At 46.1% G+C, this 72089-nt stretch overlaps 1 protein-coding gene across 8 annotated transcripts; it reads right to left on the bottom strand.

The window, feature by feature from the left end:
* Positions 1-29334: 29334 nt before the first annotated feature.
* Positions 29335-57571, bottom strand: VSTM2A (V-set and transmembrane domain containing 2A). 8 transcript variants are annotated; one of them, XM_036327260.1, is made up of 6 exons: positions 55633-56138; positions 55424-55522; positions 54904-55070; positions 53866-53916; positions 51818-52154; positions 29335-31386 (listed from the first exon to the last, which is right to left on the bottom strand). In XM_036327260.1, the coding sequence occupies exons 1-6, from the start codon at positions 55778-55780 to the stop codon at positions 31310-31312; spliced, it is 879 nt and encodes a 292-aa protein (XP_036183153.1). In that variant the 5' UTR covers positions 55781-56138; the 3' UTR covers positions 29335-31309. The 8 variants fall into 8 exon arrangements, with proteins under 8 accessions (XP_036183153.1, XP_036183152.1, XP_036183159.1 ...); XM_036327259.1 differs by having other exon boundaries at positions 29335-31264; positions 55633-56126; XM_036327261.1 differs by lacking the exon at positions 29335-31386 and adding an exon at positions 31403-31524 and having other exon boundaries at positions 55633-56417.
* Positions 57572-72089: the final 14518 nt, after the last annotated feature.

Here is a 72089-nt window from a genome sequence, read left to right as displayed (position 1 = left end):
TGAATATTGCATTGCAGTAGACGACACGGTCTTCATACATGACAACAGCATGGGCAATTGAAAAGGGCATCTGAGCCAGGGCCCTTCACAACTGAATTTTATATGATCCCCTAAAGACAGACGATGCCATTGGAACTATCCTTGGTCATAACGAAGATAGAAATCTTCCCGTTTCATTTGTAAAACTTTAATAATAAAACTTTATCATGATGGCACCTGAAGTTATACAAAAATCTCAATAATAAATAAAAGCCAGATCTTTTCAAGTAAATGTTTAGCAAAAGAAGCCAGAGAAACATCAGAAGACTAATACATTGCGACCAAGTGGGATTTAATACATAAATAAAACAGGGGTTAAATATGGAAGTCGAGGACCAGCCCTAGACTTCATACCTGTCCTATTGCAGTTTCACCCTTCCCCAGAAGATTGATCTTAATCAGTCAGTCTGGAATTTTCTGGCCTCTACCGATGAGGTAACCTGTCATGTGGGGCATCTGTTCCCCAAAGAAGGGGAGGCAAAGAGCCTGATGAGACCCCCACTTCAGGGAAGGTAGTCTTGCCCGCAGTGACCCTTTCTTTCCTTTTGCTAATAACTTCTGGTCCCACCAGCTTCGGCCTAGAAAGCTTTTCATTTGGACAGCTTCACTGTGCTCCCAGCTACTGACTAGAGGGGATGCTGGCCAGCTCAGGGCTTGTTCTCTAAAGCCAATTCGATATTTAAAACTTACCCGGTTGAATGTTTGCTCTTTACCAGCATTGAATAATCCATGACATCAACAAATTATAGGAAAAATATGATTTTTTCTATTGATGCTGCAAAAATATCGCATTCCTTTTTTTATTTATAAAATGAAAACAATGGCACAGGAAGGTTTGCAGTGGGAAGCCTTTTTCTCATCACGGTCCCACCACTGACACGACAGAATATCAAAAGAAAAAATGTGTTAAAAGCAGGTGGAAGGTAATGACGGTCACCCACAAAACAATGACCCCCTTCCAGCCAACAGCCTCTGGGCCTCAATATTCATGGCTCACACCTGCTCACCCACCTGGACGTCCAGGTGCCCGCAGGCCTGGTTTCCACGAGGCCTCTGTGTGTGGCTTTCCGACGGCCGCCTCCTCACGCGGTCTTCCTTCTGTGGTCACGCAGTCTCCTCTTTCCTATAAGGACACCAGCCCTGTGCCCGCATTTTACCATAATTACCTCTTAAAAACAACAATATTGAATGGAAGTACAATAGGTGACATCCTTATCTGTTCCTCATGTTAAAAAGAATGCTTTCCTTACGTCATAATGAAATACGGCATTTTCTTCGGGAGTTTTGCACATGTCCCTAGGGAGGCTCAAGATTTTACCTTCTTCCTCATTTGCTTAGTGTGCTTCCTGCTGCCTTTTATTAAACGCTTCTCTCTGTCATCAGTGTTGGACTTGCATGCACATTCACATGTGCTCGTGGTCTTCACTGAATGGGGCTTTGATGGGTGGTAGAATCCCCAGAACCGCAGACTGACGGGACTCACAGACACGGTGCCCTTCCGGCAGGCCCCCCTCTGCTTCGCCCTCAGTGTTCCCCCGGGAAGCTTATCCATTTGAGGACGCAGAGCATCCTGTCGGCCCTACTCCCTTTGCTGTTTGTTTGAGTCCCAGTGTCTGCGTGAGTGACCAGCAATGGCAGCTGAGGGTGAGGGAGGGGTTCTCCCCTTCGGAACAAGCACCCCCAGCACCAGGAGACACGCGCCTCCCTGTGGGCTCTGAGGCCACGGCAGGTGGTTGGAGGAGCACAGCGTCCTCCGATCCCCGTGACATCGAGGCGGCCATTACTGGGCCCGCTGAGCCGGAAAGTGTGCCGAAACAGAGCCTTGTCCTTTGCCCATTGCCTTCCAACCCCAACTTTGCGATCATCCCCCCACCTTTCCAATGAGATCTCGCACAGAGCTCCACACATTGGGTTATGCGGATAGTAAGATTCTCTCTTTAGTCCTCAGACCGGTTTCTTCTCAGCCATTAACAGTCTGTCCCCTGTGGCATCAGCGCTCCAAATGCCTGGGAAGTTCAGCTTCCTTGTGTTCGGACCCGTGCCAGCCTGATGCAGAGGGGCCTGCGATGGGGAGCAAGTGGCGGTCAATTCGGCCTCCTCCTCGGCCAGCTCTTCTCCCACCCTTCCCCCTGCGTGCTGCTCTCTGTCTCCAGGGGAGGGTGGGGCGGGGGGGAGAAGAGGCGGGCGGGTGGACGGCTTTGCCTACTGACACTGCTGTCGCCGGCGCCTGGGACAGAAGGGTCACTGCTGTGTCCTGGGCCACTCAGGGTGGTCCTCTCGCCACCGCTTCTCTGGGAGCCACTTTATGGCCTGGCCCTCGTTCTGCCTTCAACAGTGAAGGGAAGGGCCTCGTCCCCTCAGGTTGCCTCTGCTCTCACTAGAAGCTTTGCTGGTCTGGGCTCTTTTCAGGGCGACCCCGAGCTCTCCTGGAGCCCCTCCTTCCTGGGTGGCAGGCTTTTCTCCGCCAGAAGAAAAGGCAGGCGTTCTTGCTTCCTTCTGGCACATTCTATCAGCTGCAGGGAAAACATGTTACCTCCAGTCTTTTCAAGGATGGGCGATGCCTGGTTTTTCTGCTCTCTCCGGCCCTAGGGGAGCGGTCCCTAAGCTGCTGCCTGTGAAATGACCTGGGATCTTAGAACACCCATATCTACCTCCCACTTCCAGATATTCTTAGTTAATCGGAATTGAGTGCAACCCAGGCATGGACCTTTTTATTAATTTAATTAAAATATATTTTAATATATGTTTATTGATTTCAGAGAGAAAGGGAGAGGGAGAAAGAGATAGAAACATCAATGATGAGAATCATTGATCGGCTACTTCCTGCACCCCTTTCCCTGCCCCCCACCCAACCCCCGACTGGGGATCGAGCTTGCAACCCGGGCATGTGCCCTGACCGAGAATCGAACTGTGACCTCCTGGTTCATAGGTCGATGCTCAACCACTGGCCATGCTGCATGGACTTTTCAAAAGATGCAGTGATTCTAATGCACAAAGGGTTACCTCTGCTGTCCTAGGGAATAAACGGCACTGTATTAGAATGAACATCTGTGACCTCCCTCCCCCCAGCTGGCTTACAGTGCCCAGGGTGGCCATCACCCCAGTACTGGCAGCTCTCTCCAGACACGTCTCTGAATTGACCTGGTATTCCTCTCACTGTGGGCTGTGGAACTACTTTACACCTGTTCTAAAATGTGGAGCATTATTAAATCCGAGTCCAAAAGGATCGCATTTTAACATCCAGATGTTTGAAAAATACTCTTCAAATTGCGAATACGAAGAGGTAGAGTCAGTGATTATGTAGTTTTTACATATGAATATTCATAAGAACAAGCTATTAAAGTATACTGCTACCTAGAAAAATAATAGAAAAGTAGTAGAAAAATAATTGTGGCCTGTTCTTATTAAATATTACATACTTGAGCACTTATTTTATAACTAGAGGCCCAGCACACGAAATTCATTCATGGAGGGGGGGGGGTGTCCCTCAACCCAGCCTGCACCCTCTCCAATCTGGGACCCCTTGGGGGATGTCTGACTCCCGGTTTAGGCCCGATCCTGCAGGGGATCGGGCCTAAACCGGCCGTCGATCATCCCTCTCACAATCCGGGACTGCTGGATCTTAAGCCCTCGACTGTCTGCCTGCCTGCCTGATTGCCCCAAACCACTTCTGCCTGCCAGCCTGATCACCCCCTAACCATTCCCCTGCTGGCCTGATTGACGCCTAACTGCTCCCCTGCCAGCCTGCTCACCCCCAACTGTGCTCCCCTGCTGGCCATCTTGTGGTGGCCATCTTAGGGTGGCCATTTTGTGAGGATGTCAGGCTAGGGCATTGCAAGAGGGCATGACACCACCTAGGTTTTTATTATATAGGATTCCCACCCTGAGATGTGTTTATTTTTGCTTATATTCAGATTTGGAATACTTTTGAAGAGGAATGAAATGTGTTCCTTTCTTTGGCTGGCTCGTTAAGGATCCCTTAGAATTCTGACTCCGTGGACGAAGGAGAGGGGCCGGCTCACCCCTTGGCCAGAGAGGACAAGGCCGATGGAAGGGGCTGCAGTCGTCGAGCCAAGGGGTTGCATGGATGGCTGCGTGCTGCCTGTGCTTTGCGAATTAGACGCGCACAGGCAGGCAAACTATCTCTGTCCTCTCCCCTGACAATTAGGCTCCATTGGTTACGACATTTCCCTCAAACAGGAGCACTGCGACTCTCAAACCTGGTTTCTGATTTTGGCAAAATAAGTCTGCAAATGACCTGGTTCTGGGGCACACAGTTCTGAATCGAAGCGCTTATAGTGAGACTTGGCAGCTGCGATCCCACATCAGGCTCTTTAGAGCTTTGTCATCCCCAAATTAAAAAAAAACAATCAAAATGGGTTTCCTTTTTCTTTTTGGAAACTTCTCTTTTAATTAAAAGTTCCTTAATCTTTTTAGAGAGCAAATGCACAGGAAGAAAAATCTCATTAAAAAAGGAAGTGTAGCAGCCAGGGTCCTGGCAACAACAGATAAACAGACAGTGCGTTCAAATCGGGCGACCCAAGGCGAGCTTCATGCAGACGTGCAGACGTGCTGCAAATGGTGGGCAGGGCCAGCAGGCTCGTGCCTTGCCTTGGAGCGCGCCTGGGCCTGATGGGCAAATGCAGGAAGCAATGGGCCAGCACCTGCAGATGTGGAGGCCCAGGGCCTGGGAGAAGCAGGTTGCTGGTCTGGTCCATGCAACCCCACAGGGAGGAAACCAGGGGACTCCCTCACCCGGCCAGCGTGGCTCAGTGGTTGAGCATCGACTGAGGAACCAAGAGATCATGGGTCAATTCCCGGTTAGGGCACATGCTCAGGCTGCTGGCTCCCTCGCCTCCAACTGCCTTCCCCTGCTGGCCTGATCGCCCCCAGGGGAGGGGTGTGCAGGATGTAGCAGATCAATAATTCTCTCTCATCATTGATGTTCCTATCTCTCTCTCCCTCTCCTTTCCTCTTTGAAATCAATAAAAACATATTAAAAAATAAAATAAAATACCCTCCCTACCTCCCAGCTCTCTCTCCCTCTTTCTGATATCGTGCTAATGCTTCCTCTTATCTGAACTCAACTGGAAGCCAGAGGTCAAAGGTTCAGTTCTTAGTGGTCAGCCTCCTAGAGCACAGAGCAAGGTGAGAAGGGTGAGCATTGGATGTGGAGGGCAGACAGGTGTCCATACAGTCCATACCTTTGGTCTCTCAGCCTCCGCCCTTGAACTTCATCCAGGTATGAAATCCATGTCCTCACCACAGGGAACACAGCATATCTCAACAGCTAGCATATCGTCATGAGGAGACATCTAGACAGACATACTTTCACCAGGAGCCCAAAACTTTTACCCATACAACCAAGGTCTGAATGTAAGGTGGCCGCCACTGCAAAGAAAGGAATAAACAGCTACTAGAAAACAGAGATGCTATGGTTCCCAATTCTGTAGCTCATCTCTGATCGATGTCATTGCTGTCTTCGTCTCCTACGTAGTCTATGTTCTCTTTACACTCCGTTAGCGCCTCATCAAAGTAGGGTTCAGATTTTCATTTAGTTGGGCCATGGGGTCTGGCGCTCTTGTCTTCATTGGAAGGCCAGAGTTCTGCAGGGATAGGAGAACTGGCCCTAAATAACCTCCCCGCTTGAAGAGTACAGAAGCCACCCATGGGATTAATTGCATCTGATAGTGGAGTTAGCCCCCTTCTCTGTCTGTTGTGTTGGTGATATGCAGGGTCCAAAATGGCCAAGGATGGGCTCAGCTTCCCGATCGTGGAATCATGACTATGTTCTCCAGCGAAAGCGCCCCTCCCGTGGGAATAGCCTGAGATTGTGGGGACGAAGGCGGCCGAGGCTGTGGGACTGAAACACACATTTGTGAAGAGTTTGATTAGTAGCCAGCTCCGTGCCTTGGGCCTGACCCCGCCTATGGCTGAGGTGGCACCATATGTCAGCCCCTGACTAAGGAACGTACGCCATCCTCCAGGACAGCACCTCTCCTAGCAGAACCCGCCTCCCAACTGGCACAGTCACTGACCTTGCAGCCTCTGGGAGAAGGAGCAGATGGTAAGAGCAGAACTGCAACGTCACACGTTTCATTCTTCACCGTAAAATGAGTTCCTGGAACAGAAGCAAGGTGTGCAGGGTCTCACGGCGATGGGTTAGGCATCCTGGACGCCTATAAACACCGGCGCTGGCAGAAGTGGGGCGAGGAGGATGGATTTCTACCAAGAATATGTGTCTGTGTAGGCGTGCCACCACTCCCTCGGCGATCAAAGAAGTCCAAGGTAACGCCTGCCATCAGGTGGCAGGCGAGGGATGCCATATGCGGGGGCTTCGTGCTCACCTCTGGCCCACTTCACTTTTGGACCAGCCAAGCAGGTCGGGTGAATGGGGAGGAGATAAGTGACCCAAGCACCTTCCAAATATTCAGGGCGGCCATTTGTCTCTGAAACTCCCTAAAGAGGTGGCATTTGATTTCGGTTCACTCTCAAGGTCAGGTTAATGGGAGGGGTCACAGCTCCATCTGGCCTTTTCTGCTGTAACGTCTTCACTCCATCAATCAGGAAATAAACAAGGAACGTTCCTCAGTGACTATGTTCATTTTTGCTATATTGTCTGGGTTTGGAGAAACACCACAGATGGACCCCCAGGGGGGAAGAACTCGGGGCAGGGGTCATCTATTACCTGGCGTCCACTGAGCCCGCCTGGCTGTGGTCACAGTGATATCCTGGTCTCCAAGGGTTAGGATCAGGGCAGAGCCAGCGTCTGAACCCCTGGGAGCAGCCTGCCCTCCCTGCATGGCTGTGCGCCTGACGTTGTTAGATTCCCCCGGAAAGTCAGGAGAGGCGGTTCCTGATGGTCCCGAAGCCGCATTTCGGGTCCTGCTCGGATGGTCCCGTCGACCTTCAGATGCCTCTGACCAGCGGCGGCCCGTCTGCCCTGCCTGTTAGAATCTCCTGGGAAGCTCCCTTGGGTCTGGGCTGTGAGCTGGGTTTGGAGAGTTTGAAACCTCCCTGGTGCCCCTGAGGCGGGGAATCACTGCTGTCCCGTGAGTCGCCAGGAGCCGGAGAGAGCCGGCTTGTGCACTTCTCACCATGTTCCCCGGAGATTCTGATCGAACCTGGAAACCTCTGCTAAACACGCCTTTGCGCTCACAGACTGCCGGCCCTGTAGAGCTCCAGCCTCATTTAGGCGGCGGCCGGCTTACCCGCCCCGGCTGCGGAGACAAGGCTGATGCCCAGCCCTGCAGGGAGCGCAGACGCCTCAGTGAACAGGGTCTGCTCCGACCTCATGCTGAATCCTCTCGGCAGCACAAAGTTAGAGCCTACACTCTCGCAGGCTCTCTGGGCGCTTGCTAGTGCGGGCGGGCTGAACTCTGTAACGTTTTTGGGTGTTAGATCTGCTTCCAGAGCAGACCTGGCACTTCTCTGTCCAGTCTACACTGGAATCCACTTCTAATTATGAGCCTGGAGGCGTGGGGCAGAGGTTGTGTGTAGAGGAGACCTCACATCCGTGGTGGGGCCACTTGCTCAGGGGAAGTCATAGGTGAGCTTCAGCGCAAGGGGAGACTGGCTCCTTCTCATGGACAGCTCAGGGGCTCTCTGTTTGCAGGAGTTTCAGAAATATTTGGGGTTCAGTGCTCCCTGCATTGTGTCTTTTGGTTCAAGGGTTCCTGTCCCATGTGCCAGGGCCCCCTGCTTCCTTAGCAGGACCTGAGCTTGGCGTCCTTGAGGCCTGCAGGGTTGAGCGTATCCTCACCACAGACCTCTGCTCATCCTCAGCCCTGCCTGCCCCAACTGCAGGAGGTGAGACTTGTTTTAATGTGTTGCCTAGGCCTTCTGATTTCTACTCATATTCTCAGTTCGATATGCTTTCCATTCCTCTCTAGGGCAGCATTTCTCAGCCTCATCACTGTTGACATTTGCGGTCAGATAATCTTTTGTGATGGGGGCCTGTCCTCTGCATTGTAGGACCGTTCACAGCATCCCTGGCCCCACCCACCAGTACCAAGAGTCACCCCCACCCCCAAGTTGTGACAATCAAACTGTCTCCAGACAATGTCAAAGGTTCCCTGGGGGACCAAACTGCCACCAATTGGGAACCACTGCCCTAGAGCTGTCAGGGGAAAAGCCACCGAATGCCATGACCTTTTCACCCATATTATCATCGGAGAGGCCAGTGGCTGCAGCGAACTGCCTTCTCAGCCACTGGCCCTCCACTGCCCTTCATTGCGCCTACACCGATTTGAATAAACATGATCCCAGGTGAGGCTGGCTGCTCATCTCCCCTTCCCCTGTGGCAAGGAGAGCAGCCCAATCCCAGAATCCCTGTCGGAGGTCTGTTTCCTAGAGCTATTTCAGTACCAAGTTCTGTACCAGTTAACATCCCAGCAGGAAACAGATGTTACACTGAATCCGAGCAATTTGACAGCAGTTTAATCAGACACTATTTACATGGATGTGGGCAGGACTTCGGGAGACCGAAAGGGAAGTACAGCGCCCTGAGCTAGAAATGGGTCATGGGGGTGTGGGTAGGGGTGGGGGAGCTCCATTCCCACCTCTCTCTAGGCCTGAAGAAGTAAGGGAAGGAGGGGAGAGAGAAGTTCCAGATCATAGAGCCACCTGGAGAGGGAGCGGTGGGAGGGCCTGTGGCGCATCTCCCTCCAGGTGCTGTCCTTTCCTGAAAGCAGGAGCCTGGACATCAACACCCACATCCTCTCTGCTCCTCCTCCTTCTGTGCAGCTCCCTGTTGGCAGAGCCCGCCTGCAAGAGCCCTGAGAAGTCACGTGGTCAACACGTTCTCCAGTGAACCTGGGAGCTACTCTTTGAGAACTGTGGATTTAGGCACCATGGTCACCAGGTTCTTTCTTGGGAGCTAAACCCCTGGCATATCTCATAGCTGCTTCCCAGAGTTTCTCCTTCCCTTCTCTCCCCACAAACCCTATGTCTTCGAGTTTCTTCGTCTAATTCTCTACTTTTCTCCAGGGAAGTATATTCTCTAGGAACTTCTTGAGAAGGAGGCGGTTCTCCTCTGATCCCTCCTCCTCTTCGTCCTCTTCCTCTTCTGCTTTGAGGCTTTGCAGCGTTGAGCTCTCTGGGACAGTGCTTTCTGGCTACGGACATGTCAAATGCCCCCTGATCGCCAGTTCTTTGCAAAGTGTCCTGTGTTTCTTCCTGGTGGCTTCCAAAGTTTGCTCTTTATTCTAGAGGTTGTGAAATTCTACAATCATGATCCCTCATGTGGATCTGTTTTCATTCATTTTCAATCTGGCCAAGTTCTGTGAAAAAGTTCAACTGAGATTTTTATTATAATTCCATTGAATTTATAGATTAATTTGGGATTCACTGACATCTTTACAACACTTAATCTTTTCATCCATGAACACAGAATAAATTTCCCTCCATTTTAAAGATCTTCTTTTATGTTTCACAATAAAATATTTTATAATTTCCTCTTCAAAAGCTTTGCATTTCCTTTAGATACTTTTTTGGGGGGTATTTGATATTCCTAGATATTCCTTTTGTCCCCCACTGGGAGTGTATCTTTGTAAAAGTACATGCTGTAATTGGTTACAGAGACAAGCCATTGAATTTTGTATATTCATCTTTGTTAACAAAGGAATTGGTTATTGGTAAATTCTAATAATTTTTCTGTGAAGTCTTTAATTTTCTTTATAATTAACCACATTACCTATAGTTATCAGCAAATAGCAATTTTGTTTCTTCCTTAATGATTGTAAACCTCATTCATTTTCATACCTTTCTTGATTAAGCGACAGGTACCCTTGGATTGCTCCTGACTTTAAAGGGAACACTTCGACTGCGCTAAGTCCTACCAAGTGATAGTCACTAAGCTAACTGCTGGCAGCCTGGTAGACACACGATTAGGCTGAGGTTAGTTCCTTAGTTTGCGGTTCCCTTTTTTCATGAATGAGGTTTATATTGTCAATGCTTGGCAGCATTGTATGGTGAACATAATTCTCCTCCAAGTCTCTGCGAAGAAGGCAAATTATCTGACTAGTTTTTCTGATATGAAATATCCTGGTTGTATTGTCATCAGTTCTTCTTGGTCATGGTGTGCCTCGGGCTCTGGGTACTCCAGCCCTCTGTCCGCCTTAGTACTGCCTTTGCACGGCTTGGCTCAACCACCCATGGGCTCCAACTGCCCCTAACAAGACCTCTTCCTCTCTCCCTCTCAGCCTTCCACCCCCTCAATATTAACTCCATTCTGCCCTACACCTTTGTTTATCTTCATTAGCAAAAGAAGCCCAACTCTTCTTGATCCCCAGATTCTTATCTCCATGTGACTACATATCTCCTAACGTGATTCAAATTTTCATCTTCCTCAGTCTTACAAATCCTTCCATGGCCTAGCGTCTGCAAATTGTCCCACACCTTTAACTTCCCCTCTTAGCTTCTTGATGAAACTACATTTGCTGTTTTCCTGGAAGCTCTGAAATGGCAGATGTTTTTTCTCCACACCTCTCCTCCAGTTCCGCCTAGAGTTGAGGTAGGTGGCTGCCACAGACTGCATTTTACAAAGATGGCCGCAGCATTCTTAATCCCCTCCCATGTGCTCTGTACAACAGGAATATCGACACTCTCCTTCACTGGGATGTGGAGTCTGCGTTCTCTGTCCTCTTCTCTTGAACTTAGAGGGACCTTTGTAACTGCTTCAATCACTGGGATGTAACAGAAGTTTTGCCATGTAACTTCTAAGGCCAGGCGATAAAAGGCAATACAACTCCTGCTCAGCCTCTCTCTCGTTTGGGGAGCTGCCCTAGGAGCCCAGCCCCACGCTGCAAGGTAAGCCAGGTCACCCAGAGAGCCAGGTGTAGAGACTGCAGCTGACAGTTCCAGCTAGGCGCACAGCTCATCACCAGCATCAGGAAGTGAAGGAAACGTCACGTGACAGGAAACGTCAGGTGATGCATGCCTCTAGTCTAGGCTGTGTTTTCAGGAGGGGGCCCCAGACTCATGGAGGAGAGATTACTGTCCCCTTTGTGGCTTGTCTGAATTCTTGACTCACAAAAGCTATGAGAGATAATAAATGATTATTGTTGTTTTGAGTTTTGAGTTAATTTGTTATGCAACAATAAATAACTAATAGGAGTCCTTAATGCTTCTCATTACTGTTTCCAGATCATTATCTCAGCTTCTTCCCTATGAAACCCAAGACGTTCTGAAGCCCATGCTCTTAGAGCGTATCACACATTACTCTTATTTCTTGCTATCCCTCATTTCTAGGATATTTTAACGACCAATTTGTCACCTCCTTTTCTAATGACTCATGATTTATACTTTGTGGTTATGTCGATATTCTCATAGAATAAGTTCCCGATACTCTGAGGTCTTTAATTTCCTTGAGGTTTTCACTTCCAAGAAACCTGTCCACTATCAATGTCAGCCTCAGCGTAGTCATTACCAATAATTGCAATCCCTCCATAATCTCAATTATAAGCTTTCTATTTTCTGACTACCATTTTAAGTCATTCCAACTTACTCTCTCTGCACTCAAATTTCAACAATTTCATCTCAGGGAGCCTTCTAATCAATGGACCCATGGCCTTATCATTGTCCTTCAAATTCCAGTCACACCTCACTTTCTTTTCTAGCTTAGAGTCCCTGGTCCACCACTGTAATCACGCCCATATCCCCTCTTTCTCTTCATTCCTGGCAAAATTCCACACCTAGTTAATTGCAATTCTCCCTTCACTCTACACCTGCAACCAAGAAGGTGAAAGGAACTAGAACAGGGGTGGGCAAGCTTTTTGACTCGAGGGCCACCATGGGTTCTTAAACTGGACCGGAGGGCCGGAACAAAAGCATGGACGGGGTGTTTGTGTGAACTAATATAAATTCAAAGTAAACATCATTACATAAAAGGGTACGGTCTTTTTTTTTTTTAGTTTTATTCATTTCAAACAGGCCGCATCCGGCCCGCGGGCCGTAGTTTGCCCACGGCTGGATTAGAGGAAGCTGTATAATGACACTGACTGGAAAGTTTTTGGTGCTTTCTGCCAGTCTTATTACACTTCCCTTATCTTTTCAATCTCTCATTCTTCCAGACATCATTTTAAGCTCAAAAACCTTCTTTCTCCTCACTCTCAAGTGATGACTTTTTTTTTTTTTTTTTTTTTTTTTTTTTTTTTTTACTTATTTCTATAAGGATAAAAAAAGTTTGAAGACTTTCACAGCTCCCATATGATCACCTGGATTTGTATGTACATTTTCTGCCTTGCCTTTTGTTACATTGAATGAACTCTCTGGGCACCTAAAACCGGCTCCTGTATTCAAGCAATTACTTCCATTTCCTCTTTCCAACTAAAGCTCACACTTGAATCATCTCTCTTTTGTGTCATTAAATTTCCCCTCTAGTGGACCATTTCCATCAGCCTGCATGTATGCTTAAAAAAACTCAAAGAAATAACTCCCTTAACCATATATCTACCTCCAGCAATGTCCCACTTCTCGGCTCATTAAACTTTAAAAAATATATATTCGGTACTTTCCTCATTTCATCTTCTCTCATTCTTTCTTGAACCTACCCCAATAAGCCTCCACTCCCACTCTTCCACCCAAAACTCACGTGACAAGGTCTTCTGTGATCTCCAGCTTGGCAGCTTCAGCGATGATGCCTTGTCTCGTATCTGTCCACACGGGACAGGAGCAGGCAGCACAATTTGCTCTTCTGTTCTGGGTCAAAGGGTGCAGACTTCCAGGTCTCATATGAGCGAGCATGTTCCGGGGAACTAACGTACAGCACGCTGCTACTACTCCACAACGCTGTGCTGTCTACTTGACAGTTGCTAGGAGAATAAATCTTAAATGTTCTCTCCACACACACACACACACACACACAGTAACTGTGAGAGGTGGCGGACGTGTTAATTAACCTGCTTATAAAGGTATATCCAATCACCTCATTGTGCACCTCGAGTTTACACAAAGCTGTATGTAATCATATCTCAACAGAGCTGGAGAAAAGTTTTCTTTACTTGGCTTCTGGGAAGGACTTAAGTTAACCCTCCATCTCATCATGTTCCTGCCAACCACTGTAGAATCTCTTGGAGAAAAACTCCCTAAGAGTCAGGGCTCTTGAGGGGACTATTAAACAGAGGCCATTTTTTTGTTATGTTTATTCACGTAAATGGAACAAGTAAATAGGTATCAGCGCTTTTTCTCCCTTTAAAAATTTTCTCTTTACCTCAGAAATACGGTGTTTTGTGGTCAGCAAACTCCCCTCTTGTTGTATTGATGCAATTTCATTTTGCTGTTTTATTTAATAAGAACTGAAATCAGCCTGGCCCATGTGGCTAAGTGGTTGAGTGTCGACAAGGAGGTCACGGTTCAATTCCCAGTCAGGATACATGCCTGGGTTGCAGGCTCAATCCCCAGTAGTGGGCAGGCAGGAGGCAGCTGATCCATGATTCTCGCTCGTCAATGATGTTACTCTCTCTCCCTCTCCCTTCGCCTCTGACATCAATAAAAACATATTTAAACAAGAACTGAAAGCACACAGTAGGTGTGGACAGTGGTTCCTATTTGGCTTTTGCAGAAGGCTGTGTCCGTAAAGCGGGGCTAGCTTCCGGTGGGCAGTGTTCTCCCCGAGGCCAGGCATCTGACCCGACCGCTCACACAGCCACATCGTTTCCCATAAAAGATTTCTGGAGCCTTCAAAGAAAACAAAAATCCAAGGAAGTGATAGTGTTAACATTGGAAATGCCCAACATAACAATAAAGTTGTGCACATAAAATGGTGCCAAGAATAAGGCAGGATTGAATGAACTGGGTCAGTTATAAGCTTTTCAGCAGACAAAGCAAAAGGAAAACAATCTATTAATTATATACTTCTGTTTCCTGGAAGTGAAACTAAAATTTCAGAAGGCCTATTTCAGTACACCTAGTCTTTTCTGAGTAGCAGAGAGGACTTCCTCTCAGGGGCAGTCACTGCGTGCTGCTATGAAACCATCCCGGCGGCATCGCTGACCTACGCTCTCCTAGTTTGTTCAGAGCGTCTTCGTGTTGCATACTGACGTCCATGACACGCTTGTGCCGTTGCACTACTGTGAACTAGAATAAGAGCAGGGATGCGCGTGGCTCGCTGGTGCAGGTACCCAGCTCTCAGATTTTTTTTTTGACTTAGACATGGAGGGCAAATGTCATCCAAGGACAACGGGCATCCTTGTCCTGACGTATGGATATCTCCACAAAGCTTTGGGCCAAAGTTCAAGATTGTGTGCCTCACGATGTAGTGTGGGCATACCTAATCTATGTATCTGAAGAGGACCAATCCCCAGGACTTCACAGATACGGCTTGTGGGGAGAGCTGATATTTTCTTTTTGAAATCTTGAAATTGATAAGGCATCTGTCTATATAAAAATCTGCTTTCATCTCCTTCAAAGATACTGTCTCAGGTGGGCAAAGTGATCAAGGAAATAAGAATGACTTATAAGAGGATGGCTCATTGAATAAGACCAGAAAAGTACAGTAGTGTTAGGGTACGGGCATTAGCCAAGGAGTTTTAACACCTTCTCACGGCCACACGGAACAATCACGCACGACAAGTTCAATATTTATGAAGAAAGTGCAAGGTTATGGGATCACTTTGGGAGCTGAAGATATTTTGGGAAGTTCTCAGGTGGATCTAAGTTAAAATTGGGTGCCTTTTCTGTTCATGACTTTAAAGTGCCCCCATGTTCCCCTCACCTCACATTCCATTTCCGTTTTCAGGTCTGCATTGAGCCATTGCTGCTGAAGTGTGTTGGTAACACTGGAGTCTGCTGGATCGTGTTCAATTAAACAAATCACCGGTGCATAACAAACAGCCTCCAATCCCATAAAATCACTCCTGCCTTGTTAAAATCTCATTTGTTATAGGAACTCTTAAAAACATAAGGTGCCTCTGAGGGAAAATTATTACCGCTCATATTGCAACAGGAAATAATGCTCCCTATAAATCAATACCAGCAGGGATGTTCTTATTAAACGGGGCACACAGGTCAATTGCTAATTTCCAGTTGACAGCATAATTTAGTGAGGCATACTGTGCCCTTCTGGCGGCCAGTGATCATTTTTAGAGCGAGCAGGGGCTATTTCCTCGGGTTCTGAGAGAAGCACTTCGCAGTAGAGATAAAATAGAATCAAAGTGTCACATGTCATCTTGTTTGAGATAGTTTCTTTTTTAAAAACAGCTTTATTGAGGTATAATTGATATGCAAAGAACCGCACGTATTTAATGTATAAAGTTTGATGTTTGGACATATGCAAATGCCCATGGTACCCACAGTCGAGGTGCTAGACACAGACAACACTCTCCAAAGTTTCCTTGTGTCCCTTTGTGTTTCTTTTCTTTTTTGTTTTGTGTGTGTGTGTGTGTGTGTGTGTGCGTGTGTGTGTGTGTGCGTGTGTGTGTTTAGAACACTTAACACGAGATATTCCCTCTTAACAAATTTTGAAGCAGACAATACCGTGTGGTTAACGACAGGCACAGGATTTGTTCATCTTGCATAATACTAACTTTCTAACCATTGGAAAATGACTCCCCACTTCCTACCGCTCCCCAACCTCTGGGAACCACTATTGCATCCTTGATTCTATGAGTTTGGTGATTTCAGATTCCTCATAGAAGTGGCATCCTGCAGTATGTGTCCCGTGCCTGGCTCATCTCACTTAGCACAATGCCCCCAGGTTCATCCATGTGTCACAATGGCAAGATTTCTTTCAATGTTAACACTAAATTATATATATGTATAAACATTCCATTGTCCACTCATTTGTGGCTGGACACTGGACCCCGACTGTTCCGCAGGCCTTGGCTATTGTGAAGAATGCTGCAATGAATGAGGAAGGGCAGATACGTCTTCAAGATCCTGATTTCAATTCTCCTAGCTATATACCAAGAAATGGAATGGCTGGGTGATATGATAGTTATAGTTTTACATTTTTGAGGGATCTCCACACTGTTTTCCATACCTGCTACACCATTTCACATTTCCACCAATAGTGGGTTCTAGTTTCTCCTCAACCTTTTTTTTTTTAAATGTATTTTATTGATTTTTTACAGAGAGGAAGGGAGAGGGATAGAGGGTTAGAAACATCGATGAGAGAGAAACATCTATCAGCTGCCTCCTGCACACCCCCTACTGGGGATGTGCCCGCAACCAAGGTACATGCCCTTGACTGGAATCAAACCTGGGACCCTTGAGTCCGCAGGCCGACGCTCTATCCACTGAGCCAAACCGGTTAGGGCCACAGCCTTTTTTTTTAAAAAAAATATTTTTATTGATTTCAGAGCGGAGGGGAGAGGGAGAGAGAGAGAGAAACATTAGTGATGAGAGAGAACCATTGATCGGTTGCCTCTTGTATGCCCCATGCCCCACACTGGGGATTGAACCCACAGCAACCCGGACATGTGCCCCAACCAGGAATCAAACCATGACCTTCTAGTTCAGAGGTTGATGCTCAACCATTGAGCCACGCAGGTCGGGCTCCTTTTATTATTTTTATTTATTTATTTTTTTAATAATAATAGCCATTCTAACAGGTTGGAAGGGGATACATCATTGTAGTTTTGATTTGTACTAACCTGATGACTAGTAACGTTGAGCATCTTTTCATATACCTATGGGCCATTTGTGTGTCTTCTTTTGAGAAATATACATTCAAGTTCTTTGCGTATTTTTAAACAGGTCTGTTGAGTTCCTATTGAATTGTAGGTGCCGGGAGCCGGTCCATGCTTGCTGTTTCAAGGGACCTGGCATATATGGCATACTGTTCTTAATATGTTTGCTCACCTTCTTGGCACTATGTGTTTTAACCAAGGTCTCTGAGAAAGGTTGTTTGCCCAGGTAGGGATTTTCCCCTGAAGTTAGGGAGGGAATAAAACCTCTTAACTAGTGCCAGGTGGGTAATTAATCACTTTAACTACGAACAATCATGTTTAAGCTACATAATCTTTACTCCCTGGAATGGAGATAAGAAACGCCCTAACCTTTGTAATAGAGATTGATAGGATTGAATCAACTGGTATAAATACAGATGTAATAAGACAGTAAGACACAGAACTTAGAATACGGAACCAAGAGAGACGGAACCTAGGCACAGAACCTACACAGAACGTTCTCTAGAGACAGAAGAACTTCGCTGGAGAGAACATGGCAAAAGATACTGGACAGAAACTGGCCTCAGAACCTAGAGACAGAACCTAGCGAGAGAATATGGCAAAAGATCCTGGACTGAACCTGACTACAGAAATTGGCAAGAGAACCTGACTAGAACCTGGTGACTGAACCTGGCTGGAGAACCTGGACAGAACCTGGCAGGAGAACCTAGCGAGGGAACATGGCTACAGAACCTGGCTGGAGGACCTGGAGAACCTAGCAAGAGAACATGGACACATATCCTGGCTGGAGATCCTAAGCAGAACCTCTCTGGAGATCCTGACCAGAACGTGGCTAGAGAACCTTGCTATGATGATCATCTGAACGCCCTCTCCATGTCATTCCTTCTTCGCTGACTCCGTCCACACCTTTGGGGACCCCTGGACCTGCTGGGGTTGGACCCCGGCATGTAGGGAGTTCATTATATATTTGAGAAATTAACCCCTATAAGATGTAAGGTTTGCTAATGTTTTCTGCCATTTTTTAGGTTGCCTTTTCGTTCTGTGAACTGTTTCCTTTGCAGAAGCCCTTCAACCTTTAGAGATAGAAGAGTTTTCATCAGTCTTCACAGGCATTATTCTGGAACTTTCCAATGAAACTCCGGGGGAATTTAGGCACAATTGGTTTTCTTACCAAAACCCTAAGGCATTGCATTCTTAGGAAAAACATTTCTGAGATTTTTTTAAACCCTCAACTTTGGAATTTCTTTTGACATCTCAAAGGCTGTTTTAATTGGAAATCTGGAAAGTGTGAGTCAGACATCAGTTTAATGTGGACCTGGATTCAGTCTCTCGCAGGGACCGTGCGGTCACTGACGCTGCTGCTGGTGTTTCACCGCTGGGAAGAACATCAGGCTCAAACGCTCATCGTCTGCCGGTTCCCATGGTAGCAATAGGCTAAACTGGCCTTTTTAATCCCAGGCTTTTCCGCTGTCTTCCACGTGAAGAGAATAGCATGGCGCCCCTAATTTTTTATTAGCCCTTCAGAAACTCCTTCACATACATTATCTTATGTGCCTCTTGCAGCCGCCACAGAAGATAGGCAGGGCCAGACTCGTAATTCCCACTGACAGATGAGGAAATTGGGGGTCAGAGGCTAAGTGGCTCATCGCGGCTGCTCCCTTCCAGTGGGGAAAGTTGTCATTTTTTGCAGAAAGGAGCCTGGGATGGGGTGGAGGACTCCCGCGTGGGAAACGGTGGCCGAGAGGCCTGCCTTTCCCCACTGCCTGCACTGTCCTGCCTTGTCATTCAAATCCCCTGAAGTCTGTGGCTTTCAGTGAGAACGAGACACCTGAAATGACACACACCGAGTGACAATAACACCTTCCGTATGAACCTGGGGGGATAATTTGAAGCCTGAGATAATAGGATGAGCAGAGAGTGGGGAAGGCCACGAGACAGGGAAACTTGAACAGACAGGAGATAAAAATGCTGAAAAAGGAGAGGAAAGGCAACTTGTATTGTTCTCTGTGTTTCGGTCGTGTTCTCTTATAGTTTTAATTTCCCCTAATCACTTGTTTTATCCCTTTATTCTTCTTATCTTAAATACTATTATTTATATTCTTTTGTCTAATAGTCAATTTTGCCTTTAGTCAATTTTCTAACTGAGGTGTTAATGTCTTTTTTTAAAAATATTTATGATCTCCTTAAATGTTAAGGTTATAATCTACTTGTTTCTTTTCGTCTGCTGTTCTTTTCAAGTTGACGCTTTTCAAAAACCAGCTTATTTACAGAAATTTTAGATTTCTATGTATTTTATCATGGATTACTTTCCTTTGTAATTGCCTATTTGTGCTGTATGCTTAGAAGATTTTTTGACTTTTTTTTCATCTAATTATCTAGTCCCCCTAGAATGTGTGTGGATTCCTAGTGAACAGTGACTATGCAACCTCCTTTGGGTCAAACGATAATTATTGATTGAATAATCCCACTCTCCCAGTTGCTTGGTCACATGACCTTTACCGTGCATTAGTTTTTATATACACTCGGGCACTTTCTGGAGCTTTCACTGGGCTCCATTCATCTTCCTGTCAATATTTGGACCCAAACCACATTATTTTAATTATTTTGCTTTCATGATTTGGGATGTTACCGCTCCATTCATTACTCTCTAAACATTTCCTGTGGCTATTTTCCCTCATTTCTTCTCCAAGATTAAGTCTAAATTGATTTGGCAAAATTGCAAAAACAAAAACAAAACAAAAAAACCCAGCTAGGGTGTATCTGGACATGGGTGGCTATGGGAAGGATCGCCATCTTATAAAGACTCATTCTGGAACATGGTATGGTTTCCAATGGATTAATTTTCTTTTGTGCCCTCAGTAATTTTTTATTTTTATTTTTTTAGTTTTCTTTATTTAGGTCTGGCTCTTTCTTGATATTGTCATTCTTATTTAATTTGCTTGTGTTCTCCATGTGAACACACTTCTTTTTCCATTATATGTTTTCTAACTGACATACAGGAGAGTGCTGCTCTGGTAAATTAATATTCATCTTCTATCAAGTGCCAGCCCTAAAATATGCCAGTCTGTCCTCTTGTGCTTTACAGCAAACAAGTATTTGCCTCCAAATTATGACAATCATGTTCTTCTTTCCTGCTTTTCTGTTCTGTTTCTTATTTTTGTGTTTTGCACTGGCTGGATGGTCAGGTTAATGTGAAATATCAAACAGCCATCACAGGGGCCCTGGTCGCGTTTCTTAGTTAATAAAAGTGTTTATAGTGTTTGAATGCGAATCCATGTTTTGCTGTAGGTTACTATGGATTTCATTCATTTTATTGAGAAAGTATCTTTCAAATGAAAGTTTACAAAGAGTTGTTTTAAAATAATTTTGAACTTTATCACCTCTCTCTCTCTCTCTCTCTCTCTCTCTCGCTATATATATATATATATATATATATATATATATATAGTCTAAGGAGGTGATTATTATTTTCTTAGCCACATTATAATCTTCCATTATATTCCTTATTTCATCTTATACTGACACAGAGGCGTGGGCTCAGTGCCTGGGGCTCCCGCACCCAGGCTGTCGGCTGCCACCGCCGAGTGCCCGACTTGCCCGGAGTGGAATATGCTGAGCTCGGTCCTGGCCCGGTTCCCAGGAAGAGCTGGGAGGCAGCCGTGATTTCATTGGACCCTGTCCATCATGGAGAGGATGGCCATTTGTTCTGTCTGGAGCTACAAGCATCCGCCTGAGAATGTGCCTCCGGGGGTAGTGCTGCTGCCAGCGCCATCATCCTGGCACCGCCTCTGAGCAGGGGGTCTCCCCGGGCGGGAGCGTGCCCAGGATGTGTGCCCACACAGCCCTGGTGTCCGGTGCCCGCCACCCCGCAGCAGCTGGCCTGCTACAGCCACGGCGGCCGCGGAGGCCTGGGCGATGCCCTCATTAGCACCAGCACTCAGAGCGACAAGGCCTGGTGTGACCCACAATCCGCCCGCGGCGTGGGGCTCTCCAAAGCCACCTCCTGGCTCCAGGAGCCGGCTGGGAGGGGGCGGCTGTGGTGTCACACAGTCACCCAGGCGCAGACATGCTGTGCTTTCTGTCCCTGTCACACTCTGCGCCAGTGGAGACTTCGGTTCTCCCGGGAGGTTCGCCTCCAGCAGCGACACACGGTGGCTTCGTTGCACATTGAGATGGCCACTGGCCATTAGGAGCTCTCCACGTGCTGAAACTGCCACGCATGATCATAGACATGCATGCTGCACTCTTGTGCAAATGCTAGCGCCTGCTCTCCTGTTATGGCTTCACATTTTATTTTCTTCCACCTTTTTTTTTTTTAAGTCTCTCACCCAGAATTTTGCCTCTTATTACTTATTTAAACAACTTTCTCTTATGTTTGTACTCTATAAGGTTTTTTTCTATTATAGCGCTCATTATCTTTGTATTTATCTTTATTTCTTTTTCTTATCCTCTGGTTCATTTAAATGGAAATTTTTATCTTCTTTGGTGGAGAATATAATTTATACAGTTTCTTTCTTGCTTTATAACATGTAAGAGCATCCATTTTTCTCAAATTTTGAGATTTATGTTCATAAAGTGTTGGTTTTATTGTTATTGCTTTTTAAACTTAGTGAAGTTGAATATTTTCATAATTATTGGATCCTTATTTTTTCTTCTTGAAAATTTTTGATTATTTGTCCCCTTTTAAGGTGAAATTTTTTTCGTTTGCTTAGTGACTTAGGTTTCAAAAAATATGGAGGGCTATTGATTTGGCATATCATGTATGTTGAAGTGGTTGTTCCCTAAGACCTCTTTTGATTTTGGATTTTTACCTACATAAATTTTAGGTTTTATACTGCCATTGTATTTACTCTTTCCTCATTTTATTTTGCTTGATTTCCCCTTCCCCCTACCTTAATTAATCAATTACTCCAAATTTGCTTACAGAACAAACCTTTCCCAGTGATTTGGAATGTCATTTTACCACATGCTGATATACACCTTGTATTTGTACAAACATGTATATATACAGTTTTGATCATCAGGGATCTATTGTAGGATATTTCAAGTTTTGGATGTCTTCTAGATATCTTAAACCCACGGTTTTCAACCTGTGGGTCGCGACCCCTTTGGGGGTCGAATGACCCTTTCACAGGGGTGGCCTAAGACCATTGGAAAACGCATATATAATTACATATTGTCTTTGTGATTAATCACTATGCTTTAATTATACTCAATTTGTAACAATGAAATTGGGGGTCACCAGAACATGAGGAAATGTATTAAAGGGTCGCGGCATCAGGAAGGTTGAGAACCACTGTCTTAAACGAAGATCATTTTCTGGCTGCAAAATTATCCATACATTGAATTGGAGAACTATTTCCTCATAAAACGATAATGTCCATTCGTTGGGGGTTGACAGCATGGGGAAAATGAGGAAGCTGAGAGCGCGATGTTTTATGCACTTCAGGATCTTCTCACTTTTCTTATTTCTGCGGGGCGGCGGGCTGCTGTGGTTTGCTGGGCTTTATAGACCACACTAAGTCCGGAGAGGTCGCATAACTGCCTGATGTCCCATATTTATTGAGTCTCTACCAGTGGGCAGTGGTGAATGGTTTCTTAAAAGTTGGCGAACCCCTAACCGGTTTGGCTCAGTGGATAGAGCGTCGGCCTTCCGACTGAAGGGTCCCAGGTTCGGTTCCGGTCAAGGGCATGTACCTTGGTTGCAGGCACATCCCCAGTGTGGGGCGTGCAGGAGGCAGCTGATCGATGTTTCTCTCTCATCGATGTTTCTAACTCTCTATCCCTTTCCCTTCCTCTCTGTAAAAAATCAATAAAATATATTAAAAATAAAAGTAGGTGAGTAACTTGCCACCAAAGGCAAGGCTTTCCTACATAAGCCATGTGATGCTCACAGCACTTCTCCTGCAGGCCCCATAGGGAATCCTGAACTTCGCAAGGGACTTGACAAGGGACACCATTGGACCTGTTGAGTTATGAGTGTTGATGGACAGAACTACTTCCTCCATGGCCTGGGCCAGGTAAAAGGCCTTTCCCCCTCTCTGGTTTACAAGCAAACCTGGAAAACGTTCAGCCCCTTAGTGAATGAATCAGAGCCCCACACCAGACAGCAGTATGTATTGTTTCCAAACTCCAAACAGGCCCATGAAACAGGGGACCATTTGTTAGTGTTGCAAAGGACAAGGTGTGACATGTTTCTTCATTTTGGGAGAAATTTTCTCGCACACATCAGACACTGATTCAATTTTACGTTCTTGAATTTTATCAAATGGAATCTTGCCATATGTCTCTCCTTGTGTCTTCAATCAATCAAGTACTAATTATGGCTTTAAGAGCCATCCACAACACTGCAGCTAGCCCTAGTATATCCTTTTATTTATGTACAGGAGGCCTGGTGCACAAAATTTGTGCACAGGAGGGGGGGGTGTCCCTCAGCCAAGCCTGCAACCTCTCACAATCCAGGACCTCTGGCTTCTAACCACTGGCCTGCCTGCCTGCCTGATTGCCCCTAACCACTCTGCCTGCATGCTTCATTGCCCCTAACCACTCTACCTCCCTGCCTGATCACCCCTAACTTCTTGTCTGCCTGCCTGGTTGCTCATAACCACTCTCCTGCCTGCCTGATCACCCCTAACCACTCTCCTGCCTGTCTGATCACCCCTAACCACCTCTGCCTGCCTGTCTGATTGCCCCTAACCGCCTCTGCCTGCCTTCCTGATCACCCCTAACTGCTCTGCCTGCCTGCCTGCCTGATTGTCACTAACCGCCTTTGCCTCAGCCCCCACTGTCACGGCTTTGTTTGGAATGACGTCTGGAAGGTCGTTCGGCTGTTCGGTCTAATTAGCATATTACACTTTTATTATCATAGATTCTACTATCAATGGTCATTTGTGTTCTTCCCAATCACGGATCACTGAAATGCTGTAAGAACGTTATTATATGGTAAATATATGTGGGATGGTGGGCTTTATTGTTTTGTGCCTCATTTCTGAATATAAAGGGAAAAGTATTCAATGTGTCACAATTGAGGATGTGGTTTACTACAACACTTTTGAAAATACCCATTACTTGAGTAAGAAAGAGCCTTTCTATTTCTAGTTCCTAAGAGTTTCAATCATGAGTAGATGTTGAATTTCACTGGACACCCCTCTTTTATCCACTGAGATGTACACATGCTCTTCTTTTCTATGCTGTGAATGTTGCAGCAGAAACTTGTGGTCCATACCCAGCGGGCCTCAGCCCTTCCCACTGCCAAGATCTGCAGTTCTTTTCCTAAAGACTGTCTTAGAAGCCACAGAAGGCTCTTCTGCTCTTGTGCAAGGCAGGTTTAAAATGCCTGGAAATAACCCTACTTCTCCCTCGTCCTCTCCACAGGGCCAGCCACCTTTAACCAATGATGGCAGGAGTTGTCATTTAAATACTCCAGGTTCTCCTTTGGATGGGCCTAAGTCTGAGGTGTGAGTTTTACCCACTTACTTAGTTTCCCACGGGATGGAACTCAGGAAGCCCACGCTGATAGCTGGCTTGACCACACACCCTGTCTTCTTTACTCTCTCTTCCTTCCTCCTTCTGTGGTTCTGGAACCGCCCAAATAAATCCATTGCCCTCGAATCTTGGTTTCACTGTCTGCTTCTGGCGACAACAATTTAAGATAATTGAGAGTCTCGTTGCTCCCCGCCACTTCCCTAGTTTTGCATTCTTGAAATAAAATGTGTTACTCTAGGACCTAGAGTCTAGGTGGTGTATTATACATCGATGGATTTGTTTTGTTATTATTTCGTAGAGGATTTTTGCACTACATTCATGAGTTAGATTAGTCTGTAATTGCCCTTTTTCACTGTCATTGTCAGGTTTGCTAGCCAGGTAATGCCAGTCTCATAAAATGAGTCAGAGACCATGCCATAGTTCTATTCACTGGGACAGTCTGTGAAAGACTGGAATTATTCCTTCCTTGAATGTTAGAAGGTATGCTGGCGCCATCACGGCCCTACATGTTCTATAGACTTTTTCTGTCCCGCAGAGTGTATGTGTGTTATGAAGCCTCCAGGGTGCCGCTTCATCCTGATGTGCAGATCTTCCGGCACGATGCCATCAACAGACTGTGCAAGGGGCGAGTGGGGAAGACCACAGTGCGGTTCAGACCCAGAAAGCCAACGGAACTTTCAGGCAGGAGAGTAAAGGGATACTTTCATCCCTGCCAGGTAAAAAAATAAACACCCTTTTATTTATTCTAATTGCAATAAAGTAGAAAACTACCCAATTATTAACTGCATGGCAGCTGCTGGGAGCTCTGCTGATTTGCTCTAGTAAGTAGCTATGTTTGGATCAGTAGCTACAATTACACTCATTAATTTTGCTTATGGCAACCCAGACTCAATACTCAGCTTTCTTCTGTACTAGCAAAGAAAGAGGTAAATGCTCCATCCACAACTTTGTGCCACTCACTTCTGTCATTTTATTTTTATTAACTATTTTGGTGAAGAGGAGAAACTTAAAGGTCTTTCAAGAACTTATAGCCATTACCTTATGGGACAGGGAACCAGTATAGAGTTTCTTTTTTGTTCTGTTGCTAAAGGTATACATTTCAGCTGTGTTTTCAGGAGCTGGGGAATCATTGAAGGTGGGTATAGTGGTCTCCATGGGCCAACAATAGATTTTGATAAATATTTCCATAATCCCATGCTCACTGAATCTTGGACTAATGCACCCCAGGGACCCAAGGATATGGTATTAGTTCTGGGTCATTACCTAGTAACAGAGCAAGGTATGGATAATTCTATTTCTTTGATGTGCAGTTACTCCCAAAGGTCTCAGTTCCCTTCGGGGGATGCTGAGAGCAATATTCTTAGTACGCACATGACATGCTGTTGCTAAGACCAGTGATCCCTTCAATGAATCTGACTCTGATGACAGGTTTGGATGAGGAGTGTGACTTTATTGTGGTGGCTCAAAACTCTGTTTTCAAGAAATGGACTATTTTTCATGAAGGTTGCCCTTCTGTTCCCTTCCTGTCACCAAAATATAACACAAGTGGCACAAATAATTAATTAAATGACAGTATATAATTTAAAACAATAATTTGAGTTTTAAACTTTTACTATGTTTCTTAAAACCAGAAAGGCAATGAAAGATGAGCCAAGGAAGAGAAAGTGCATTCTTTGCTGCGGACCAAAGCGGCACTTGTGTTGGGGGTAGGAGTGTGGTACATGTCCTGTGGGCTTGGTGTTCTGTTTTAGGTTTCTATCTTCCTCTTTTCTGGTTTATCCATGATCAATCAACGATTCATAACTGGGTCAGACGATGCTGCTGGCCTTCCTGGGCTGATTTTTCCAGTCACCACCCAGGCCTTTCCTCCAGTGACTAAATATCACTGCTCCAGCGTCGCCCACCACTTCTCTGGTGTCTGGGGACTGCAAATATGTGGGCTTGCTGCTCTCCAGTGGTTTCTCAAAGCTTTGAAGCGGACAATATCTTCTGGAAACCTCCTCATGTGTAACTAAGGGTGGGGATATCGCAAACACATGGATAAACCAGAAAAGAGGAAGATAGAAACCTGAAACAGCACCAAGCCCACAGGACATGTACCACACTCCTACCCCCAACACAAGTGCCGCTTTGGTCCGCAGCAAAGAATGCACTTTCTCTTCCTTGGCTCATCTTTCATTGCCTTTCTGGTTTTAAGAAACATAGTAAGAGTTTAAAACTCAAATTATTGTTTTAAATTATATACTGTCATTTAATTAATTATTTGTGCCACTTGTATTATATTTTGGAATAAAATACAACTGTGATTCGCCTCCACCCACCAAATTTCGGGTTGTAAAACCAATTTAATGGTTTTTGACAAGTTTTAACAAAACAAAATAGGAAATAGTAGAGTGCATTTCATTGCATGCACAAAGTAAGAGTAATATTGTTTTGTGAAACTTTAGTCGCTTTTCATATACAGTGAAACACTATAAAATATTCAGCAATCCCTTACATTGAACACAATATTTTATGGTAGACAGTTTATACTATGCCTATTTTTTAACACTGTATTTGATTCCTATCTGAGTTGGAGCATATAGGTAGGTAAGCATAGCTTTCAAGAAGAAATAGATAACATGCTATTTTCCTATAAGCTTTGACTATCACAGAATGATTTTATTTCTTTAACAATGAAAATAGAATTTAACCAAGTCTAAGGTAATATTTTCCCACTGTTCCTCTTAATCCATTGTCTTCTGGAAAACTCTAAGATCTTACTTTCTGATTTTTCTATTAAACCCCGCCCCCCCCTCCCCCAGTACATATAGAGTTCTTTCCTCCTCCTCCTCCTCCCTTATTAATTACAATGTTTTGCCAAAAGTATCTAGGAGTGAATCTCTTTTCTTTCAATCTACATACTCCTGTTTTTATTTCAAACTACATTTGTAATTATTGTAAGTAGTCCAGTCCTACACTGAATGTAGTCCCATTAAGTCTTTGAATCTTTCCTTTTCCTCCTCAAAATTCACAATTGTAAAATAGCATTAAAAGGTGGAGTTAAATTGCCTTCTGCCTAATATACCCGGCAGCTTCTAGGCAAAAGTGTATCTTGACTCACAGAAGGAAAGATTCAATGTTGTTCCCAAAGGAGTCTTGTTTACAAGCTCAACTACACACGGTGAGAAGTCCGCTGCGGAGATGGCCCGTGTCCTGGCTCCGAATAAGAGCTCACTCTAGAATCTGCAGAAACTCTGTTTCGTTCCTCCGTCCTTGGCTGGGTCTTGCCAGGCTTTCCCTCGTCTGACCTTTTCTCATGACCTTCTCCCCACTTGACTGTGCACTGGCCATTTCTAGCCCCTTAGCCAGCCTCGATGGACTGCAGGCTGGGAGCTTGGCACAGGCCTGGATGCTGCTCCTCCCAGGTCCTCTGGCGCCTCGCTACTTGTCATTCACACTTTACTTAAATGTCACTTCCTCAGACCACTTCTAGTCACACTCCTCTATATCATGCTACTGGGTTTTCTTTGTTAATTCTCACCAGAGGATACTTTTTCATTGCTTTGTAGGGAGAGTGAAAGAGAGAGGGAAAGACAGAGAGAAACAGATGTGAGAGAAACACATTGGTTGCCTCTGCACGTTGCCCTGACCTGGGACCGGGCCGGGGAGGAGCCTGCAACCAAGGTACATGCCCTTGACCAGAAGCAGACGTGGGACCCTTTGGTCTGCAGGCCGACGCTCTATCTACTGAGCCAAACCAGCTAGTGTGCTACTGGGTTTTCTTGGTAGAATTTATTGTTTCTGACTGTTTACTCTATCGCTCCTTCAATAAGGAAAGGGCCTTAGCAATTCTGTTGAGGAGACTGTAAAGTCCAGGGCGCTTTCTGAGTGCTAGACTGTTCCCCTAATGAGTGAGAGGTTCTGTAATTAAAATTATTTGGGCTGCACATTGGAAATCATGTGCACACATATTTTGTAGCTTCACAGTCTTAATTCCAAGATGGAATCATCAGAGTCTATGTATTATTGAAGAGTTTACATTTCCTTTTGCAATTATCTTTTTCTTATAGAAACCACCACTAAGTTGTATTTAATATTTTGTCTTTCATATAGTATCCATACTAAGACCACTTATTTGAATGGTACCTGTGTATATTTTGTAAAATTATATTTTAAGCTCTTAGCTTTGGTTCTAAAAATTCAACAAGCATTATCCCATATCTGTTATACCATGCTGTATATGAGAAATACAAAAGGACATAAAAATATTTTTTTTCTTGGCTATATATATATATATATATATATATATATATACACACACACACACACACACACACACACACACTATTTCCCTAAACATGTCTTGTTTCCAAGAACTTTAAGGGGAAAATTATGATAGTTCCAAATTATGATAGTCAGGTTCTTTCAGGTGCTCAAAAGCATCTAATCATTCTTCTTTTAGGCAAGAAACTCATACTCTAATCAGTTTTGGAATCAATGAATGTAAGGGACCATCTCCAGAAATCAAAGACACATCTACTGAAACACGCATAGGGTTCCCGTGGGCTCATGGACTCCCCCAGCTTACTGACTAGCTCACATTCAAAACTCTGGTTTTAGAGAGTTTTTGTTATCCTATTTTACCCTCAAGTGTTTTCATTGGCCTTGTTTCATTTGTAAACAATTTGTAAGTCTTTAAGAAAGAACCAAAGGACCTGTCTTGAATTCAGGTAAGCAATTTCAACTTTTTATGATTTCATCTTTTTAAAAAGACATTAATTAACCTTGGAATCAAGGTTGAAAACGTCAGGTCACTTCATTTTCAATCTACATTTGACTCCATAGTCCTAGTTACAAAGTCATAGTCCCGGAGGGATGCAATATAAGGTGGAAATGACTGGAGGGCCTCCTTCATTGGTTATCACTTCTAGGCCATGCTTTTTTCTCAAAGAGGCTGGTGAGTCGGAGTTTCGGTAGCTTACTGACAGAGAGGTCTTATTTTGGACACTGACACAATGTGCCAACTGAGATAAAAGTAACTTACATGTGGGTTTTCCCAGACTGGCTAAATGTGAATTGTAAACTAATTTATACTTGACTATATGTGATCTTTAAAGCCAAGGTAGACCTAATAAATAATATTGATCTTCCCACTATTGTATGCATTTTAAGTATTCAATGTTGAAAGAAAATAAATCTCTAAGTTAATAAAATAGTGCAATCAAATCCTTTATTTATTTTTTCATTAGACTGAAATAATAAACCAAATGAACAAGGAAAATGTCAATCAAAGGTTTAGCATGAAGCATTAATTCCCAGTAGATAATGTCAAGAATATTATGAAAATATGCACATTGCCTGTAATTGAATTGCAGAAAATCAATGCATTTACCTTCAAAAAGCAGAGGTATTCATTGCCTTCAAGCTTCAGTTTAGGACCTTGGGCTAGGAACTGAGGGTCTTCTGGTTTTGTTATGAAAAAAAAAAAGGAAGGATCGCTCTGGAAAGGAAACTCAGGTCATTGCTATCTCAACCCACATCTATCCAAAGTGGATATGGCCCACACGAACAGTTCTGCCCATCATTCTTTGCCAGAGCAGAAAACAGGCTCTAAATAAAATAGTCTAAATGATCATAAACCACAAATAAGAATGGAACATTTAAAATAATAATCCAGTTAAGCAGCAAAAACTGAACACATGATCTTCTTCAATCAGAAATGTGTTGTCAACTTTTGCATATGCTATTGAGCCAACAACCACATTTTAACTTTTAATTAGGAGACATTAAGAGATAATTCGGAGCAAATAACAGAACGATGAACCTACAAAAATTCATCAAGGTCAAAGGAAGCACACCTTTAGCCACAGCAAGAAGTGTTGTTCCATGAAGTCAGGGAGTGATGGTGACCACTTCGTCTTCTCCACAGTCACCTCTGAGGCAAACTTTCTAGGAGCAACATTGCTTTTTGACAATAACAATGATGACTGTAATCGGGGGATCGCCATCAAAACCAGAGAGTGTACATTCCTTAGAGTCGAGACCCTCAAACCTCAACAAACACCATATGTGAAGAAACATAGCAAATCCCAACAAGCATACACACAACAGAAGTAATTCATTTATCAGAGACCAATACAAGCTTGAATATGCATTTTCCAGAAGGAAGGAGAAGCCAACAGGCCACCTGCAGCTGTCAAACCTGTGGCTGTGAAACAAGGCATTTCAAAATCCACACAATCCGCGAGTCATCATGAGAAACAAATGCTTTGTCAAAAAAAACCTTGGTTGATGACCCACCATGTGGATCTTTGTATGTGTATATTTATATATATTATGATAAAAACCAGCTTGCATGAAGGTCATAGTCTATCTACTTTGAAGTTATAGCACACATACTAGAAGCAATTTACAGAATTTGTCCAGTTTGCATATACAGGAATTGAAAAATGAATTAAAATACATTGAGATATAGAACACCCAAAATGTATTTATAGAAAGCTCCCAGGATTGACAGGGATTGGCCGTAATCAGCGACTTGCCACCATTGAACAGGAACTATAATCAAGAAAAAGGAGAAAAATCCAAGGAAAAATGGAAAATTAAAAAAAAAATTCTTTCTTTTATTATTTTTTATTTAAAATAAGGTTCTCCTCGTTGCCTCGCAGTGGTGATCATGTTGTTCTTGCCCCCCAAAACTGGGGTGTCGTTTGGTGATAGTTGGTATGTCCTGGAGTCTTTTGATCTCTGTTGGCTTCCTGAAATGATGGGTCTTTTAGTAGGAAGTGGTGATCTCCATAGTAAATATTTACTATCCTGATGACGTTCAGGCCAACCCCTGAGCCCGCAGTGAGAGGATGCTTTCAGTATCCGGAAGAAAAGGGGAAAAAAGAGATGTTGCTATCGGAAATGTCCTATCACTTCACACTAATTCTCTTGAAATGAAAGATCATGGGTTTTGCCCAAGAAAACATTATGGACAAAGCGTGTGAGGGCCTCTTCAGTTATGCTTCCGGAAGCAGGTGCTCCTTGTCTGGGGGATTAGGCTACAGTGGGTGCGTGGTGGTGCTTGGTGTTTAGGGTCAACTTTGCTGTCCGCTCCGTAGGTTTTACAGGCGATTTGCTCTTTGCTTTAAGAAGAGAAAGTGATATTGGAAAAAAGTCAGCACTTTAGATTAAAGCAAAGCACCCTTCACAAAGCCACAAACAAGAAGCAGGACAGAAAGTCCATGGCTTGTAGCTATCCTGGCACCTGCGAAAGAAGTTATAAGATATTCGCTCATCTTGAAGATTTCCAACGCTCCTTATCAGGCTGTTTTAAACACATACACATATATAGTTAATTAGCTCGCCAGCTTGGCTCTGCTGCTCATGAGTGTCTTGGCATGCACTGTAAATGACAACACATACAGAGTATTTCAGTCCCAGGACACGGGTCGTGTGTCTGTTTTCAAACAATGCCATTCCACGGGGGGTGGGGGGAGGGGGCCCCGAGAGAAGGAATCCCCAGCGCTCCCTGCCAGTCATCATTCTGGGAGGATTCTTCCTACAGTCACGGGCGGCTCCTATAATGGGACCTACAGACACGACCTGCTTTCCTCCCCAGACCCCGAGCAGCGGCTCCCTGTGCCCTGGGGTGGGCACAGGTGGGCACTTCCTTTTAGAGGAAGAGCTTCCTTAATTTTTACCCTTGAAGTCTGAGGCAAAGAAATGACAGTTTTTGGAAGAGCTTTGAGACTGTGTAAAGGGAGAGAATGCAATTGTAGTTTTGCAATTTTTCTTCATATAATTTATCTAATAAGTTCGTAGTTACAAATGATGTATCAAATACCTTTATTAGTAAGAAAATTAGATCGTAATCAGGCTCAAAGCATTTTGTCTTTTCTTTCTCTCTTTTTCTGTCTTTTCTAGTTGGAGAAAGGTTAAGAGGGTTTGAAGGGGGTGAAGGTAGACACTCAACCTTTTGAATAATTCAGCTAAACCAGTTTCGGTCCACATTGGCAATGACCACAACTGAGGCAAAAGCGTGCCCTGTCAGAAAGTCACGGCAGCAGAAAAGCTAGGGACTCGGTTCTCAAATGACCATCCAGTGGCCTGGCCTTGCTGTCCTGCCAGGTGCCCTTAGTGCGGTCAGTGATTGGCTGCCTTCCTTCGGTAGGTGAGCCACATGTCACACTACGTCCTCACAGAAACCCAACGACTGGAGACCCAGAGGTTAGTGATGGGTCTCGAGAGCCTGTTACTTCTCTCAAACTGGGCCTGAGGTTCAGAAATGCGGAAGGGACAGTAGAGTAGACGCGCAGCTCTAAGAACAAGGAGTGTGGCAGGGAAATTTGCACAATTTATGCAGAGCCCCTAGCACTGGGGCTTCCCAGAGTTAACCGCGTGCTCTTGTTCCCTTTGAGGAGAGATTCTTGGACAGGGATTCATTTTTTTTGAAAAAGAAAACAAAAGGAATGATTGATTCCTTGGCTCCTTAAGTAGCCAAGGGTATTTGACACAATGTCTGATATTGAATAAAGGGCTGAAAGTGCTAAGAGCAAGAAAACGACATAAAATGGTTCATTCAGGAAAGTCATTCTGTGAAATCATGGTTTCTTTCTTAGCCTGGGCCTTGAAAGCTGGCCAAAAGGCACGGGCGCTGCGTGTTAATCTCCCCTCTCTACGGCAATGAGCCCATCACAGGGTCCGCCTGACCAGCGTTCCTATCAGAGATACAGGGGACAGCTACTTCTTTTTGACCCAATGTTTCCCACCATCCGATGTCCAGCATGTGCAAGTTAAAACAGAATTTACATGAGCAGCATCATTGCAAATAAATCCCATTATACACAGAGAAGGGTATTTTAAGGCAACTCGAACTTTGAACTGCCATCTCATAGCCGATATATCATTGTAATATAGTACCCGCTCCCCCCCCACATTATTCATCCACTCTACGCATGCATTTCCTAGCGTATTTTTAAAAAATATATTTTATTGATTTTTTACAGAGAGGAAGAGAGAGAGATAAAGTTAGAAACATCAATCAGCTGCTTCCTGCACACCTCCTACTGGGGAGTGCCCACAACCAAGGTACATGCCCTTGACCAGAATCAAACCTGGGACCTTTCAGTCCGCAGGCCGACGCTCTATCCACTGAACCAAACCAGTTAGGGCTCCTAGCGTATTTTTAATTAAATGACATTTATTTCCATCAGGCCAATGACAAAGTTTTCTTCCCTGCACAGTAAATTATAAAGCAAATCACTGATTGTTTGTCTCTTCTTTCTACATTTTATTTATGCCTTGAATGAAGAGATATGTTCTTTATCTTGGTAATCTCAAAGACTTAGGCAGTGGGATTTAAAATGCTATAATTTGTCCTGTGTGCATGTAACAGATATTCATCATTGTCCATTTCATTCGGAGGTACATTGTCCTGAATATAACAGTAGTTACTATTCTAAGTACAAACCTTGTTTATCAAACATGCTATGGTCTATTCTATAGACAAATTATATCTATATATCTATATCTATCTATATCTATCTATCTATATCTATATCATCTCTATCTATCTATCTATCTATCTATCTAAAGCAAACTTTGGCCACTCATCCTGCTCTCTCTCACTATCCCAGCCAGGGACATTTTTCTTTCAGGAACAGATGAGAGCCAAGGTTGCAGTCAGGAGCCTTCAGTTCTAACGGTCTCAGGGGCCACTCACTTCTAAGATCCCAAATAAGGCACTAATTTCTTCCATGTTTTCTAAAATGAGTGCAATAATTATCCATGGTTTTCAATTTTAGTATGCCAGACATTGTGCTCAAGTAGGATCACCCTTCCTTCCCACCCCATCTCTCTCTCTCTCTCTCTCTCTCTCTCTCTCTCTCTCTCTCTCTCTCTCTCCCTTATTCTTTCCTTCTTTCTTTGCTCTGGCCAAGCAGAATAACCTGTTATCCCCTTAATCCGGCCATGCATTTAACTGCCTCTTGCCCTCACATAACCTTCTGTCCACTGGGTCTCTTCCCATCACCTCCTTGTAGACTCTCTTGCCTCTGAACTTGAGCAGTATTTTGGTTTTGCCTTTCCTATGCCCCTCACACAGCTTACATTGACCTGTAACTCATTATATTTGTATCTTATCTCCCTGATGACCATACAAGCTCATGAAAGGCAAGGGGTGACATTTTAACAATGATTCTTCATTACTTGCCATGTCTAAAACAATGTCTAAACGTTTGCCCCCAACACAAATGCTCTGTGAGGAAGAAAGGAAGGTGCTATCATCTATGTCACATGAAAAGCATGTGCAGAGCGCATGCCTGGAGGAGGGGCCGCCCGATAGAGCCTAGAGGTTTCTCTGTAGGTTCTACTTCATGGCCTCCTTCGACTTCTCTGTAATACAGATGCCTTCACTTGTCTTTATGCTTAAATGTTCTCACAGTGCTCTCTCAGGTGCCATTCTCCACACCCTTGTAAGACAGGGAGGTACTTTCTCCACATTGCAAGTGGGAAAAGTCTAGGGAGTCTTCTTATAAGTCCCAGGAGCGTAGGCACTTGGCTTCCAGTTTCAGCCCTTTTTGTGCTGCATACAACACTAGTCTCATCGCCTCCCCCGAGATGGGTGTCTGGAACGCCTTCCCCAGAGAGCGTCTGGGACCAAGGAGAGTTCGGCCAAGGAGAAATATGGGGGGAAATGTCTCAAATATTTTATGCTCATGTTAATGATGATTTCAGAGGACAACAGGAAGTCCCATCTATTTCTTTCAAACACAATGCCAACTCGGGTAGAAACCGCACGCAGTTACACCACCACGTCATGATTGTCATTGTCACCGATGGCTAAGTCCCCCAGGTCCCCGCCGCACTGAACTCAGCACAGCGTCCCACTGAAAGTCTGCCTCGCCTCCCACCTGTCCGCCAGCGGGGAGAACTTAGCTCCCTTCGGCGCCTCTCTTCACACTGCGCCATTAGGACTATGTCTTCTTCCCTGGATCTAGGACCACGAGGCTGGGGCGCGGGGGGCCACTGAATAAGGCTGCATCCCTCCCCCTGCTCGTGTCGGTCTCCAAATTGACGGGACGGGATGGGGCAGCTCCCATGTGTCAGTGAAGACGTTGTGCTAGTGCATCTCCACCGCCCTGCCATCCTGCGGATCAGGAACATGGAACTCAGGACGGGGACAGCGCCCCCAGGGTCCCATGGGTGCAGGTGGAAAGCAAAGGCACAGAAGGGAGGACACAGCAAGGCAGTCAGAGCGCCTAGCAGACAGATGGGCTCCTGGCAGGGAACCCCCAGGGCAGGCAACCCGGCCCTATGGTCCCCCCATCTGCTCCATCAGGACGGGAAGCTATTATTTATTTATTTATTTTTGATGCTATTATTTAAATGGACAGGAATCTTTTCAGAGAAAATGCACAACATGCTTCAGAGAAGAAAAACTTAACTATATGTATATATATAAAAACTCAAATATTCAAATAGACCAAACAGTGGAACAACCCAACAACTGAACAATCAGTTGCTGTGACGTGCGCTGACCACACGTCCTCTGTCCAAGCTTTTGCCCCAAATCTGATGGACTGGGACCAAAGGCTCCGCTGATCGTTAAAGCGCCACCATTAGTTGGTGATGGCAGAGACAACCAGAGTGCTACCTACCAGGAAAGATCATCAGAACAGGATCTGGGTATTTCATTCAAAGGACCACGCGAGCACTGAGCAAGGTCCAGACAGTGTGTCCCGCCTAACGTCCACCGCTTTCAACTACCCACTTTCTCTGGGGAGTGAGTCGCTGCTGGATTCTAGTCGCTGCTAGAAGTTGAGTTCAACTTCTAGCTGGTTCAGACAAGACAGGGGACAGTCAGGGCTCAGGGTATCTGTCTGTAGATTTGGGTACAATTCTCTCTACGTTTTTTCTTCTTTTTTCTTTTTTGGTTTAAGTGTCTAGTGCAGGGGTCCTCAAACTTTTTAAACAGGGGGCCAGTTCACTGTCCCTCAGACCGTTGGGGCCGGACTATAGTTTAAAAAAAAAACTATGAACAAATTCCTATGCAACTGCACATATCTTATTTTGAAGTAAAAAAACAAAATGGGAACAAATACAATATCTGTATTTGCATGTGGCCCACGGGCCGTAGTTTGAGGACCCCGGGTCTAGTGGAATCAAAAGAAGCAAGAAAAGAGAAAGAAAACAATTTCCCACGGAGGCCCGTGGTCTGACCCCAGAACCTTTACTTTGTAACAGGGAATATGAGTGACACTTATCATATGAACAGACCTAAAGATGGGAACCTCCAGTAATAAAGGCAGCGACAGCCCCTGATGTCATGCTGCCCGCGGAGAAGCGGGCGCACACAGGACGGAGCGCCGCTGGGAACAGACCAGCCTGGCCGCACCCTCTGTCGCAGGCGCTGGCTTCAGAGCGACAGCGGCGCCGGGAAGGCAGAGCCAGCGCTTCAGTGCAGTCTTGCTCTGGCTCGCACACGCTATTTAAGGGAGAAGCCAAGTAACAGGGCAATTATCTCCTATAATTTTTTTTTGAAAAGAATACCTTTCTATCAGAGTTATTATGTGTCCAGTGCCAATTTCTTCCAGAAATCCCCTATTTCTTTTGAAGAAATGTGCTTCATTTTAACCCACTGCACAAACCGCTTATTTTATTGAGCCCGACTTGCAGGCAGGCACCGCCTACATGTCCTTCGTCATCATCGCACACCTCTCCGCCGGTCCTGAGGCCGCTCTGGCAGCTCAGGGAGAGCGGGGCAGTTTCTCACGGCCCTCTAAATGGCAAGGCGCCTGGGGACACCCCAGTCACCTCGGAATGTTCCAGACTCTCTTCCTTACAACGAGTCCCTGTAGGCTCCCGGGTTTCCGCCTCCTTCACTGACTCAAAAAGGGACCCACGAAAGTGACAGCACATTTTCACTGTGACTTGCTCATCGGGTAGGGACTGCTCTGGGTGCAGGCAGCGTGATGATGATGATGTGATGATGATGATGATGATGATGATGATGATGATGGGGCAGTAGCTGATATTTCTTGAGCACTTATCATTCCCTCAGCCCTGACTGTGATCTGGAAGCTGCCTCAGAGGTTTTGCTGATGAAGGAACTTTGCTGAGGGGGGCCTGCTTTGCGCGTGGGTTTCCTCAGCGGGTAGGTGAGGCGGCTGAGGTTCAAAGCCAGTTCTATTAGACTCTACAAGCGAATTCGCTGCGAATTCCCCTCTCCTGGCCGTTCTGCACACCCGAAAGCCTTGCTTTCTCAGCTCTGCCCGTTAGAGATCTGTGGGAATGTGAGTGGCATAGATGAAGTGGGAGGGAGAACATATAAATGAGTGAAAAAACAAGTGAAATGTTTTCAAACAAGGACGCTTTAAGACCACTTACATTTAATCCCAGCTGGCTGCATCAGTGAGAATGCTTACTGTGAGCGCTGCGCGCACAGGTACATACATAAGTGCTGCCAACGTGCTTGAGACCATGGACTCGCGGAGCTGAAATCTGCCTCCTGCGTGTTTTCCTATTAACCAGCCAACTCCACACGCATAACACGAAGGTTGATATTCACCCACGCCTTCTTGGAATGATCACATGTTCCGCGTTAGGACGTGTGCTTTTGCCGCACGCGGCTGAAAAACGCCGCATTTGTCCAAGGGCTTAAATAAGGACATTAACGTGGGGAGGGGACTGGAGGGAATTGTGAGGACAACTGAGGCCACGTGGGGTGGCATGGCTGCAGGTACAGAGACCCCAGGGCACTTATGGGGGCGGGTGGCTGGGAGAGTTTGCCCCGAGTGAGGAGGCTAGAGTTATCAATTACCAAGCAAAGAGCTAAGAACAACATCTATATTATAAAAACCCAGTGGCCCTAACACCGTAACTACCAAAGACCGGTCACCAGGAGGCTGTGTGCACAGTGAGGCACGTGTTGGTGGGCAGGCTGTGTGTGCGGTGAGGCACACGCGGGTGGTCAGGGACTTGACTCTGGGTCCCGCGGCACAGCGGGGTCTGGGGTCCCGGGTCTTGCACGATTTCCCGCGGGTCTGGGTCTCACGCGATTTCACGCGCTGGGTCACTAGTATGTTCATGTTTTTGCGACTACTCTCTGATGGGAGAGAGAAGTATGGGCCCCACCCACACTTTGTGCATGCTGCCCTAGACCCCTGTCCTCAGCCTCACGAGAGGAAAACTCCTCATCAAAGATGGAAACATATCTCACAGTTTAGAGAAATGGCGACGGAGAGACCCAGGGCCAAGGAACAGAAGTAAAGGAAAGAGAGAAAGAAACAGCTGTGACTGTGAGTTCATTTCTCACACATCTCTATATATAAAAGGCCACGTGACCGACTGCCCGACCGACCAACCGACTAGCCCGTACATATGACGCGCACGGCAATTTAAAAATAAACGTTGACTTGTGCATATGCGATACATATAAAGCTCTCAGAATGTATATTATTGAAATCTCCATGAAATGATTTGTAATGGATCTATTATTGAAGCTACATTTGGAAATAGTATATTTATAGATAATATTAAAAAAAATATCTAAAAGTGTGATTCTTTGTCCCCAAACTGAACATGTTCATAAATTAAATGAAGAAATTTTGAATATACTCGATGGAGATTTTCACACCTATTTGAGTGATGATTCCATTGAATTAATGGATGATACTGAAAACGAAAATTTTCCCATCGAATTTCTTAGTAGTATTACTCCTTCGGGAATGCCGTGTCATAAATTAAAATTGAAAGTAGGTGCAATCATCACGCTACTGAGAAATCTTAATAGTAAATGGGGTCTTTGTAATGGTACCAGATTTATTATCACAAGATTTCGACCTAACATTATCGAAGCTGAAGTATTAACAGGATCTGCAGAGGGAGAGGTTGTTCTGATTCCAAGAATTAATTTGTCCCTGTCTGACACTGGCCTCCCATTTAAATTGACTCGAAGAGAGTTTCCCGTGATGCCAGCATCTGCAATGACTATTAATAAATCACAAGGACAAACTCTAGACAGAGTAGGAATATTCCTACCTGAACCTGTTTTCCCACATGGTCAGTTATATGTTGCTTTCTCTCGAGTGTGAAGAGTGTGTGATCTTGAAGTTGTAAATACTTCATCACAGGGGAAATTAGTCCAGCACTCTGAAAGTGTTTTTACTCTTAATGTGGTGTACAGGGAGATATTAGAATAAGTTTAATCACTTTATCAGTCATTGTTTTTATTAATACTGTTTTTACATCATGTTTTTGTTTTTATATCATATTTTTACATCATGTCTTTGTTGTTGTTATATCATGTTGTTATAGTTATTTATTATTCAGTTTATATATTATTTTCATATACATTTTACTAATTTTCTTTAATCTCTGACACTTCTATTATAGAGAAAGGGCAAATAGTGATATTAAAATATTTCTTCTAATTAATTTCCTTTCAATGTGCATGAATCTGTGCACCGGGCCACTAGTCTTCTTATATAAATGGAAAAATAGAAAGCTATCACCATATTTTATAAATACAGTAATTTGTCCAAGTTAAAAATTGATTTTAATTGTTCAGCATCATGTTTTTGAGGAAAAAATTATTTGAAGACTGAATGCTATAGGATACAGAAAAGCATCAGTGATATAGCTTTAGAAAACACACTTGTTTTCACCTAAATAAAATTTCTTAAGAGTTTACCCATATATTTTCCATGTTTGAGCCAATGCTTTCACCATTTTCATGAATATAGCTATTTCAAAATTATCTGAATTAGTGTTTTAGAAATTATCTTCATAACAGAAATTTTCTTAGACATCAGAATTAAGCAATTAACAGGTAGTTGAAGATTTTCTAAAATCCATATCCTACTTATGAAGGCATGCAAATAAAATGATACAACTATATCGTTGCAAGGGACTGGTCATCAAACTTCTCAGATATAATTTGTTATGAAATATAATCTAAAATAAATATTGTTGTTGCCAAGGGTGTGGAACGAAGGATGGCCCAAGTGCTGATGCCTAATCCTCTCTCTCCATTAGCACAGAAGGGACCTGGGGCTGTTTTCTTAAAGATCGACCAAATTACATAAAAATTCACATCTCTTCTTAGCAGTGGTATTATCCTCATAAGAGCTCTGGCAAAGCAATATTCAATCCAGAAACATTTATTTATCTCTAATTATGTGCTAAGCACAGTGCTAGGTACTTCGATAACACCAAAAGGATCAAGATACAATTCATCTTTTTTCCCGTCCCTTCATTAGCTTTTTATTTGAACTGTTCGGAGTTGGTTGAACAGCACTTTGGCAGGTCTGTTAGAAGCAGCATACCTCCTGGGTTTGTATGGTGCCTTACTGTGCGTCAGCATCCTAAGGACCATGACTTTATTTCTTTAAAACCTTTATATTTTTAGATCTTTGGAAGTAGAGTGAGTTTTTATATTCAAGAAGGTTTTTTTTTTTCTACTTAGTGGTTATGATCCTACAGCTTGGTCCCTAAATGAGCATTTTTCAAATTAATTCTCCGATGCTAAGAGAAGTGAGGATATTGCTTTCATGGCAAATAAATTTGTTTAATCAGAAAAATTAAAACTCAAATACTTTCCAAATGGCTGAAGAAGATGCCGCTAAGAAAGAAGAAAAAACTTGGTCCCATAATAGACTCCCTTACTGCACACGGCTTGACACCTTTGTATTTTGGAGTTTGGGATATCTGGTGGCATTATTTACTCTTCATTCCAATCCTTGTGTCTGTGAAGGTAATCGATTTGCTTAATTTGACATCCATTTTCACTTTTTTAATAGTTCTATAGTGGTAGGCTTCGCAGGATGAGCAGCTCTAATGCCGAGCATTTACAATTTGCTGTAAGTCAAGCACTAGGAGCTTAATTTATAGGCGGTCTGCTTTATGCACCTAAGATTCTGAATTCATGCAGAATGCTCTCTCACTTGTTTGAAGCAGTCATATTAAATGAAACATAATGATCCTTTATAAATACTCCAGCGTATTGATTTTCCTTGACACTCCCAATGACCACAACATCGCTCATCACTTTGCCCCAACTCTGAAGCAGGGGCCGAATGAGTCATACCATTGAGAGGAAAAATGATCACATAATGTCTTCTTTATGGACTTTATATGTGCTTGACTTATTTCGTCAATATATATTTATCAAGCACATCGTTCTGTTTAGAAAAACAGAAATAGTAATTTGATGATCAGATTCTCCATTCAGATCCCAGGAAGCAAGGTATGTTCTTCATTTCATGCTACTAGCAATTTCTAAGTATGCCACCTTCATAATATATGCACAGACACACATGTACATGCATTGCATGTGTGTATATACATATGTGCACATGTACATAGAAGTACATGTGTACATAGGTTTAATTTGTCATGAGCTCTATAATCACAACACCCCATTGTTTTACTTTGCCTTTCTTTCTATCTCTTTCTTTCTTTTTTTATTTCTGTATTTCTTAATTTATTTATTGACTCTATTGTTTAGTTTGTTTTCCCTCTCCTGAGCTGTCATTGCCTATTTTTAAATTTGAAAATTTTAAATATTTTCCCCCTTATAACCAAAGTAATAAATTATCACTGTACAAATCTTATCAATAGAGATACAATAATCAAATAATTAAAAATCATAACTTATCTTGACTTTTTTTTTTTTTTTTTTGTTTGTTTGTTTTTTTTTTTTATTTTAGTTTTTTTATTGCTTAAAGTATTACAAAGGGTATTACATATGTGTCCATTTTATCCCCCCGCCCTAGACAGTCCCCTAGCCTCCCCTATCCCCCAATGTCTTATGTCCACTGGTTATGCTTCTATGCATGCATACAAGTCCTTTAGTTGATCTCTTACCCCCCTCCCTCTTGCCCCGAAACGCTCCCCGGCCTTCCTGCTGCAGTTTGACAATCTGTTTGAGGCAGCTCTGCCTCTGTATCTATTATTGTTCAAAAGTTTATAATGGTCTCTATTATCCATGAATGAGTGAGATCATGTGGTATTTTTCCTTCATTGACTGGCTTATTTCACTTAGCATAATGCTCTCCAGTTCCATCCATGACGTTGCAAATGGTAAGAGTTCCTTCCTTTTTAGAGCAGCATAGTATTCCATCGTGTAGATGTACCACAGTTTTCTAATCCATTCATCTACTGATGGGCACTTAGGCTGTTTCCAGATCTTAGCTATGGTGAATTGTGCTGCTATGAACATAGGGGTGCATATATCCTTTCTGATTGGTGTTTCTGGTTTCTTGGGATATATTCCTAGAAGTGGGATCACAGGGTCAAATGGGAGTTCCATTTGTAGTTTTTTGAGGAAACTCCATACTGTCTTCCATAGTGGCTGCACCAGTCTGCATTCCCACCAGCAGTGCACAAGTGTTCCTTTTTCTCCACATCCTCTCCAGCACTTGTCGTTTGTTGATTTGTTGATGATAGCCAGTCTGACAGGTGTGAGATGGTACCTCATTGTTGTTTTGATTTGCATCTCTCGGATGATTAGTGACTTTGAGCATGTTTTCATATGTCTCTTGGCTTTCTGAATGTCCTCTTTTGAAAGGTGTCTATTTAGGTCCTTTGCCCATTTTTTGATTGGATTGTTTATCTTCCTTTTGTTAAGTTGTATGAGTTCCCTATAAATTTTGGAGATTAGGCCCTTATCGGATATGACATTGGCAAATATGTTTTCCCACACAGTGGGTTTTCTCGTTGTTTTGTTGATGGTTTCTTTTGTTGTGCAGAAGCTTTTTATTTTGATGTAGTCCCATTTGTTCATTTTCTCTTTCGTTTCAAGTGCCCTAGGAGCTGTATCAGTGAAGAAATTGCTTCGGCATATGTCTGAGATTTTGTTGCCTTTGGATTCTTCTAGAATTTTTATAGTTTCCTGTCGTACATTTAAGTCCTTTATCCATTTTGAGTTTATTTTTGTGTATGGTGTAAGTTGGTGGTCTAGTTTCATTTTCTTGCATATATCTGTCCAATTTTCCCAGCACCATTTATTGAAGAGACTATCTTGGCTCCATTGTATGTTCTTGCCTCCTTTGTCAAATATTAATTGAGCATATTGGTTCGGGCCGATTTCTGGGCTCTCTATTCTATTCCATTGATCTATATGCCTATTCTTGTGCCAGTACCAGGCAGTTTTGAGAACAGTGGCTTTGTAATACATCTTGATATCTGGTATTGAGATCCCACCTACTTTGGTCTTTTTCAGGATTGCTGCAGCTATTCGAGGTCTTTTTTTATTCCAGATGAATTTTTGGAGAGTTCGTTCTAGATCTCTGAAGTATGCCATTGGTATTTTAATGGGAAGTGCGTTGAATTTATAGATTGCTTTGGGTAGTATGGACATTTTAATGATGTTGATTCTACCAATCCATGAACACGGTATGTTCTTCCATCTGTTTATGTCTTCCTCTATATCTTTTTTCAACGTCCTGTAGTTTTCTGAGTAGAGGTCTTTTACCTCTTTAGTTAAGTTTATTCCTAGGTAGCTTAATTTTTTTGGTGCGATGGTAAACGGGATTGTTTTTATAATCTCTCTTTCTGAAAGTTCACTATTGGTGTATAGAAATGCCTCGGATTTCTTGGGGTTAATTTTGTATCCTGCTACATTGCCAAATTCATGTATTAAGTCCAGTAGCTTTTTGATGGAGTCTCTAGGGTTTTGTATGTATAATATCATGTCGTCTGCAAATAAGGACAGTTTTACTTCCTCTTTTCCAATTTGGATGCCTTTTATTTCTTCTTCTTGCCGAATTGCAATGGCTAACACTTCCAGTACTATGTTGAACAGGAGTGGTGAGAGGGGGCATCCCTGTCTTGTTCCTGTTCTTAGGGGAAATGGTGTTAGTTTTTGTCCATTGAGTATGATGTTGGCTGTGGGCCTGTCATATATGGCTTTTATTATGTTGAGGTATGATCCTTTTATCTTGACTTTTGATGTACATTTTCACATACTTCTTCCTGTTGTTTTTCTATGCACATATCTCAGATCGATTTAAAGTTTTGTGTTCTATATTTTTTTAAAGTTTTGCATCCTATATTTTTTCACAGTACATGTTGTGTTCAGTTCTTTTGAATTTCATTAAACATTATTTGAAAACATGACTCTAGAAGGTTTTTCATATGGTTTTAACACATTGACTAGGTCAGTGGTCACCAAACCGCGGCTCATGAGCCACATGTGGCTCTTTGGCCCCTTGAGTGTGGCTCTTCCACAAAATACCACGTGCGGGTGCGCGTGTACAGTGCGATTGAAACTTCTTGGCCCATGCGCAGAAGTCAGTATTTTGTGGAAGAGCCACACTCAAGGGGCCAAAGAGCCACATGTGGCTCGCGAGCCGCAGTTTGCCGACCACTGCACTAGGTGGCTTTCCCACTCTTGGCCATTTGCGTATCTCCCGTGACGGGAAGACCCCGTGACAGGCACCCCTGCCCAAGGTCTGGGCCACTTCCCGCTGGTCTCCTTGCAATTCCCTCCCGGGAGCTTCGCTGCAGGGACGAATGGGCCACACACGCTAAAGCCTGTGGCTGATCTCCCCTCCCCAGGGTCCCTCCGGAAGAGAAGCACCCAGTCACCATGCAGGTAACAAGCCAGCAGATGCCCGCGTGACTGCGATCTTCACCTTCAGCTAAAAAGTCTTTGCCAAGATCCTATGCCCCATAGTTTGAAAAATAACTAGGGTTTTGATGGGGTTTGCGTCAAGTCTATACATACTTTTGAAAGCCTGACTTTGATGATTATATATTTTGTCCCTAACATTTTCTGTTTGTGTATTGCTGTCCTATAGAGAATTGATTTCAACTTACATCTTTATTTTGTCTTTATCAATACTATATGATCATGTTCGATATCTCTAAGTCATTTGGAGTGGGTTACATAATCATAGCATCTGTAAAATTGACACTTTTTCCTTCTTTTCTTAAGTATTAGACACAAATATTTCTTTGTTGTATCACTTTTTGGCTACATTTGTAGATTGAATACATGTTTTAAATTATGCATAGTAACATATTATTTTCATTTGCATTATTTTGTAGCTGGAAATCTTCTAAGCCCCAGGCCTCTGATTTTATGCTAATTTTTCTATATCTGATATTTCTTTTCTGCTAAGCTCTTTAATCAATCAGAGTTCATTTGCATTTTTATCATACATTGTGATACTGTTTCCTTTTGTCATTTATTAATTAAACAAATCCTTAGTTATTATATCTTAATTCAGCGGGCGTTATATTATTTTACATAACATACAGGTTTCCAGGCTTCTTTTCTCCTGTCATCGCTACTCCTATTTGTGTTCCTTAGCTATCCTTTGGGATCATGGTTATTTAAACATGTGTTTTAATATCTGACGGGTAAGCGGAAGAGAGCTCACCATGGAGAGCGTGGTCGTGAGCTGGGTTTACTCTTATGTCACTTAATGCTGACAATGACCTTGGGCTGTATGCGCGATAAGCTTTATAAGTAAGGACTCCGAGGTCCGGAGGTTTCGTGAACAGCTCACTCCACACACGGGTAGCCAGGGAATCTCAGACACAAATCTGCATCTATGCGGCCACAGACTGTGCCATGCTTTTTATAGGGTCCCGCGTCCATTTTAGTTTTCTCTCTTTGTAAAGTTTTAGAAATATTTCCACTTATTGACGTTTTCAGATGCATCTGTAATTACTTTCTGATTTAAAAAATTCGGAGGTTCTTTTTTGAAATCTTGTATGTAATTAAGAGAGCAGCCAGTTTGTGTAATTGCAACTTCCAAATATCTATTGTTCATTCAGGGCACACAGCTCAAATTCTTGAAAATCCTTTGGATTTTCAGTATGTTTTATAGGAAGGATCCAGTTCCAACCTTGGGCAAGACAGCTGGTGGCTAATACGGTCTGGTTATATCCGGACAACTGACCAGTTCACAGCATTGTGACAGAAGGAAAAGGAATGTTCTGAAATTGCAAACAATAAGGCATAAGCCATGGCTGAAGCCCTGGCCTTCCTTCTTCCACTCATCACTGACCCCGCCCCCGCCCCCCCTCCCCCCTCCAAAACAAGGCAGCTACTTGCCACAGTAGCACTCACCTTCCCATTGCATTGCTGCTGAGAGTGGTACTAGACGAGCACAATGCGATTCTGGTCAAGCAGTCACCCCTTATGAGGCCTGGCCTGTGTCTCTAACTGCATTTCATCCTCCAGACGAGCCGATGGAGACGCAAGCAGCTCTGAGTGGCGGCTGCGATGTGAGCGTCTCCCTCCCTGACCGCCGTGCCTGCCGCCTGCGCCTGGAGTGGCGGCCCGAGGCCGAAGGTGGAAGCACCTGCTTCTCTCTGCTCTGCAGCCGGCACAGTGCCCTGTGTCAGGGGTTGGTGGCAGCAGAGCTCCACGGGAGGGGGAGCCCTCACCTTGCTTCTCGGACCTGGGTTCCCTTGACTGACACAGTGAGTCTCTGCAGCTACTTCTCAACCCTTGGGTCATCGGTCCAGGGAGCTGCTTCCCTGCAGCTGCGTGAAATCACTGGAGACCGGGGCTGAGCGCGCTGGCACATCTGCGGCATGTCCCTCCTCCACGACGGGCTCCTGGTCCCCACAGCGAGCCTGTGTGGCCTTCCTGCACCGGCAGGGCCTGCAGCCTCCAGAGCCTTGGGTCTGCAGACCCAGCTGGCTCCTGAATTTCAGTGAGTTGAGTTAAATATGGTTCGTGGGAGAACTTAGCCAATATGGGCCATTAATCTACATATTTTCAGTTCAAACATATCTCTAGCAGTTTCCTTGGCCTGCATCCCACAAAGCATTGCCTCACATCTATTTTTCATCTTATTCATAGACACTCAATTTACATGGCTGCCCTCTAACTGACAGAATTGCAAGGAGCAGATTAATTTTACCAGCGTAAGCAGCCAAGTTGGATCATTAAAACCCAACTCAACAGCAAGGCCTGAAGTATACACCTGGCTCTCCACCTCCATTTCCCGCATAGTCAGGTCAGGGGAACACCCTCCTGCCGGCCCCTCAGCCCTCCCCTCCTCCCCACCGGCTCCCACCTCTGTTTGAAGACTGTTTCTGCTCAATCTGCGGGTTCTGGAAGCTGCCGGGTCCCACCCGCCCAGGAGCCGGGGAGCGCCGGGCTCCCGCAGCCGGGGCAGCAGCCGCCCCTGGAGGTCCGGTTCGCATCTTGGTGGAGACACTGTCGCCGTGTTTCAGAGCTCAGAGAAGCAGCATTCCTGGCAGCGACTAGAGACGCCACAGAGCCACACGTGGGAGCATCCCTACACCTGAGCCACGGCCAGTGCTCTTCCCAGCGCCAGCTGCGGGCGCAGGAGCCAACACAAAGCTCCCCAAGGCCGTCTCAGCTCCCGGGTAGGAAAACGGTCCCAGAGAAAGACCCGCTTCTGAAACAGTAGCATCTTACACACACACACACACACACCTCACAGTAAGTGATAAAAATACTTTCTGACCCATAAGAACTTTTTAGAGGTAACGATTCTCATAATTTACTGCTCACAGAAATGCCTGCTCCGGTTCTAGACTCAGTAGGTCCTGGAATACGACTTTTGACAAGCCCGAGTCTGGCCCGGTTGGCTGCGCTACACTCTGAGAAACACTGGTGAGGAGTCTTGGTCAGCGCTGGCATAGAGGCGACGCTATTTATGTAAATATAATTGTAAGAGAAAGAAGGTGAAAGCCAACATATCCCACTCCTCTCCCTCCCCCTTCTCTCCCAACATGAGCGCCACGTGTGGGGGCCACTTAAAGAGAAGCAGGTGCGAGCTGCAGGGTCCGCAGCCAAGACGTTGTCTTGCCCTTAGGGAGACCAGCTACCCTGCTCTGCCTGCCACTCAGAGGTTGTCCTTAGGGAGACCAGCTACCCTGCTCTGCCTGCCACTCAGAGGTTGTCCTTAGGGAGACCAGCTACCCTGCTCTGCCTGCCACTCAGAGGCGCCTGAGTGTGGGCCTCCCAGCACCACCAGGAAAGTCCCCAGAAAACACTCCTAAGGCACAGGAAGCACAGACGCATTGCTCTGGAGAAAACCATCGGTTCTGACCAGCAAATAGGGAACGACCCACACAAGGAAAATGGCCTTTCTGAAGTCAGCGAAGCAGGAAAGGACCGAAGAACACGCAGGACACGCCCTGAGGAAGATGAGGCGTGAGGACTGGGAACCCGGGAGACACGGGCTGGGATCAGACCCTGCAAGCTGGCAGCGCTGCTCCGGAAACACCATGAGTGAGTGTTTGCTCTGTTGTGACCTGTTCCCTGTGTTAGAACAGACACAGGCCTGCTAGTAGGAGCTGGTGACAGAGGAGAGAGGGAGGGGCCCGTGCAGAGAACGAAATCCGTGTTGGTGGAACAGCAAAGAGCCTGCTGTCCAAGGGTGTTGGGAAGAGACAATTAGTGGCCCCGGTGACTGGCTCAATGTGGCAACGGACCGAAGACGAGGTGGGAACATTGTAAAGTTTCGCAGACCTGTGGTGGTGATGGCGTTTGCTATTGAAAGGATTTGGGAGCCATGGAGGAAGAACATGTGTGTTTTGGTGAGAAAGCTGAGATGATAAGTTCAGTTTTGAGTTCTGGGGTTGAGGGGTCCGACTCGTATGCCTGTTGCTGTGAGACAAACCACCTGGGGCCGAGTGCCTGAGGGAGACACGGGGCAAGGATCTCTCAGGGTCTGTGCCCAGCTGGCTCAGGCCATGCTCACTGGGCATCTCTCACAATGCAATGAAGTGGCCGCTGGGGCTGAAGGTCAGGGTTGGCAGCTAGGGGCTTCGTTGGGCAAGGGGATGTCAAGGGAGCTGCACTTTTTCAGGGGTTGCTGGCTTCTAGGGGCCATGGCAGAAGCTGCCAGTCCTCTCAAAGCCAGGTCTGCAACAAGCATAGTGTGACTTCTCATCTTACAGCCGAAGTGGTCACGGGCCCGCACAGGAGGGGGGCTGGGGGAGGGGAAGAGGGGCCACCTCTCTGTGGGCACAGCCTTCTCTGCTCTGCCATGTGCTCACGGGTCATATATGTGGAGAAATATTGGGGGACAATAGTGAACCCCAGCCTGGCTCTCCTGAATGAAATCAGAGTTGGCAATGTGAATGAATGGAGCCTGAATAAATGAGTGAGTAAATAAAGCATGGGCATTGAAATCAGCTTTATTTGAGTAGAACCTGAAAATGTATAAAGCAAAAATGATAAATCAGGATTAGGTATTACGCCGAGTAGAATATACCGTAGCCACCCGGAGACCGTGTTTTAGACAATAACCCTGCAAGTCGGGAAATGTACACACGAAGAGAAGGGGTGCTGGGCCAGCCCAGCTTCTGGCGAGAAGTTAGAAGAGGTTATGTGGATAAAATATGTTCTCCAGTGTTCACTGGTAGAGAAGGTAGAAATGAAAAATGTTGACATACTTCAGGTTAATCTTTGGGATGAGCAGGTAACGTTCAGTGAGCATGGCTTTCAGTGAACACGGCTTCTACGAGCCAGCATTCCCCTCTGCTCATCTTCCTCTGGGAAAGCAATGCCTGAGCCTGGGCTGAGCTGCAAAACAAGCAGCGACTTCATGTGGAAATTGCTAGAAGATCTCTAAAGCTTGCCATTTAGCGCCAATCATAATACTCAAATAGACGTATTCAAATACAACAGGTATTTGCAGAGTACGTTACATAATCCACCGTTAATAGTTTAGAAATAGGTAGGACATTTTATTCTATGCTTAGATTCCCTCATTGGAGTAGGTAATAGAATGCTTGATTTTTATTTCACAGCACGGGTTTCTGAAATCTAGCCGGGAGTATTCTATGTGGGCTAATCATTTCACTGCCATGATTTGGAGTTTTCTCTAATTAGGTGGTAAACTGTCTGCTGAGGCTGCTCTGTACATTTGCATATAGTGCCTAGTAGCTTCTTCTGATGGCATGAAAGGGAGGGGCAATGCCGCCAAAGACGTTAAATCTTTATCAAATAATGGCTGCAAACTTATAACCACTAAGTGCATATATCTGTGTGTGTGCTATTTATGTATAAGCACACACACACACACACACACACACACACACACACACATATTCTAGGTATGGTTTTGTTCTTTAATTTGGGAAACAAAAGAGACAATAAAGAGGAAAATGAGACAAAGCTAAGCAAATGGAGCTTTAGTGAAGGCAAGTAAGTCATCTATTCATCAGCCTGACATAAATCGCCACGACCAAGACCTCACCTACATCGCAAGGCAGTGCAGAGTCACAGGGCCCTTAGCCACGCTCTCTGCAGACACACCCACTAGCACACGAAGCATCACGAGGAATCCTAGGTTGGCACACATTATTTTAAAAGCATTGTTCACAAGAAAGGATTTAAAGATATATCTAAAATAAGATATAATTATATATACCCTATATAATAGAAGGCCAGCGACCATACGGCGTCACAACCAGAACGACCAATTGACCAGTTGCTATGAGGTGCATTGACCACCTCTTCCTCCCCCCGGCCCACAGGCTCTGATCGCCAGATGGTGAACGGGGAGCCATTGGGAACCGGGATGGGTGTTGGTAGTGGCGCGGAACTGGGAACTGGTGAGCAGGCAGAACGGCCGACCTCTTGGTCCCTCTCCCTGACCCACAGGCTCTGATAGGTCGCCAGATGGCAAATGGGGAAATGGGGTGGGTGTCGGCAGTGGGGCGGGACTGGAGACTGGCAAATGGGCTGAGATGGCCCTGATCGCAGGCTAGGCCTGGGGACCCTACCCACGCACGATTTTGTGCGCTGGGCCTTTAGTGTATATATAATTATCCTGATGAAATGACCAGGTTTAAAAAAAATTTAATGGCAAAAGAGAACTTGAAAGTTAGCCATGTAATTTTCTATTACCAATACTAGTAGCAATAATTTTTCGATGATAAACTATAAAGGGAAAAACGTAAAGCACGATACATATTTGTATGCCCCCTCCATCCTATAGCATTACGTCAAGTGTTGGAGCGAATACAGAACGTTCGCCGGGGTGTGCAAGGCACTGCCCATCCCAAGAAGCCCGTGTCCACATCAAGGCCGAAACTTCAGCGAGTTTCCACAGGCTGAGTGATGCATACACGCATGCCACTCAGAACAGCTTTAACTTGCACAGCGGACTGTGGGCACGTCTGACCGAGCTGCCCAGTCGGCATGGAAGGCACATTCGCAGGAGTTGCCTTATCTCTGCGCCACTTCCTGCCATTGCCATCATCCCTTTCCTCACGGGCAGCTGACGCTTCTCCTCCCCAATCAAAAACCCCTGGAGAGCAGCCCTGCCTAAAGCTACGGGTCCCTGAAGATGGGGTGTCTCTCTTTCATTTACATGTTGATGAAGTGAAAGTCTCTTAATTTGGGTCGTTATCAATACATAAATCTATAGAGAAAATGAACATGCATTTATAATGCAACCGACATGACATGATTTATTATTCTTATAATGGGTCAATACAGAAGGTAAAGAAATCAAAGTCCAGCTCTTAGGTCCCTGGACAGGCAGCATGGCCGGCAACTATTGGGGCGGGAGACATCCCCAATGGAGGCCAGCCCCGGGCTCTCTGCGTCTCATCGTTATTTCAGCTGAGCTAGGGCTCCGACTTTCAAAACCGTCACGCATACACCTGGCTACTCTCCTTGACCCATCGTCCGGGGGAGGGTTGTGTGAGTGGCAAAATGAAAGGCTCAAAAGTGGTTTCCATACCTGATTGTGGACTTTGTTTGGGGATTTTGGCTACCGCTTGAGGACTGGAGGTGGAGGGCATTCGCTGGTTGGCGGAGCTGTGGATGCTGCTGGGGGCGGCGGCCGAGACATTCTTGCGAGGCTTCATGTCTTGCAGCCACATGGGCGAGGCTTCGAAGGCCTGCATCCTGCGCGCGTGGCTGTTGGCGTTGACCTTCAGGTAGGCCTGGGCCTTGTGTTCCTGCAGCGCTCCATAGTTGGCGTCCGTCACCCTGCACTCGTACAAGCCTTCGTCCTTTTTCCTCACCTTGGAAATCTGAAGCTTGTGGGAGATGTCATTGCCTTGGACTTTCACTGTCTGAAAGACGGCAGGGAGGAGAAACAAGCAAAGGGCTACGTCAAACGACGGTGTGCCCATGCTCTGCCCGAGCGCGCTCCTGCTGGAAAATGAGACTCCTCCCGGCCATGTCTGAGAGCTTCCTGTGGTCTCAACCGTGAAACCCTAGGTCGTACTTATCTCAATCTACTCCACCTGGCTTCACCAGTCGGGAGCTACTTAGTTCAATCCAGCCAGCGCCCGACTCCACGAGCCACGTGCCCCCTCGTTTCCCAGGTGCTGGTAACGGCTCTGCCATTTTCCAATCATGGGATTGGCCCAGCTGTGGACAAACTATGGCCCGCGGGCCGGATCCGCCCGTTTGAAATGAATAAAACTAAAAAAAAAAAAAAAGACCCTACCCTCTTATGTAATGACGTTTACTTTGAATTTATATTAGTTCACACAAACACTGCATCCATGCTTTTGTTCCGGCCCTCCGGTCCAGTTTAAGAACCCATTGTGGCCCTCGAGTCAAAAAGTTTGCCCACCCCTGGATTGGCCTCTGCCTGGTTAGCTCAGCTGAAGGAACATGAACCTGATGAGGTCAAGTCTAGCATTTACGGAGCCTCTTTCCTTCACGCTGGGCTCCCACTGAGAAATTCCAGAAATACTCTGCGGGTGACGGTGACCAACAGCACCCTCAACAGAGGACGCGCTCTCCTCCCCACGTTGGAATGACAGTTAAAGGCGCCGGGGACATAGACTTGGATGGTAATGACTTTTCTTCTCAGCTTTTGGAACAGTCTGACCTATCGTCATGGGGTGGCATGACTCAGGGTGCAGACTAATGCCACCTGAAGTCTTGTGGCTCAGAGTACACCCCCTGCCATCATGGGGTTTCTATGCTACGGGAACCTTTAACACTGCTTTGCTTTTCAAAAGTGAAACTGACACTCAATTCTTCTAATAATTTTTAGGCCAGATTAATAGCAAAAGTGTATATATATATATATATATATATATATATATATATATATGTGTGTGTGTGTGTGTGTGTGTGTAAATATATGGTTATGTAGAGTATATACAATTCTATATAATATGTAATATATATCCCTAACATCTTTATCAAAACAGCTGGATTTGATAGACATTATATATTATCCACGATTAAATGATGATGGATTTCATAAGATATTGAGAATATTTCACACACAGTTATGAAAAGTAAGAACCAGTAACGTAGAAATCTATCTCTATATTTCACGGGTTAACCTCTTCAACGACGTTTCTGTGTTTATTTGGGCTTTTGGCTTTATGTTTATATGGTTTCCTGTGTTAGCACCATTTCCTATGAAAGCGCCACCATCCTCTCCATGGTTTTGAACCGACAGCAGCATGCAGCTCTCTGCCCGTGCAGCATGCAACCGCTAGAAAGCGAACAGCAAAGCAGGGTCACGCCCCTCTGGTGACAGCAAGCCCATTCATCCTCTAGTAACTGCTTCAACATTTTGTGATTAAAAAAAAATACTTTCACGTGCCAACTCCAAACCAGCTTCCATTTTTACGCACCCAGAGAGGCAGCCACACGGGCTTCCGTCCTGCGTTTGCGACATTGCCTTTTTCAGAGGCAATAAGCAAAGGCTTCACAATAGGACACGCGAAAAGCCTGAAATGCACTGATTTTCCCCACGGGCCTGCCTGGCCCGGACGGAGCGCGCCCCCTGTCGCCCGCCCCCGCGACACTCACGCTGATCTTGGTCCCGTCGTTGTCGGGGTCTCGGTCGGGCAGCAGCTCTACCTGCGGGAGAAGGAGACGGAGCTCAGCCCGGGCGCCCCAAGGGGCCGGTCCGGACCCGCAGCAGCCAGGCCATCCTCGCCGCCCAAGCATTTCAGCGGCGGCGGAGGCCGATGGATGTAGCGAGGAGAGAGGAGCGCGGCCCCGCCGGGTGCGAGCCAGGCCACCGCCGCGCGGGGGCGCTCTCCGCTCGCGCGCTCGGATGCGCCCGGACACGCGGTACCCAGCGGGCGGGGAGGGTGGCGCGCGTGTGGGTGGGAGTTTGCGGGGACCAGACTCCGCGTCTTTGCCCGGACTGCGTCCCCTCCCCGGGGTCTCAGGGACAGATTTTCTTCTCATCCCGACAGCCCTGACCCGTCTGCTGCCTCTTGGGCTGAACTGTCTCCAACCTGCGCTCTGACCCCCTTTTCCTTCCTGTCTCTCCTCCCCCCCCTTTCCCTTTTCCTCTCCCCTTTCTTTCTCCCCCTCCTACCCGCTCCAGCCGCGCCCCTTCCACCCCGTCCCCCTCCCCTTCTCTTCCCTCTTCTCCAGTGGCCTCTGCACCCGCCCTCTCCTCCCAGGCCCCTCCTCCTCGCCTCTCTCCCTCCTCCTTGTTACCCCTCCCTCTTCTGTCTCCCTCCTCTCTCAGGAGCCTCTTCTGCCAACCACAGAGGTGGGGGCCGGGGATAGAGACACCCACAGAGTTCCCCACCCCACCCCACGGTTCCTGATGGGACAGCGAGTGTCCCGGGACAGATTGACACTGAGGTGCCATCACACACACCTTGACAAGACCCGGTACTGCCAGGACTCCTTGGTCTCCAACTAGAGTCCCCAGGACACAGGGAGGCTCACCCGCTGGCGCCCCCGGGCCTCACTCAGGCCAAGAGAGCCTGCGGTTCCCAGGGGACACCCAGGCACACGTCTTGCACCCCTGGCTTGGACACACCCGGAGGTCCCAGGGAGTGACTGGGACAGAGGCAGCGGTGTGAGGGTCACCCAGTCCTCTACCTGAGCGCCGGCCACCTCGGCCGGGGGCTCCAGGCCCTCGGGGCCCCGCAGGAACCACCACTGGATCTCCAGGTACACCGAGGCCGAGCCGCTCTGGAAAGCGCACGACATCTCCACATTCTGCCCCTCCGTGGCCGTCACGTTGCGTGGAAACTCAGTGAATTTTGCTGCAAAACAGAAACGCATCCTTTTAGAAGGTCCACAGCACGCTCGCCAGCTCACGTTCCTGAGGAGATAGCTCCATTTTTCTTGGCTTGAAAAACAAAATCCAGAACAAACACCCCTCTATGACATCCCGCACTTTGCCCGGCTCCCCTCCCCCTCTCCTTTGCCTCTTGCCTGTCTTCTTTTTGGCACCCGGCCCACATCACTCTGCTGTCCATCAAGCCCGGATAATGGAAAGCCTAACGAGCTTGCCAATAACTCCCTCTGTTAGTCAGGCTGCTCAGTTAGGAGCACAGCAAGCCTCGCGTCAGACTGCGGTGGCCCCCAGATCTGCCGAGGTGCGCCTCAGACACACCTGTCAAGTTGGTGGATGAGGATGGCCTCGTGCCCCTAAGTTTCTGAACCATCTGTGGTAACTGGATGTCTCCTGTGGCGGAGACTGGATCGTGGTTGCCTGCCAAAATGCACATTCCTGATTATCAAAAGCAACAAGCAATTGTGCTCAGCGCTGGAGCAAGCCACACACTTCATCAGCTCTCAGTATTCCTTTCTCTCCAAATTCACCTTCACGCGTGTTCCTGGCAAACCCTTGTGCTGCTAATTGCCACACAGCCCGGGATGGAAGGACCACACTCCTGGACGCGGTGGTTCGGAAGAAAGGCTGTTGTGAAGACACTAGAGAGATTTCCCCCGCCTCCCCCAGTCCTTCCATGACCAACCTCGACCCTGCTCGTTTGCAAGATTCATGCAATCAGAGCAAAACCCACACAGACCAGATGCCCCCTCTCCCCCAGGCATGTCTTGAACGTGCATGCTTCGGCTGGTTGTGCTTGTCTTGTCTGAGGGACCCCTTGGGAAGAGCTGACGGGTCCCTAAAAGTAGTGTCAGAGAGGTCTGGGGCTGGCAGTGTGCACAGATGCAGCGCACACGCATGGAGAGGGGGGCCCAGGGGCTGCAGGACTGGCTCCGGGTGAATGCACACCCCCACCCCCACTTTTTAAGGAGAGCCACCATCAGCGTCCCTTTTCACAATTTCATGAAACCCCAAATGATCTCCATGGACATGGAACTGCATTTATACTCAGAGTAAAGGGGAGACGCCAAGAAGACATGCTGATGGGAAAAGGACTTTTTGTTCCGGGGGAAGGGGGAGGTGGCCTTTCTGCCTCGGAGGCTGCGGCTTCTGGCCCGGCGGCGAGCTCTGTTCGTGGTGCTGAAACCGGCCCGCAGCCTGCGGGGTCGCGAACCGCTGGATTCCGCAGGCTGCAGGCGCGCCGTTGGAATGCAAGTGGTGCCTTTTATGGATCCTCCCAGGAGTCTGTCCTTTGACACACACATGCACACGAAGTCACCCGGACCCAGAAAAAAGGAAACTAGAAACCCATCTGCCTCCAAGGAGCAGGAGGACTGGCCTCGGGCAGCCCCTGTGTGTTGGCCATGGTTATGCATGCATGAGCGGTTACCGTGTGCACGCACACAGAGGACACACACACACACACACACACACACACACACACACACACACACCCGTGTTTCTGCTCACCGAGCGACCCACCTCACTGCCAGGCACCAAATAGATTTGCTCTCAGATCTAGCATCCCTACCGTTTAATCAACTTTAAAGAAAGAAAAATGCCTAACAGAACGCGATGATTCCACTGTTCCTTGCTAGGAATCTCACATCTGCCTGGACACACCACACACACACACACACACACGCACACACACACACGCGCGCACACGCGCAAACACACACGCACGCCACAAGCAAATGCATGTGTGCCAAGGAGCCCGGACTTACCTTGGGAAGAAAGCCCCGGCTGCACGTAGAACACAGAAAAGGCAAATCCGACACACGCCAGAAAGATCCCCATCATTCCAAAAAAAAAAAAAAAAAAAAAAAGGAAGAAAAAGGGAAGGGGGGGGGGTGTCACATCAGTGGAGCCCGCAGCCCGAAAGCCTTAAAGAAAGGGTGCAGGAGCCCAGGCGACCTCAGAGCCCGGCGCGCCAGGCTGCGCGCATCCCGCTGCGGGCTGGGCGGGACCGGCGTGCGGGGCGAGCGGAGCGGAGCGGCGCCGCTGGCGGAGGCTGCAGCCGGCGCGGGGGTTGGGGAGCCGGCGGCCGCGCGGTGTCTCCCCGCCGGGCTGCTGCGTCCCGCGCCCTGGCAGCTCGGCCCACGTCAGCCGCGGCTCGGGCTTGCGTGATCACTGCCCTCCCTCCTCGCCGCGCCAGCCCGGGAAGCGGAGAGGGGCCGGGGCGGGCGGAGGACCTCGCCGGGCTCGCCGCGCCGCAACTTTTCCCTCTAATGGCTGCGATGATGCCTTTAACTCTCTGCGCGCCGGGCCGCCCGCACCCGCCGGCGCTGGGCCGCAGGAGCGCGGGCGCCGCGGTGCCGTCTAGTCTAGGGCTTCCTTGCGTAGAGCAGAAGCGTTTGCTTTTCTTCTCCCCCTCAGTGTGCAGGGGTTCTTTGCAGCGCCGGCTCGCTGGGCAATGCCGGCGCCGGATTGCGGCGGAGCAGGGCTGGGGGCGGGCGCTCCCCCTGGAGGAGGAAGTTGGGGCCTGGGGGAGGGGGCCTGGAGCGAGAGAGGCTGCGGTGGGGGATGAGCGCAGCCACCCGAGGGCCGCCTCGCTTAACCAGTTAGTAACTGCCCTGGCGACCAGGACCCCAGCTGTCGTTTCACACAGTTCCTTGCTCAACAGCCTCCAAGCAGCCAGGCAGGCACGCTACCACCCCAGCTGGCAAGTGGGAGAGGCAGAAACTCCCCAAAGTCAGGCACTGAGAGAATTTTCCAGAAAGAAAAGCCCATCGGACTAAGTGCACTTTTATTTATTTTTAAAATTCACATACCCCGCTGCCTCCACCTCCAGTGTGTTTTTGGAAGGGGTGGGTGCGGGGGAGGGGGGGGGGAGGTTTTACGTATCACGAAGGTCTGCATTGCATGGTTCGCTTTGTTTATTTGTTTTTCTTTAGCCTGACACATGATTCTTTAGTGTTCCATAGGATACTATGGATACGGAATATTGCTTTAGGAACACAAAGTACAATAAGTTTTAGGATTTGGAACCAATCTGGTTATCTGCCTTGGAGAAACTTTGAGATGTATATTCTTTTATTTTATTTTATTTTATTTTATTTTATTGCTTAAAGTATTACAAAGGGTATCACATATGTGTCCTTTTTTTCCCCCCGCCCTCGGAGATGTATATTCTTAGTAAGACTTAAAAAACAGTGTACATCACAGTACAGCCTCTGTCTTTATGAAGTCCAACCATTAGTCAGTGATTTTAATTTTTTAACAGTATTAAAATATTCGCTATCTAAGCAGAGTACCAGATATTTCAGTCCCTTTTATTATTTCTACCAGTACCACAAATTGTCAATATTTCTTGGAAATATGACTCAGTCTTAACAATGTGGCCAGGAAACCAATGTAGTAAAATGCATTTTCATTTTACTTATAAACATTTTGTAGCTGACTAATTCCTTCACTGACCAGGGAAAAAATGAACCTTAATGCAGTTGTTGGGTTTTTAAACCAATATCTACTGCTGAGTGGAAGTAACTTACAAGATCAGGAACAAAGTCCCAGTACCTTCGTAGCAATATTATTTATTTTCTGAAGTGACATTGATTTTCCACTGTGGGTCGAGGCAGGACAGAACATTTGGAGAGAGGAGTGGAGATATTTGACATCTGTTCATATCTAGGCCAACAAGATGCTACGGCCTTCCTCCTGCAAAGGACCCTGAAGTATGGCATCCCCCAGATAAGCGTCTCTTTATGTGATAATGTGTTCAGAACACAGAAACCGGCCCAAGTTAGACACGTGCCCCACACTGAACATCATTCAGAAAACAAACTCTCCAGGTGTTAGCTCCTCAGAGGAGAGTGTCATCTCCCGCCGTGAACTGTATGCCTCACTGGATACACTCAATGTTTATTGCAAGACTTTGGCTTTTTTAGAGCACTCAGCATAAACATGTGATTCATATGTCATCCACGTGACCTGACTTCAAGGTGATCTGCTGTTGGAAGAGTTTCTAATCTATACTAATCTGTACTAATAAAAGGGTAATATGCTAATTTGACTGGGTCAACCAGCCATCTTCTGGACATCTGACTTCCTTCCAGACAAAGCTATGGTGGTGGGGGCTGAGGCAGAGGCAGTTAGGGGCAAGATCAGGCCTGCAGGGGAGGTCCATTGGGGTCGACCTGGCTGACTGGGGAGGGCCATTGGGGTTGACCAGGCCTGCAGGGGAGGGCCATTGGGGGCATTAGGCAGGCAGGCAGGTGAGTGGTTAGGAGCCAGTGGTCCTGGATTGCATGAAGTATGTCTGAATGCCGGCAGTTGGTCATCCCCTCCCAAGGAGTCCCAGATTGGAGAGGGTGCAGGCCGGGCTCAGGGACACCCCCCCCCCCCATGCACAAATTTTGTGCACCGGGCCTCTAGTATAAAGAAAAGGGCCTCAGACATCTGTGTGGTGGTTACCAGAGAGAAGGTTGGAGGGTAGTAAAGGGTAAAGGGAACCAAATATATGGTGATGGAAGGAGTCTTGACTCTGGGTGGTGTGCACACAATGCAATACCTAGATCATGTATCATAGAAATGTACATGTGGAACCTATGTAATCTTATTAACCAATGTCACCCCAATACATTAATTAAAAAACATAAAAAATAGAATGAGAAAAGTTCAAATCCATAGAAAAAAGCGAAGGGCATCCATTTTAAGCAAGGGGAGTACTGAGTTAATTTAGGAAAGCACTTCAACTGCTTTTAAGGGGGAACTTGGTCGTGGTCACTGCAAAAGAATAATAAAAATAAGTTTCAAATGTGAAAAGTGAGGTGGGACAAAAGCTTTTATAGTCCAGATCAATCACCAAACACTTTACATAGAAAGTCATAACATTAAAACAAAAAGAGAAAGAGAAAGAAGGAAGGAAGGGAGGGCGGACTGGAAAAGGATTTATGTTCTTTTTCTTATGAAAAGTGCCCGATAGATATTTTATTTTCAGTTTTGTCAATGTAGACCAAAATCTTATCTTAAATACCATCTGTTATGGCATCTCCAGGGCTGGAAATAGTGCTAGGAAACACATTTGCATTATCTCCTTTAGAACACTTGCCTCATTTAAGGCAAAATGTCTCTCGATTAACAGTTTGAAGTGATAAGGAAATTTAATTAAAAAGTAAATATATTCAGCATATCAAATGATACAGTTCTGAGACGAAGTGCATTATTTTAGATCAATCCTTTTAGAACACTGAATTCTTCTACAAGGAGGGCAGTGACTTGTTAGAAAAGACCAGTTGTCTGCGGCCGTGCGGGAGAGACGTGTCCTGCCCGTGTCCTTCCCCCGGATGATGGTGGGCGCCTTGTTCTAGAAAGATGACCGCAGACCTCTTCTTTGTAGGCCCCCGTATGCACTAATGCCCCCAAATAAAATCCTACAATCTCGTTTTTTAAAACTTTTGCCTTGCCCTCTGAGTTAACACTTGGTCATTTTTTCTTTCTTTTAAAAAAATTTAAATATCTTTATCAGCACAGCTATTTTCCTCGGCAATTTATGAGAAGAAGGCTACTCAAATGTGTTCCTTCCTCCGGCTTAATTAAATCTGAGTCCGTTCCATTGCCTTCGTCTGGTAGCCTGCATTTTATTCTTTTTCTTTTTCTTTTTTGTATATAAAAACGAGTTTAAATTTGTCTTTTAAACTCTGCTCCCGTATTATACCTGCAGCTGTTGCGTAAGCGTTGAGAGCCACGGATCCAACAAGAGCTGAGCTGGGGATGGCGCTCTTCCAGTTCTGTGATGACAGGCCTCGCACCCCTCTTTCCTCAGAGGGCCTTGGACTTGGGGGATCCATATTTCACTCCCATAAGCACATCACAGAATGACTTTCCGTGTTGGACTATAATAATCCGTTCTCATTTGTGGCTTAAGTGCCCAGTGTAAATGTGTCAGAATAACTGAAGACTAGGCAAAAGGAGGCTTTCTTTCTTTCTTTCCTTATTATATTTTTATTGATTTCAGAGAAGAAGGGAGATGGAGAGAGAGATAGAAACATCAATGATGACAGAGAGTCATTGACTGGCTGCCTCCTGCACACCCTACACTCAAGATGGAGCCCCCAACCCGGGCCTGTGCCCTGACCTGGAATTGAACCATGACCTTCTGGTTCATAGGTTGACGCTCAATCACTGAGCCACGGAGGTGGGGCAAAGCAGAATCTAATTTTAATATAAAATTGAACTGAAGGGCCCTTTCCATTGACTTTTAAAAGGTGGCTCCACACTGCGGGTGCTGCTCACCCAGCAGAGGGCAGCGCTGGGGGTGGCGGAGGGATGTCTGTGGAATGACTGGGTTGCCAGGGATTCTCTGAGCTCGGGGCAGTGGGACTCACACCACACTCAGGGGGCAGTGGGATGTGTGTGAGCGCCATGCTCTGCGCGCCAGTTCTGCACGCGGAGTTCTCCTTTCACTGCTCCACCGGTCACTCCCCAGCGCCCACTCATTTGTCACTGCCGAGGCCAGGGCCGCTTGAGCCAGGCCTCGGAGACGCCTGAGAGGGACGGCAGTGATGGAGAGCAGCTGCCAGCCCAGGTGCTGAGCACGCAGTTTCTGAGGGTCCCCTTCCCTAGGGACTCGCCTGTCCAGGAAGAGCGGGCTTGCTAAGGGCGGCCGGCAGTGTGAAGCGGGTCCCTTGGTTACACCGCGCTGGCCAGGCAGCAGTGGGCCGAAAGAGGGGGAGGTGCGAGGGCACAGTGGGCAGAAGTCTTTTGAGAAAAGTCTGTCTCTGATGTGGGTTTTGTAGGTGTCCTTAGGCTACAAGGCATCTTGGAATGACACGTGATGTGTTTGTCTCCAGCATCATAAGAATGGACCTTTCTGCCCATTACGTTGGGATTTTATTATGAACCTTATCCGTGTCTGCTTGGTTGAGCATATAAATTATAGTAATAGATTTCCTAGTTTTCATCCATTCTTAAAGGACATTTTGGGCCATTGCAATTTTTGGGGGGCCATAATACTGTAGGCAATTTACTAGTATTTTACTTAGAATTGATGCTTCTTAAGTGACATGCGTTTCTTTCTGTGACTTATCTCTATTAGGTTGTATTGTGTGTGCTCATTAAAAACAAACATGTGGCAACGAAGCCATTGAAATATTATGAACATTAAAAACCCTATTTGGTAATTATTGGTTCATTTAAGGTTTTTGTTTGTTTGTTCATTGTCTGTCCATGTAAGTGGAGACAATTTGAATACTTCGGCTAAACAAAGGAGTCAAGTATAATTTTCTGGCTCCAAGCCACTAAGAAATGTCTCCCAATGGTGTGCTAAGCTCAGTATGGATTTGCCTTACGCCAGTGGGTGGTCCCTAAGTTCGGACTCAGAATATATTGTTTCTCACTTTCTGGTCCTCACAATTGAACAGACCTATTTGCTTAGAGCTGTTCCATCTGAAAATTATTCCAAAGTCCTTTATGATAAAGTCCAGCCCTGGGCTTCCTCAGCTGACCACATTCAGGGCCCAGCGGCCTTGGTGCAGTTACGTAGTGAGCTACTTCATTACGTGGTGGGAAGAAACACTCATTTTTAACTGATGTCGCCTCAGACTTTGATTCTCTGAGTAGGAATGGGTTTTGGCCAATGTTGCCTCTTCCTCCATCCCTACTGGTCCCCTGTATTTCAGTTTATCATTGCTTGCATGAATCTCTTAACAGCCTCCTAAAACGTCTTTTATCTCTGTTCTTACTCCATCACAATGGTCAACCCATGTCTAAATAAAATTTTCAAAAGTGCAAATATGAACATGCCATTTCTCCTTTGAAAGCTCCAATACTTCCCCTTTGCCCTTAAAATAACCTCTGACCTCCTTAAGACAGCACAGTGCAGGCAGAGCTTGGACATGTGGGCCCCACCCCCGAGAGCCCACCCTTCCCCATGCATTCTGTACAGACACCCTGGCACGTATGTGCTCGATCCCTGCATATCCTACAGGCTCTCGCCACCTGCGAGGTGAGGTCTTCCCACCAGTTGCTCCCAGAGCATCTTCTTATGACAAAAAAAGATATGTACTTTTGATTCATTCACATGGAAGGGCTGTTGTTGTCATTTTTTTTAAATTTGACAATCTAAGGAAAAAGAGGCCAGTGCCCCTGACTAAATAGTCGGGTGCTGCATATGTTACAGGATGCCTTGGCCTCCAGCTGAAAGTCGCTGCACTAATAGATACAAAAGTGTTCAGACTTTGAATTCTGACTGAGATTAGTTAGAATTAGCCTCCTCCTGTAGATGCTGAAATATTGTTATTGCCCAAACTCTTTTACTTTCATTTTCAGTTATGCAAGTGAAGTATTAATTGTAGAGAAAACATGGGAGGATACTCTTCTGAAACACTTTTCTTATGTTAGTAATGTGATCTATTCTCTCCACCCCACAGATTTTGAAAATTGATTGCCATCGATCTTTTATTTTATGTTGTCTTGGCCTTTTGAGTGTGTTTTGTATGGAAGCTAAACCATTAGGGATATGAACTCAGTATCTGGCATTTATATGGAAATCACTTCTAAAGATTATGGGTATTTGTGGAATATTTGTTATATTCCAAAATTTCAATGAAAATATTTTAAAGCATGGAATGGAGGTCAAATTACTTCCTGGTTATGTCTTCTACTCAGGGCGCCAATAATGCTTCTAACCTTTCTTTCCCTCTTAACTTAATCTGCTCCTGGATTACGGGAATCTTAGTGATAAAAGAAATTTTCCTACCATCTTTCCTCATGCCCATGTTACCATCTTTCACACATCTCTCAGTGGGAATTCTTTTCCTTGATCCCCAAATTTATTTCATTTTAGGGAAATACCTATTGTAAAAACGTTCTTGATTTTGCTGAGACAAAAATTAAGATACTAAAAAAATAAAAGGGGGGGGTAGAAAAATAATGTGATTTTGTGGGAGCATTGTCCTATTTATAAATATCTTTTGTTCATCACCTGCCTTCCTGGATGCCCAACTCTCTAAGAACTCAGAGATCCAACTCCTCAGAACTGGGGGTTGGGGGTGCCCCCAGGGCACATTTTAGAACCGTTTCAATCTTCTCTCAGAAGAGGTTGTGCTTTGATTGACACTTAGACCTGATGATGCACCAGCACTGGTAATTAGCTTCGCAACCAGTGACTCAAAAGCAAGTCTCAAACCAGAATGGGAAAAATTTGAATTAAATTTACTATCTTAATATTGCTGAGCCCTCTCCCATTTCAGTACAAGAGAGGGAACTGTGGATTCAACATTTTAATTGATGCGTTCACTATTCATTCAAGGGTGCACTGAATACCCACGGCACGTGGGGCACGGTGCTAAATTTATTTCATCAGGCTTCTCACTTTCAAACTATTTTGGGACTCCTGAGTAGCAGAGTCAATCAAAAAAAGGTTATTTTTATGCCTCAAATATGCAAGAAGATTTTTGACATAAATGTTTATTTACCTAAAAGAAATATGCTACTTGTCTTCTTTAACTAAGAAATGCTGAATTATTCTGTGCACTACTTAGGTCTTCTTGGGAAGTTTCATCTCTATTTAGATAAATATAATCATAATATACCATCTGCAAAAAAAGCAAATTAGCATTTTCGTGAAAAACAGTAAATGAGCAGGGGATAGTTAGAATAATAAAAATACTTAGAACTGTGCATATTGAGCAATAAATGCCTTTCTCTGTTTGATATTTCCCTGCAAGGAGTGAATCTCAACAGCCACAAAGTGTGTCAGGCAGCAAATATTTTTGGCATCTATATTTCATTAAGTAACTGTATTTCTTCCTGTTTATTTTTAATATTCTTCCTCATTATGCAATTATAACAGTCAAACTTGAAAAGATGAGTTATTATGTCTAGTTAATTTCTAGAGGGAGAGCGAGTCACACAAATGGGCAAAGTCAGAGACCTTACAAGTTGGAAATGGTTTAAACCTTAATTTTCAAGGACGAAGTAGCCTAATTTTTTTCTTGTAGCTTCTAGGCATGTCAGCCACAGGCTGTTCCTTGACCTTCTCCCCAGCTCGGGTCCCAAGAAGCCGGCAGATCTCACACAGCGTCACAGAGCTTGTCCGTCTTTGGTGTCATGGAAAAAATACAAACATGTTCAGTGCTTGGTGAGTTGGACTTTGTGGCTTCGAAGGTCTCCTTATCATTCTATAGGACAATAAAGATTGAATTCTGCAGAGAGACAACATTCTATTTGGAAATTCTTCAAAGAAACAAAGTCGAGGTAGGATATCGGCAGGTAAACCAGCCTCCAATGATGCCTCAGGATCATGGCTTGATCTTCTGTGCAGGGGACACCAGGTCACGAGGTGGAAGCCTGGGGTGGTCAGAAGTCCCTTTCCTGCCCTGACTGTGGACACTTAGCTTCCCCCACATCACTCCTGGGTGGGCCTGGAAGTGACTCAGAGCGGCCGCACCTGAGACGGGAGAGTGGGCTTGGGAGAGGGTCGCTGAGATGCGCGGGGCTGCAGGCCAGAGAGAAAGGCCGAGTTATTAGGGCCACAACACCCCCAGTTCTGCGGGTCTGCGGCCATGCCCAGGCACAGCTGGCACCGTGGAGAACAGCTGGACCTCAGCACAGAGGTTTAGGCTAGGCCAGTGGTCGGCAAACCGCGGCTCGAGAGCCACATGTGGCTCTTTGGCCCCTTGAGTGTGGCTCTTCCACAAAATACCACGTGTGGGCACGCACGTACAGTGTGATTGAAACTCATGGCCCATGCGCAGAAGTCGGTTTTCTGCTTGGGCGAGTCTATTTTGAAGAAGCGGCGTTAGAAGAAGTGGGGGGTGTGGGTCGGTCAGTCAGGTGATGGGAGACGAGGTGCAGGCGGGCTGGGATACGCAGCACGGGGGAGGTACATTGTTTTGAGGTACATTTGCTGAGGTCCACCCCTTCCAACTCTCCTATCCACACTCGTCTATCTGAAACAAGTATACAAGACGAGTGTGGATGGGAGAGTTGGAAGGGGTCGACCTCAGAGAACGTACCTCAATCAGATTGAGGACGTTTTTAGCAAAGGCCAGTTTAGGAGCACCCTAATAAAGTTAATAACAATGTACCTACCTATATAGTTTAAGTTTAAAAAATTTGGCTCTCAAAAGAAATTGCAATCGTTGTACTGTTGATATTTGGCTCTGTTGACTAAGGAGTTTGCCGACCACTGGGCTAGGCAGTCTCAGGCAAGAGAACAGGGTGCCAAAAATATGCTTTGTTCGAGGGGCGCCAGCAACGAGAACGTGTTACACGGGGAGAAATGGGACCTGCTCCCTGAAAACGACAAAGCGATACGAGGCTGTTTGCATTGAAACTGCGCTGGAGAAGAAACCCAACCACAACGCAAACAGAAGTGCCCTGGCCACAGGGGCGACTCGGAAAACTCTGGAGGCGGCCAGCAAGTTTACTTTTCCACAGAGAGCGGTCCAGAGTCTCCGCGGCCGCCCGGATGTCCCAGCGCGGAGCGGAGAGCTGGCTGGGATACAGGGGTGTCCAGGTCTTGTCCACTTGGCCTTCCAGACAGCTTCAGGGCCCCGGTGGACGATGGGCCCACTCAGTTTTACCTACTGTACTGGGTGGCCACACGCAGAGTGAAGTACTGGTGGTCCCCGTTGAAATATCACCCCCTTGAATTTGTTTGCAGGGGATGGACCAGGGACAAGACATAGGACTGGAGAGAGTTGTTCCCGGGGGCCCCGTGACATTGAACAGTGGGGTTCCCATACTTTCACGGTCATTAGAACTACCTGAAAAGCTTGTTGTGACTCCGCTTCCAGGCCTTTATCCCAAGAGGTGCTGACTCAGTGGATGATGGGGAGGCCCTTGATTTTCCATTTCTGACAGACTCCCAGGTTTTGAGAACCTATCCTCTCATGCAGTGGACCCCGCACTTGAATGTCTAGTATCCGAACCAGATAGAGGGCTTGTTAAACACAGAGTGCCCGGCCCACCCACAGGGGGTGAGGATTTGCCCAACTGCCCGGCAATGTTGATGCTGATGGATGGGGAACACTGAGCTAGGGCGTGCCCACGGGTAGCCAGTGGTCAGCTTCTTAGCTATTGTATCTGGTCTTCTCTCACCTACCACTTAGAGTGTCCCCAAGGATGATAGAAAGTAAAAGAACGCAGTGGTCGAGCATGGACCTATGAACCAGGAGGTCAGGGTTCGATTCCCAGTCAGGGCACATGCCAGGTTGTGGGCTTGATCCTAAGCGGGGGGCATGCAGGAGGCAGCCGATCCATGATTCTCCCTCATCATTAATGTTTCTCTCGCTCCCTCTCTGAAATCAGTAAAAATCTTTTTAAAAAAAGTAAAGAAAAAATAACGGTAAGTCATTGGTTCCTTGGTTCAATGGTTGCTCATTCAAACACCACACACTTGGCCTCTTGTGAAAGAAGCCTGGGTGCCCGTTATGCTTCCTCAGGATCCGGGCCTGAGGCTTTCGCTGGGACACGACTTCGCACTCCGGGAAGGTCAACCCCCAGACACGCATGGGAGCCTGGCCCCGCGGCTTCGCCAGCAGCAGCCATGACGTTCTGCTCTGTCATGACGCCATTGCTTGTTCTGTTTTTCTCTCACCTACAAAAGGTCTTCCCTCCACTAATGCCAAGATTATAATGGACAGCAACTAACCAACTATTTTATCACATTATTAACTGAGAACAAAGCACATAGGGCCCGCTTACCGAGGGAGCCCAGGAACAGTCTTCGTGTAGAACCTGAGCTGGAAGTAATGGAACCACTTTCTGAGAGAACTTTATTCTTTCCTAAAGTTTAGTTATGGAAATCACAGCAAACTGAGTGGAGAGTCTAAGGAAAGCGACACTCATTAAGAAAGAGGTAATTGGAAGTGGGACACTCAAGGATGCTTATCAGGTATGTTTGAACCTCATTAATTCAGTCCTTCCCTATGAAAGAACAGTCCTACTGGGCTCTTAATTATTAATATGTTCAAATATTATTTTTCCCCACATTAGTCATGATTGAGGGAAAACCTACTTAGAGAAAAATTAGTCTAAAAATATTCAAGTAAATGTTGATAAGAAGGCACTTAACTTCTAGGAATAGAAATCAAATGTATACATTGTAAGTCCATGATACTTATCATCTATCTATATAAAACCCTAATATGCAAATCAACTGAATGGCGGAACGACTGGTCGCTATGATGCACACTGGCCACCAGGGGGCAAACGCTCAATGCAGGAGCTGCCCTCAGCCCACAGGCCCTGACTGGCAGCAGCGGTGGGGGCAGGGCCGGTGAGCAGGCGATGCCAGGCCAGCTAAGGTGGGTGGGGGGCCCCCGATTGCCCTGCTGGTTGCCCCACAGATCAGCCCTGATCGCTGGACAGGCCTAGAGACCCTACCCATGCACAAATTTTGTGCGCCGGGCCTTTAGTATCCTAATATATAAAAACCCAGGGTCCATAACATCCAAAATGACCAAAGGCTCCACTGACCAGCAGCTGCGCCTCTCTTTCTCTTGGGCCTCTGTTGGGGCTGCTGATCAGCCCTGCCTCATTGATCAGGCCCATTGATAGGCCTGGAGATGCTGAATAGCATAGAAACTGACAACTCAGAACCAAATATGGGTGAAGTGTGAGGAGCCAATGGCTGCCTAAGAGGCAGAGTTTTTGACATTGACATAGAAACCGACCAATCAGAACCAAATCTGGGTGAACTGTGAATGCGGAACCTAAAGTGGGTGCTGAGGAGGGGTTTTAAGGCAACAGCTGTTTGGTGTAAGGTGTAAGAAAGCAGTTCAATTTTTTAATGACCGGTTTGGGAGTGTAGTGCATATGGCTGACTATCAGTCCAGATAGAGGGATTATGTATTTTTGTCTGCCAAGAGCATCTCCTCCTGATGAAAAAGCTTTTCCCCTCCATTTAAGCAATCCTATTCTATATAATCTATCTATACTACTAAAAGGGCCATATGCTAATTAGACCAGGTTGACTGACCATCTTCTGGATGTCCGACTTCCTTCTGGACAAAGCCATGGTGGTGGTGGCTGAGGCAGAGGCTGTTAGGGTCGATCAGGCCAGAAGGGAAGGGAAGTTGGGGGCAAGATCAGGCTGGAAAGTGAGGGCAGTTAGGGGTGATCAGGCAGGCCAGCAGAGAGGTTAGGAGCAATCGGGCAGGCAGGCAGGGAGAGGCAGTTAGGGGCGATCAGGCAGGCAGGCAGGTGAGTGGTTAGGAGCCAGCAGTCCCAGATTGAGAGGGGGATGTCCGACCACTGGTTTAGGCCCAATTCCACAAGGATTGGACCTAAATCGGTGGTAAGACATTCCCCAAGGGGTCCCCGATTGGAGAGGGTGCAGGCTGGGCTGAGCAGCCCCCCCACCCCATGCACAAATTTTGTGCACCAGGCCATTAGTGTTATATATAAAGCCTGAACAATGAGTTCTAAGTCTTTGTAAGTTATCTGGTTTTATTCACTAGGTACTTCCCACATTTTACTTCTAGTAATATGTTTTCTATTAGAAATGATTAAAACTGCCTTTAAAATTATTTTCTAAAATATCCTTTCTTTTTGGGGAGTCATTCCTCTCTTTTCCCCTAAAACTCAACTTCTTTCTTATTCAGTTTGCTGCTCTTACTGAGTTTCCTGTCACCATTTATCGCCTCTGGAGCCTTTCAATTACCCAAGACAGAAGCAGGGTTTTCTCAGAACCTTCCTCTCACTTGCACATGAATTCAATCCCCAAGTTCCATGAATTCTGCTACAAGCTAACTGCAAATACTGCCTGACTTCATGCCCTTACCATATGTACTTGAAAGGATTCCAGCCGAAACCGGTTTGGCTCAGTGGATAGAGCGTCGGCCTGCGGACTGAAGGGTCCCAGGTTCGATTCCGGTCAAGGGCATGTACCTGGGTTGCGGGCACTTCCCCAGTAGGGGATGTGCAGGAGGCAGCTGATCGATGTTTCTCTCTCATCGATGTTTCTAACTCTCTATCTCTCTCCCTTCCTCTCTGTAAAAAATCAATAAAATATATTAAAAAAAAAAAAAAAAAAAAAAGAAAGGATTCCAGTATTCCTCTCAGCTCTCTTCCTGCAATTAGGGTTTTTCATTTTCTTCTCCCCCCCCCTCCCCCCCCCCCCACACACACTCTGGGTTTGTGTTCCTGACAGTTTATAGTGTACACTGAAAGAACACGATATCCCCTGCTAAAATCCTAGTAAGGTCTCCCTGTGGCCTCCCGTTACAGAAACCAAATTCCCAGTCATGCCACAGAGAGCCCTTTATCTTTAGCTCCCGCCTTCCTGCATTCTGGGCTCTCTGCTTGTCCCAGTCATGCCTGGTCACCTGGGGCCTTTTCCTGTACTCTTCCATTTCGAATGACTTCTCCAAGTTGTAAACTTTGTCTTTTGAGAAACAGCTCAACCATCCCTTCCTCTTAAAGGCTCTCCTCACCTCTCCCCCTGGGACAAGCCAGCAGAGTCTAACCCTCTCCCAGCAGGGATATTGACCCGTGTGTACCCTCACTATTTTTATTTAATGCTTCTTTCAGGGTACCACAGATCATCCTCAGATATTGACTGGCTGGCTGAATGAATGAATCCAAGTACCTTACTTTAAAAAAGACAACTAAGTTAGTTTATTACATACACTAGAGGCCCAGCGCGCACAAAATCGTGCGTGGTTAGGTCCCCAGCCCTACCTGGCCTCCGTCTAATGGCCTCTGCCACCCTGTGACGCTACGTGAAGCTCCCTGCCCCAGCCTGCTCCGTGATGCTCGTGGCCCCTCGAATGCTCCGCGAGGCTCCCCCTGCCCCTCGACTGCTCTGTGAAGCTTGCTGCCGCCCTGCAAAGCTCACCGCCCCACAACTGCTTTGCGAAACTCACTGCTGCCCTGGTGACTACTCCGCTAAGCTCAAGGCCACCCCGCAATGTAGCCCACCACCGCTGCTCAACAGTCCCCAGTCCCGCCCTGCCACCAGCCCCCCTCGTGGTGAGCAGCGTGGGGGCTGGGGCGGGGTGGGGACTGAGAGGTGCTCCATGCACTTCATGGTGAACGGTCACCCATTCGGTGCGATGGCACCCAGCTCTTTATATATATTAGGATGCTTCCAACAAGGTGTATCTTTAATATGTTGATGTCTGTTCCTGCCCTGTCAGAATGTCACTTAGCACTTTGCTCTTGAGGTCTGGTCCATTTTCCCCTGAAAAATAAAAACATTGACCTGCCCAAATCAGAGGATGCAAACGAGAGTGAGGGCGAGAAGGAAAGCACCTAGCATTTATGCCTCCGCAATTCCCCTCACATGTGAGTTTGAAAGACTTTTTTTTATTAGTGCCTGAACATGGTTTCTATTTCTAGCAGGTTCAAGAAATTCTCCCCTATGGAAGCAGGGTCCGATACTGCCCACGTGCAGCGCGGCTTTTAAAAATGGTAAGTGACACGAGCCTCTGGGAAAATGACTCGGATTTTAACAGAATCACAGTTGGTGAAATTCATTCACGAAATTTTATTTTTGAGGGAGGTTGACCGGGAGCTCGTCCCCTTTCTAATTACTGCTGGTCACCCCTTAACACAGAACTGATCCCCTGACTCCCAAGTTATCATCAGTCGGCACCAAGTAGTATTTAATCACACATATCAAGTGATGAATGGAGAGCCTGCACGAATCGGTGGTTTCTACATGGCATTTATGGACAAATTCTACGCATCTCACCAGAAGTCAGGTGTGTGTTTCCTGGATTTCTCCCTGGACACGTAACACTTGTGGGTTTATTTCACGTAAACCTCCAGCACTGCGTTTGGAAGAGTCGAGAGTTCACTTTCTGCTTTGCCTGAGTTCACTGGCATCTCTCTGCTCTCTCGCTGCTAATGAAAACCAAAGGGGGAGGCGCTGCTTCCGGGTGGAGGCTGCCATCTTGCTTTGCCTCACCTCACTCTTGCCTCCCCTGTGTCACCAAGCAGCCCTGTCACCAACGTCTTTGCATGAATGCCTTTGTCTGATAGATTTGGTTCA

This window comes from Myotis myotis, unplaced genomic scaffold (assembly GCF_014108235.1).
Source record: "Myotis myotis isolate mMyoMyo1 unplaced genomic scaffold, mMyoMyo1.p scaffold_m19_p_11, whole genome shotgun sequence".
NCBI lineage: Eukaryota > Metazoa > Chordata > Mammalia > Chiroptera > Vespertilionidae > Myotis > Myotis myotis.
This window is presented reverse-complemented; position numbering and strand designations above follow the sequence as displayed.

What these genes read in the sequence shown, in the direction of transcription:
- VSTM2A (XM_036327258.1), bottom strand. Translation starts at nt 55,780, where the DNA reads ATGGAAGGACTGGGGGAGGCGGGGGAAATCTCTCTAGTGTCTTCACAA. An exon ending in TGCCAGGAACACGCGTGAAG is followed by an intron (nt 55,523 to 55,632) that starts GTGAATTTGGAG and finishes GCATTTTGGCAG; the next exon opens with GCAACCACGATCCAGTCTCC. An exon ending in CTCATCCACCAACTTGACAG is followed by an intron (nt 55,071 to 55,423) that starts GTGTGTCTGAGG and finishes TCTGTTTTGCAG; the next exon opens with CAAAATTCACTGAGTTTCCA.